This window comes from Homarus americanus, unplaced genomic scaffold (assembly GCF_018991925.1).
Source record: "Homarus americanus isolate GMGI-L3 unplaced genomic scaffold, GMGI_Hamer_2.0 scaffold32929, whole genome shotgun sequence".
Taxonomy (NCBI): Eukaryota; Metazoa; Arthropoda; class Malacostraca; order Decapoda; family Nephropidae; genus Homarus; species Homarus americanus.
This window is the reverse complement of record NW_024737097.1, coordinates 5,447,083-5,512,882: the sequence shown is the minus strand read 5'-3', so window position 1 is coordinate 5,512,882 and position 65,800 is coordinate 5,447,083. Positions and strand designations below refer to the sequence as shown.

General features: G+C 42.1%; 1 protein-coding gene across 1 annotated transcript; it reads left to right on the top strand.

The window, feature by feature from the left end:
• The first annotated feature begins 26,765 nt into the window (after positions 1-26,765).
• On the top strand, positions 26,766-42,754 carry LOC121873183 (hemocyte protein-glutamine gamma-glutamyltransferase-like). Its single transcript, XM_042376519.1, has 15 exons — positions 26,766-26,841; positions 29,369-29,483; positions 29,773-29,920; positions 30,105-30,268; positions 30,906-31,097; positions 34,015-34,150; positions 34,382-34,608; positions 35,097-35,304; positions 37,813-37,922; positions 38,412-38,553; positions 38,752-38,917; positions 39,501-39,681; positions 39,975-40,111; positions 40,446-40,683; positions 41,000-42,754. Exons 2-15 carry the CDS (start codon positions 29,370-29,372, stop codon positions 41,276-41,278), a joined length of 2,442 nt encoding a protein of 813 aa, XP_042232453.1. The 5' UTR covers positions 26,766-26,841; position 29,369; the 3' UTR covers positions 41,279-42,754.
• The last annotated feature ends 23,046 nt before the right edge of the window (positions 42,755-65,800 follow it).

Below are 65,800 nucleotides of genomic sequence, written 5' to 3'. Positions count from 1 at the left end.
CCAACATGTCTGAGTTGACTGGGACCCAGCTACTCGCTTTACTCTCCTGATGCACTGAGTGAGCAGGCGACTGTGGTGTTGACCTTGACACCAACGGAGAAGATGGCTGCTTTCAGCTTCAATTCAGTCCAGGAACATGGGAAGCGAAAAGGCAGAAAGACTTAGAGAGACAATCACTTCTAGCCACAACCCCATGAGTAGATTATACTTCCTGCAGGGTACATCACTGGGAGCAAGCCTCTCTGGCTGAACGATGCGGAAGGCCAATACCCTGAGGCTGGAGTTTCAGTTCAGAGTCGGTACCTGAATCATGTTCTGATTAGAAACGACCCAGCAGTCTGCAGGATCTCCTCACCAATAGCATAAGGAATAACCATGGAACAATCATCAACCATCCGACGAAAACCATCGCCCAATGTAGGAGCGACCGGTACCAGACCCTACACTGCTAAACTCATCCCTACATCAGAAGGACAGAAGCGACTCAGAGCAGAATGCAGTCATTGCTGAATTCCGGTTTGACTCGGAAAGACCCACCAGGGTGTTGAGTCCGTGTTTGCCTATCCGGACTCTGAAGGTAACTCCTATCAGCCCTAACCGGAGGTGTTACAGCTATCAGCACTGGGGCCGCTGTGGCCCGGTTATGCCCCTCGACTAAGCCCGTGGTGTGGTCCTACATAGGCAACATGCAACACAGGTTTGAGAATACCCCAGTTGCTCAAGGGGGTGTCATCAACATAAGTGTTTTAACTGCAAAAGAGTTGGTTTCTGTATGGCACCTAACTGTTCTAGAGCTCCTCTGCCCTTCGGCGCCAGACCCGCCGCAGGCGATTCAGAAACACTAATGCCTGCTAGGGGCACTCCTACGCCCAACCCTGGTACCCTCCCCACAAAAGCTCCAGGATCATCACCAGCAGTCATCAGAAAGATCGCGTGACAACACAGACGTACCGACACAACAGGTAGCTGCGCCATGAACACACAACGTGAAAGATCAATGATTTGGTAAATTAAAGAACTCAAAAATTGGACATAGTTAGTGAAGATGAATAAGCACAAACCAGAAGATGGTGGTGATGTCGAGTGTAACCAAAGTGTGTTGTTGTCTGCCACTGAAATACAACAATTGTTGAAGAGCCATCCATGCTCGAAATCATTTCCAAAAGGTTAACTGGCCTACTGCCGAAGGACAGGCAGCGCAGAAAAAGAACAGTATCATACAGTGCCTTTTTAGCTATTTTCCAAATACATTTCTTAATAGTAGTGTTAGCCACTAGACAAGTTCCAAATACATTTCACCAATGGCCAGTGTTAATACTGAGCAAGATACAGAGAGCAGTGGTGATGAGTTGGAACATCTCATCGCTTAAGCTTATACCCTGACCTACACCACAAAGTTGTGACCGAGGACATCGATATTGTGTGTCTTTTGGGAGTGTCTCACACCTAATAGTAGCCCCCACAGTCTGCCCGATTATGTACCAGTCTAGTTCTACTCACACATGTTTGATGTATGTTAGAAGTCACTCCCCGCATGTGCATCTTGTATCCAAAAAAGACTACCAACCTTCGGTACCATGGGATCACTTATCACACACAGGGCAACTCCACACCTCCGTGCTAAGCGCCTATGCTCCCTCAGATCAGTTTCGTACTGGAATCTCCCAGACTTTTTACACACTGAGCCCACTGTCCTGAGTGGGTGACCTGAATACTAGACACGAAATTAGGTGGGCTCCTACTTTCTTGCAATGGTAGGAGACTTATCTCACTTCTCAGCGCATATGAAGATGTATTTCAAATTATAGGTAAAAATAGACCAACACACACATCTATGGCGGGGTCTGGAACAAATGTATTGTTTTGTCTATCATACACAACTCATAGCTCTGATGTTGTCACTGATCTTATGTCTGACCACAGCCCAATCCAAGCTAGTATACATGTAGCCAATGGCACACCCCACTGGTGATAAGCTCAACAGACACGTAGAATCACAGTCAAGCAAGAACATGAAAGCCAGTTCTTGAGCTTCCTCCATGACTGGTACAGGACTACAAGCCCAACCAACTTCACCAAGTTTCCATGACGATCTGATAGAATGGGACTTATGTATGCTTCTGTAATGCCTCCACAAAAAAAGGAAGAAAACGTGGTCAGCATAATGGGAACAGGCAACAGCGGTGCTATAGTAGCCCTGAGCTGAAAAAAAAAACTCAGAAGACTAGGGTCAGGAAGGGTGAGTAGGGTTACATACAATTTAGAACACCTCAAATGTTCTGGTGTATCAAGCTTCCCGATAACTGCTGTCAGGGAACGATGTAAACGAACTCAGACAAAATGCATAGGAGACATATGTCAACAGCCTGAAGACAACACATCCCTCAGCAAAGCCTGGAAAAGACATAAACATAATCAGGGGTAAAAACAGAACCGTCTCCCATCAAAACCCTCTGCAAAAGTCGAATGAGCAAAGTCTGTTTCATGTGTCCGAGCTATGACGCATGTTGGCTAGGACTCAGGGACTCCTTGATGCGAAGTCTGTAGAGAGAAGTAATCTTAATGGCTTTATGCTGGAAAACAGCACGATGGTCGTGATGTTCCGCCTTGCTGAGTGGGGCTTGACGCGCCGCCCTCGCCAGAAGTGGTCTACTTCCACTGGAAGGACGAGTCACCTACAACATCATTAGACTACTACGGAAGCGCGTTTGAGCGTCCATTGTTGGTGTTAACATAATACGAGTCATACTAGGAATAACTACCCGCATCATGGACCAGCAGTATTGTTGTACCAATACTAAAACAGGACAGCCTGATGCCTTTCATCCCCATATCACTAACCAGCTGCCTGTGTAAAACCTTTGAGAGGATGGTTCTTGGCAGACTCTTATATAGAATCAGAGAACATAATCCTCCTTTATAAATGACTACCCCCATGGTAAGGTGTACATAATTGCATCACCACATTCCTAACTGTGCATGGTGATGAAAGGCACCGATACACTACATTTGCTTGACCTAAAAAGCTGCATTCGATATTGCCAATGGGCAACTGATGTGTACCGAACTGGCCAAAATGAATATAGGAGGTGGTATTTTTGGATAGTGGTGCCTAACCAACAGAAGGGCTGCTGCACTGTTTCAGGGTTACAAAAAAGTAGGTTAGAATATGCAACTTGGTGCCCTCAAAGATTGGAGTGCTTAGCCACTTTGTTCAATGTTCTTATAGATGGTAATGATTTAATGCCAGACAAGCCAACGTATCTCAATCCAGCTATGCTGTTGATATTCTTATACATACTTAAAACTCATCGTGTATTAAGCACACAATTCATAACCTTGCGCAGCCTGTGAACACCTCCAGTGTATGTCTCCACTGACAAAACTAAGGTGTTCAACAAACAAAACAGTAACCGCAAACGCGGCCTCGTCAAGTTGAAGATAGGTAACAACACTATTGACTATGTTTTCTTCTTTTCCCAAATATCTTGGTGTTTCCGTCCCTTGTACCTACCTGCCATACAACAGCTAACCCGCCAATGTGCTGACAGACTGGGACCTCTTAGAAGTGTGGCGGGATACAGCCGCACTATGGTGCTAATATTAATTGTTAAAAACAATGTGCCTAGGCTATATATAAGATCTCTGATGAATTACCACGCACCAGCCCTGGTCATTCGTGACGGGAAGAGCGTTGACAAGCTCGAAGTAAAATAAAGCCTCAGGAATTATCTAGGATCACTTGAGCACTAAAATTGCTGCCTTAATATGAAAAAGAACTAGGTATACCCAGTGTTAAAGATAAGACGGTGAAGTCAAAACCTCGCATGATAAGCCTGAGGCTTCTGCGTGGGTGATCCTGATAACATTGTTTCCTTAAGAATTGCTAGAATGTATATGAACCATGGGACTACTGGTCTAAATGGATCCAAACTGCAACTACACATATGAAGATGTTTTGGACTAAGACCACCTGTACAAGTTGAGACACAACAGCGCTTCACACTGGCGGACGGTTCCTTCGATATCCACAATACCGACGTATCACTTACAAAAATTAATTATACAAAGCATTTATCTCCCAACACACTGCCAAATTGAGAGGCTCTTGAACACATACACACTCCACAGACTGATAGTAATATCACACACAGATATACACTGATGGATCTCTAAAACACCGCCTGTGGGAGGGCTGGAAGTGCTATTGTTGGCGACCAACGACGGTAATATAATTGAAAGGAGTTAGAATTAACAACTGGGCATCCACTCTACAAACTGAATTAGTTGCCATACTCGCTATTAAATTCAATAAAACCACTGTTACCGACAGTCTCATCATCATGACTCTCTATCCTCTTTCTTGCCCTTGGTACCTCGACTCGGAAGGTTGTGCGCTCTCTTGTCTCTGAAGCCAGACGCACAAATATGCGTGCCTTCGGTGACCGGGGTGTTAGGGTAAAACTGTTGTGGATCCTCTCACATAGGCCTCATAAAACATGATGACAGGTTGATGCCTCGCCAAACTCGCGTCTAGCAAAGACACCGTTGAATACAATTTGGGTCTGTCAAAAAGAACCATAAAACTGTAATTAGGAAAAGAACTATTGATGAGTTTGACGCAAGTAGACAAGTGCAAACAGGCACTAGATCGATCCGCAAGTTACCATGATGAGATGTATCAAGTGAAACACATGTATATGGAGCAAATGCTTGATCACTAGATTACAAGATATTTGTAACCGCTAGATTAAGGTTAGGATATAGAAACACCTTTGGCAGTATGTTTCGCCAAGCAGATGTGGCAAAACTAAATGTAAAGTGTGTGGCCATACTTGTGGCCTACATAATTTACTCACCTCGACTGTGTGAAGATAGAACCTTTAGGGACAGGTCCAAAACACACTATTAGTATCAAATGGCACAACACTTCATCTCTAATAATGGCAAGATATGCGACATATTAAGATTGTATCCACTTTTTTTTGCTTAGTAACTATATCAATTCTCATGTACAGAACCAAATATGCAGTATTAGCGGAATACCTCCCACGTAATGTGAATAACAAAGTGTGAGGCCAGACATACTACTCCACGCCTGTTCTCACACATTGTGAACAAATTACCCTTATATGTATAGAACTAAACAAATAATGTAAATGATACGTGTAACTTTCAATACCATAATATCCTGACAACGGGGGTTAATTATTATGACCCTTTAGCAACCCTATGTAATCTTTTGCTACCGCTCACAGGATGAGTGTAAGTGCTGCACAATAAAGTAACCGCTGCAACGGCAAAATCAAAAATCAAATCACCACCACCATCGCCCGCCGCCACCCCATACCACCACCTCCCATACCATCGCCGCCACCACCCCATACCACCACCACCCCATACCACCACCACCACCATCACCGCCACCACCCATGCCACCACCACACACTCATACCACCACCGTCACCACCTCATACCACCACCACCACATACCACAACCACCACATACCACCACCACCACACCACCACCCCACCACCCCCATACCGCCACCACCACCATCACCGCCACCACTCCTATGCCACCACCACCACTCCATGCCACCACCACCACCACCCCATGCGTCACCACCACCACTCCATACCACAACCACCACATACCACCACCATCACCACCACCACCACCACCACCACCACCACATACCACCACCACCCCCACTCCATACCACCACCACCACCACCACCACTACCCTCTCAGCCTGGAATTAATATACAACGTTCCATCCCTCTGGTTCACCGCTGTCAAGACATATTTTTACAGATCTTTCTCAGAAAATCAGACTTCAATTACTGACTTCCTAAAGCCTTCTTCCTTTACAACCTCTGATTTTCACCAGCCAAGAATATAACCCTGACGTAACTCGGATAACAATCCAGAGCAAAAAAATATTTATATTTCCAGGTCAAGTTGTGGATATGAGCCAGGTGTCAAAGGGCTTGTGTTGAATTCCTGAAGAAAAAGAAGCTGTTTTCAGGGAAAGTAAATTTTCATTTTCGTATTTTGTTCTGTACCCTAACGCGTGTAACCACATGTCTCTACCCCCGCGTAGATACCCCCAAAGCCTGTATCCCCATGCCTGTACCTCCACACCTGTAATCCTATGTGTCATGGTTTTGGTATGAATCGGTGGTAGTAGGAGTGGATTATATTATATAAAGATAATAATATGTCGTATTTCTTATTTCTTACCGTAGAGTCCGATACCTTCACACTGATTACTTACAGGAGATTATGGCGTATCTACGTAGAAGTTCACTCGACATTCCATGATTTATACTTGATAAATGATGATTTAATGAATTCATTTAAATTTCAACATCCATCTAAGTTATTGGTTATACTATGTCATAACCAATCAGTCATTACCTTCAGTAATAATAAGATAGGATCACAGATACGGGCAGATAATTGCACTTACATTTATTTGTCAAGCTTCCATACAATGATTTACAATTTGCATGGATATATGATTTACTCACGTTCACGCTGTAATAAAATTTATCTTCTAAAACAGGGAATTTCCAACTTGGGGACACATGTGATTACTCTACTGTGGTATGACTTAACAGAGCCTTAATTCTTCAAGTGATACATTTACTGCCAGCCTGGATTGCTTTTGTTGCAACCAGGCTTCATCACAAGAACTTCTTCCCACGGCCATAACAACAAAAAGGTACTCTTGGGTTACCACACATAGTCTCGCGTCACTGACAGTCACTGTGGACGGTTGTCGCGGCAAGTAGAACTGGTAAGCGTGACTTGAATTAACCATTAGGTGCAATAGACCAGCCTGGATTGCTTTTGTCGCAACCAGGCTTCCACACGTGATATTTCCACGGGGATAACAAACCTAGGTTAACACACTTAGTCTCGTGTCGATCACGGTCACGGTAGACGGGTGTCGTGCAGGAGAACTCTGTAAGCGTGAATTAATTAACCATTTACTGTAGGTTTGATAGGCCAGCCTGGATTGCTCTTGTCGCAACCAGGCATCCACACGTGATATTTCCACGGGGATAACAACCTAGGTTAACACGCTTAGTCTCGTGTCGACGACGGTTCACAGGACGGAGTGGCGGTGGAGGACTCTGTGTGGTGTGGTGTCCCGCCCCCCTTCAGGAGGGAGAGGATGGAGACGACGTCTTAACTAACCCATGGCTCAGGGGATACTACTTAAAATGAGGTTTTTGGGTGTGAAGCGATGAACAGTACAACACTGTTTCACTGCCCACCCCCCTAAAGGCTGGCTAACATACACTAATGGAAAAATACATGTCCCAGTTATGCCTCGCCGGGCGTCTTATCTCTGGTAAAACAAACTTTGGAGTTGGTTGCGTGGGTAAGCCTAACGCAACCCATGACACTATGCCTGTACCCTCATGTCTGTACCCCATATCTGTACCTCCATGTCTGTACCCCATGTCTGTGCCCTCACACCAGTACCACAACATCTGTACCCCCACGTCTGTACCCACACACCTTTACCCATATGTCGGTTCCCTCAAAACTTTATCCCCATATCTATACTCTAACGCCTGAACCCAAATACTGTACCTCTATATCTGCACCTCATGTTTGTACCTGTATCTGTACTGTCATGTCTGTACTTCTGTATCTGTGCCCCCATGTCTAAACTCCATGACTGTACCCCATATCTGCACCCCCATATCTGTACCCCATGTTTATACCCCATATCTTCACCCTATATCTTTACCCCATGTTTGTACCCTGTTGCCTGTACCCCGTTGTCTATATGATTTATCACTATTATGCATGTATAACAAATACCCCAATATACTACTCAATAATCCTTCGCTCACAGCAGAGCTTAACGTTATGTGTCTGATCTCTTAACATGACAAACTTTCCGAGACTTTCACTGGTCAGGGAAGAAAGAAAACATATCTCTCCCTCACGGAATCTCATAACTACTGTATGTTTCCCGTTACCACAAATTAAAGACACACGTACAACAACGTGTATCAAGAGCATTCCAGCCACTTGAAAAGTGTTAACAAGCACTTGTGTGACAATTCTCAACAGAACCAGATAGTTACAAATACATATCAGCATATAATAATGACTGAAACATATGCCTGTACACTGTACAGTACCTTAATGCTTGTACCCCCATGCCTGTACAGTACCTTATTGTTTGTACCCCCATGCCTGTACAGTACCTTAATGCTTAATAATAATAATAATAATAATAATAATAATTAACGGTTTATTGAAAAAATTCTGCAGCCTTAAGGCTGAAAATATACATTGGACATAAATGACTTATTACATACATTGGTGGTTTAACAAAAGCCTTCATTAGAGAAAGGTAAAGGAACATACAGTGAACATACAGATTAATGTAGGTGTTGAACAGCAAACTCGTAGTGTAGTAACTCCCTCCCAGATGGTGTTAGGAGGAACTCACGTGGTGTAGTAGTTCCCTCAGATGGTGTTATGAGGGACCTGGCGTGGTGTAGTAATTCCCTCGCAGATGGTGTTATGAGGGGCCTCACGTGGTGTAGTAATTCCTCACAGATGGTGTTATGAGGGACCTCACGTGGTGTAGTAATTACCTCACAGATGGTGTTATGAGGGACCTCACGTGGTGTAGTAATTACCTCACAGATGGTGTTATGAGGGGCATCACGTGGTGTAGTAATTCCCTCACAGATGGTGTTATGAGGGACCTCACGTGGTGTAGTAATTCCCTCACATATGGTGTTATGAGGGACATGTGGTGTAGTAATTCCCTCACAGATGGTGTTATATGAGTGAAGTTTGGTCTTAGGCCTACCTATCGTAGACGGATTAGCACATCGCTGGTTGTTGTTGGGTCTCACGGGCCGTTATCACTGGGTACCTGGGACCTCACTGTGTAAAGGTTAACTTGGGTATGACTGTTACTGTTGAGTTGTTCTCACTGACTTAAGCACTGTTCACCACTGTTCACCTCTGTTTAACACTGGTTCCGTTCCTTTCCTAAATGAAATTGTAACTTCTGGCGAGAACTTGTTGATATTCCGGTGGGGAGGAGGGTTCAGGGGAGGGGGTTGGTATGGGCCAACTTAACAGTTGACCTGGCTGCTCCGAGAGGAGCGCCAGGCACGTCTTGACCCTTCGGTGGTCAAGGATGTGTGTACCCCTATGCCTGTACAGTACCTTAATGCTTGTACCCCCATGCCTGTGCAGTACCTTATTGCTTGTACCCTCATGCCTGTACAGTACCTTAATGTTTGTACCCCCATGCTTATACAGTACCTTAATGCTTGTACCCCCATGCCTGTACAGTACCTTAATGCTTGTACCTCCATGCCTGTACAGTACCTTATTGCTTGTACCCCCATGCCTGTACAGTACCTTATTCCTTGTACCCCCATGCTTGTACAGTACCTTAATATCTGTCCCCATGTCTGCACAGTACCTAAAATCCTGTACCCCCCATGTCTGTACAGTGCCTTAATGCTTGTACCCCTATGTCTGTATAGTACCTTGATGCCTTTGTAAAGGCCTGGCCTTTGGGATATAAATGCCTTGCCAGCTTAATTAGGATCTTATAAAAAGGAAAGTCAAGAACCATGGGTTTCCAAGGGGTAACAAACAACCGTTAGAGATCGACATCTCTTTACTAAGAAAATAATCACAAAAAGTTAACTCGGACACCACTCACACAAATATTAAATAAACAGCACTGGAGTCAAACATTTACTTAAAACAAAACAATTAATAAAACACAGAACAGGTATTTCCTACTGCTGCAGATGAATCTTCCTTCTAGCCAGCCCTGTAGAATGTTCTGGTAACGCGGTGATCCGCTCTCAGGGGTAGGTCTAGGGAAGCTTCCTCACTTGGTGCCGGCGTTGGTGGGCGATGTCTTGCCACACAGGGGAGACGCCAGGGCACGGACGGTGGATAGGGCGTGGAGGAAGTGGCGATCACGTGGCAGCTGCGGCAGTAGCTGGAGTAGGTGATCTGAGTTGACAGCCAAATAGAGAAGGACTGGGGAATCAGCCCACGAGCCCCTGGAACCTCAGATGAGTACACAACCAGAGTTGGAATCGAACAGCCGGGTGAAGTACAGCTGTGGTGACGGCTGGACAGTGTCTGGTGTGCCACGAGGCAGCAGCGACCTTCTCACCTCCGTCTACCTCCCTAGTAGAGGGGCCGCAAACAAACCAACGAGCGGCAGACAACCATCCCACTCATCACAGTCCTTACAACCTTTACCCCCATGTCTGTAAAATATCTTAATGCCTGTAACCCCATGTCTGTACCCAAACGTGTGCACCCTCATGTCTATACTCAAACCCCTGTATCCCATGTCTGTACCACCATAATATCTGTATCCAAACACCTATGCCCTCATGTTTATACCCAAATCCCTGTGCTCCATCTCTGTACCCAAATTCCAATACCCCCATGTATGTCTGTACCCCATGCCTTCGTCGCCATTTCTGTTACCCCATATATTTGCCCACATATCCATACCCCATCGTCTATACCCTGTGGTGTAATAGTCACCATGATATCCTCTCAAGCGAGTGGACCCAGGTTAATTCAAGAGCAGGGTGAAACTATGAGCAAGTTTATTTACGCCATTTGCCTCTGTCTACCCAGCAGTAATTGGGAACCTGGATGTAAATCGATTTTCGGATGGTGTTCCGGGAAAATGGTTAGCCATTGTTGTTGACGAGTTGCCCGGTCTTCTCGGACTATTCCTTGACACTGAGTCATGCAACTCGTCAGCTTGTGGAGTGGTTGTTGTGTTGGCCACAGCTTCTACACTTTAAACAAATTCACCCCAAGATGGCCCAAGGGCAGGCCATCCTCGATCACGAGGTGCTTCCATTGTTATACCCCCATATTTCTACCATGTCTGTGTACCCTTTTGTTTGTGCCTCCATGTTTGTACCCTATGTCTCCACCCCTTTGTCTGTGACCTCATGTCTGTACCCATATATCTGTACTGTATGTTGGTACCCACATGTTTGTACTCCTATATCTGTACCCTACAGTATATCTGTGCCCCAATGTCTGCACCTCATGTCCTTGCCATCACGTTGTACCCAATTTACCATCGATTGATCTTTGAACTTAAATAAGAGAGAGAGAGAGAGAGAGAGAGAGAGAGAGAGAGCACTGATCTCTCCTTTGGGTAATAGCCTTGGGAAATTAGGGAAAAGTGAGGGTCAACCCCCAACATATTGCAGTATTGTTTAACTCAGAAATTTGTCTAAAATAATATATGAAAAGTAAAATTAAATCCAAGTATGGGAACATTGTCACCTCTGCATTATTCCAAAATTGCTGCCATAAGAATATATCATATTCCAATTAGAAATTGGATATTTAATTATGTTACTTGAGTAACATTGTGTTTTTCTGGATTGTTTGAAAATGTTTTAAAAGGACTTGAAGCAAAATTTTATTTAATAATATAAATGTGTTATTCAGTATTAATACAGAACTGAACCAAATTAACACGCAGACTATATATGTATTGTTCACCTAAACGCAAACTGTGCGAATATTCCGGAAACTTATCAGTCATTTGCTTAACAAAATATCAAAATACCTCACTGTGGAAATCTATGAACTGAATAGAGCATAGTAATGTACCATAACATGATAATTATGGCCACTATATAAAAATTAATCCTAATAATAAGTATATGTATACCATAGGTAGGCGATAAAATCTTAGGAGTTGATTATTCATCCATCAACATCCTCATCATCTGACTGTGACATGTTAGTGTAAATATCTCTGTAATGGCTACAGCCTGTCGAGCAATCGAGTTCATTCTTGCGGCATGTACAATGTCTAGTATTACACCCAGCTTTGTAGTTACATCTGACTACTTCAAGAAAATATGTGGGACCTGGTGATTTGTCTTTGAGACTGGAAGAAACTTGTCACCTTGTCTATACCATCCCCAATCTTCTAGTGACATACTAGTTGCATTACCCATCCACTCCTAAACTTGCAAATATACACGTAAACTGTGATATGCTGCAGCAGCTGATGAAACGTGTGAGCACTTCAGGTTGCACCCTTTGGTAGAATTGTTCTAACCTAAGAAAATTCAATGTGAAACCTTGGAGACCTTTGTAGATTTGAACTAATGCACTTTCCCCAGATTTAATAATATCTTCCTTTGTACTGTCACGTTTAGAGAACACCTGTGCTTGCTCCAGGAATTCCTTGAATTAACTTGAGACCTATCTTCTTGTCCATACCATAGAATAGCATGCACAAAAATAATTTTATCACAGACTTCGGAACCAAGCATAATTAGCATTACTTACATATTCCAACATCTTGGGTCTCTTTTGCTGCCTTGACGAGGTTCAGGTCTGAAAAATATGGATGGAGTTTCTGGTGTCATGTGCCAGCACAACAGAATTAGATTATCTGTGTCATCAGCAACCACGATTGTAGGCTTAGTAAGAGTCTTGTGAGCAGTAGCAATGGCATTCTGAACGATAACCAAGTCAGCTTCAACTTTGGCATGTTTAACACAACAACCTAATTGAGTCAAATGATCAGCTAGCAAGTAGATGAAGTTCTGTTTATTGATTAAATTGTAGAGGAAATCCTCTTTCTTCACTTGGAACACCATAGAACTAAATACTTTTACACAAGCACCAACATACTTCATGCTTCATCTTAGACGAGTCACATCTTTAGTTGATGTTCCCTCAGGATATCCTTCAAATACGATTATGGCTCTGCCATAATGGGATGAGACATACCTTGTGTAGGCTTGACAGAGATCATCATACAGTATGTCATTCCCTGGCTCAACCTTATTCTATGGAGCAACGCACCGCCATCCAGTACAAACTGGGCATCACTTGATGGAGTAGGCATATCAGGTGGCATCATCTTCTACACACTTTGTTACGAGTCTTGGATTTATCCTGTTTTCAAAGAGTGCGGGCGGATAACTGCAGAGTTCATATTCAAGTGCTTCGGTTAGATTGCCATTTTGTGAGCCTACAGAAATACGTCTCTGGAACAAGAGCCGGGGATCAATGATGATATCATCATCTTTGATTTTTATAGCAATCTTGCTGCTGAGAGGCATCACTTGTTCTTTACGTTTGAACGAGTGTTGTGTTACATTTTTCCCAATCATGTTTTAAAGGACTTTATTACCAACATCTGGTGCTTGATCAGCAATAACGGACTCATCTGCTGACACCCCAGTAACCAAATTGTACAGTTTATGATTATCTGTGAGGGATTCCTTGAAGTCAAGAAGCTAACCATCTTGTGAGTATCTAACACATCCCTTGTCATTCTGGCATTTAATGTGTCGATGTGTTGCTCGCTAGTTTCATAGGTGACGAGTTGAAATTGAAGAATCATAAGCCCTCATGCGATTGGATTTTTCTATACAATGAAGGTTAATGTAAACTCTGTGACAGTCCTGGTGAACATATTGCCCAGGAATAACACAAATGTGTTCATGCTTTGCCTTACTTGCTTTGTTGATGCCATCGCAACCCTTTTGTGTTAAATTTAGATCTTAACTGGTCTGAAGATATGGCTTTCTGTTACAACACATACATGAGCTCTTGTTCATCCATCGTGACTCAATCTGTAAAAGAGATGTTCTATTGTCAATAACCGTCAATGTATGCCTACAAGAAATGGTGAGCCCTATGATATATCATTCTTATAATATATCTGAAAATAAAAACGTGTCAACCTTTCAACACAAACAATTATATTGATAAAATCAGGTCCACTGGGTATAACTCATTTATTTGATGGCCATTTTGAATTGATGAATTTTAGACAAAGTTTCCCATTATTTTATTCAGTTATACTTTTACTATTCTATCATATTCTCCTGGGATTCCTTCATATTATACCTTGCAAATTCCTGCACATGGTTTAACCTTTCTTTCAGATTAACAACATACTCATTTACAGTACTTGATTCATATTCTTCTACCCAACTCTCATGCAAGAGTTTCAAGGGACCACGGATATCCCGGCCAAATAGCAGTTCAGTGGTGAGAATCCCAAACTATACTGTTTAGTACATCTGATAACATACAATAGATATGGAATTCCTACATCCCAATCCTTACCTGATTCAACACAGTACTTGGTCATCGTGCTCTTGAGAATTTGGTGGAATCTCTCAAGAGCACCTTGGCTCTCAGGGTGGTAAGCTGAAGCTAAATATTGTTTAATACCTAGCGTACACATAACCTCCTTAAATACTTTCGAGGTGAAGTTGGATCCTTGGTCTGACTGAACAATGCGAGGGAGTCCAAACTGTGTAAAAATCTTAATAAGGGCAGGAATTATAAAACGGGCTGTAATCCGTCACACAGGTATAGCTTCCGGATATCCAGTGGAAGCACATATCACAGTAAACAAATATTCATTACCACAATTTGTTTTAGGAAGAGGGCCCACACAATCAATGATTACTTTTGCAAATGGTTCATCAACAACAGGTATAGCTTTTAAAGGTGCAGGTGACAACACTTGATTGGGCTTACCAGCTAACTGGCATACATGATATGTACGGCAAAAATCTGCTACGTCTGAGGAAACACTATACCAATAGAAATACCTCAAAACCTTATCTGTGGTCTTCTTTACATCCAGATGTCCCCCAATGCTATCATGGGCTAGACTCAACACTTTAATCCTATAGCACTCGGGTACAACAACTTGGTGTAATTCTGACCACGATTCGTCGGTAGGAACATCAGCCGGCCGGAATTTCCTCATAAGGACATTACATTTAATTTAATAATACAGAGATTCATTATGGCTCTCTGGTTCTGATACGGCCCTACCAAATAATAGAATCAACGACTGGATAGACTCTTGAGCAGAAATCAACATCTTTTTTGTGACAGGAAGGCTACTGAAATCAACATTCACACGATCCTTAGAAACTGTCTTTACATCTCAGGTTGATCTACTAAACCTGCATCTAACAGTTCTGACTTAACATCGAATAGTCCATTCAAATCATAATCAGGCAAAACATCACTCTGATCACTCATATATGTCCCATATGTCACCATTTTAGCTTGATTACGGGTTACAGCACAAGAAGAGAATAACGCAATACACTTACTCACAAAGCCTGCAGCAGGGTCATTACTCAAAGGTGTAGAGCACACAACTGGATCCAGAATAACAAGGTTACCAGCTATATCATTTCCCAAGAGGAACGTTACTCCCTCCACTGGCAAGACCTTCTGAACCCCTACTGTAACTGGCTGAGACAAAAGGTCCGTCCGAAGATACACTTTACACAAAGGAACGCAAGTGGTTCCACTAACGCCCCGCAACACAACATGCTCACCAGTAAAAGCCTCTTCCACAGATTGAAGAGCAATTTTCAACAGAATACTGAGTGAAGCACCAGTATCCCACAAAATACTCACAAGGACAGCAGGACTACCCTCGCACACGGACACAAAACCAGAAAGCAGAAAGGGTTGCAACAAAACCTTAGGATCCACAAAAACTGGGTCAGAAACCGAAACAACATCATCTATAGTGTAGACAAGTGATCGTGGGCACTTCGTTTCCGGTGGCGAATCCGGTGGTACAGTTTACCGAAGCGTGAAAGTTCGAACGCAAGTGTTTGGCTAGCGCGAAACCGCCGGAAGGCTAGCAGCGTACAGTGACATCGTTTTCCAGCGTAAATAAAATGGTTAATTAATGCCTTCCTAAAGAAACCTTCGACATGGGACCAGGTTTGTTCCACTCTACGAATATTTAGCGATTTTTCCACCAAGTTTGATGAAAAACGATTGTGCCGTTTCGGCTGCCCAGAACAGACACACACACGGCTATTCCTATAGTATATGAGATAATCATGGTCGTGGTTGTTATAATCATGGACGTGGGTGTTATAATCATAGTCGTGGTTGTTATAATCATGATCGTGGTTGTTATAATCATTGTCGTGGGTGTTATAATCATAGTCGTGGTTGTTATAATCATGGTTGTGGTTGTTATAATCATAGTCGTGGTTGTTATAATCATAGTCGCAGCATAATCGCGGTCGTATGTTATAATCATATCGGCTGTTATAATCATAGTCGGTTGTTGCACCGCGATCGTGGTTGTTATGGCAGAATTGCGGTCGTGGTTGTTATAATCATGGCTCGTGGTTGTTATAATCATGGTCGTGGTTGTTATATTCATGGTCGTGGTTGTTATAACCATGGTCGTGTTTATGATCATGGTCGTGGTTGTTATAATCATATTCGTGGTAGTAATAATAATGGTCATGGTTGTTATAATCATGGTCGTGGTTTTTAAAATCATGGTCGTGGTTATAATCATGGCCGGCTATAATCAAAGCAGGTTGTTATAATTTAATGGTTACATAATCATGGCCGGTTGTTATAACCCGGGCGTGGTTGTTATAACTGGGCGGTCGGGTTGTTATAAGTCGGCTGTTATAACCGCACCGGTTGTTGCACCGCGGTCGGGTTGTTGCAATCATAGGTCAAGCGTTATAATCATGGTCAAAAGTTATAATCATATGTACGTTATAATCATAGTCTTGGTTGTTATAATCATGGTCGTAGTTGTTATAATTATGGTCGTTGTTGTTACAATCATAGTCGTGGTTGTTATAATCACGGTCGTATATGATCATGTTCAAATTTTATAATCATGGTCGTGGTTGTTATAATCATGGTCGTGGTTGTTATAATCATGGTCGTGGTTGTTACAATCATAGTGGTGGTTGTTACAAACATAGTCGTGGTTGTTATATTCATGGTCGTGGTTATGATCATGTTCGTACTTTTTATAATCATGGTCGTTGGTGTTATAATCATCGTCGTGGTTGATATAATCATTGTCGTTTTTATGATCATAGTCTTGGTTGTTATAATCATGGTCGTGGTTGTTATAATCATGGTCGTGGTTGTTATAATCATGATCGTGGTTGTTATAATCATGGTCGTGGTTGTTATAATCATAGTAGTGGTTGTTATAATCATGGTCGTGGTTGTTATAATCATGGGCGTGGTTGTTATAATCATGGGCGTGGTTGTTATAATCATGGTCGTGGTTGTTATAAGTCGCGGCTGTTATAATCAGCCAGGTCGGTTGTTATAATCATGGTCGGTTGTTATAATCATGCGGCGTGGTTGTTATAATCATGGGCGTGGTTGTTATAATCATGGTCGTGGTTGTTATAAGTCGCGGCTGTTATAATCATGGTCGTGGTTGTTATAATCATGGTCGTGGTTATTATAATCATGGTCATGCTTGCTATAATCATAGTCGTGGTTGCTACAATCATGGTCGTGGTTGTTATAATCATAGTCGTGGTTGTTATAATCATGGTCATGGTTGTTATAATCATAGTGGTGGTCGTGCTACTTACAGTATCTAATATACTATAAGAAGGAATAGAATAAACGTTAGAATACTTAGTTAAAGAAATATTCGGCATAAGGAGAGGTTAAAATCATAAAAAAAAAATTATTATGAATCACCGATGATCATTCCGAGATAAATTATATTATGAAGAGAAGTGACCTTGATTCTGGTTATATTAGTCACCATCTGCTTAAGTCATCACCTGTGTTAAGTCGTCATAGTCATCATCTACGTTAGTCAGTCTTAGGCCCATCTCACATGACTGACCGACCATCGATGTTCTTACTGCGCGAGGGTGTTAGTTTTCAATGCGTCTTATTATTTACGCTGGTGGATGTAAGACCTCCTACCCTCACTGACGCAGCTATGGTCAATTTGGTGTTATTCTTGTTTATAAATGCCTTCTAATCTGTCTCAAGTCTATCCGTCCTGTCTATTGCCATCCCAACTGTCTGTTCGTCTGCGTGGTGTTTGAATGTAAGCCCGTCTGTACTCTTTGTGTCGTCAAATCTGTCTGTCTTATCAGTTGTTGGTGTGTGTCTGCCTGTTTGTGTATTGCGAACCAGTCAGTCAGCTGTCTGTCTGTCATGTTAGTTGCCATATTGTCTATTTGTGCATGTATGAATCTGTTTATTGTTCTCAACCTCCTGTCTGTTTCACTGTCTATATTCACCCTGTGTCTATTGTAGTCATCTTCTCCATGCATTTCTGTTTTTATCTCTTTTCCATGTACAGTCAGCCACAGGAATAAGTATACACTGGAGCTGTAAGGTCGTCTGGTAACGTTGAAACTGCGCATCCAGACGCATGATGAAACTCCGCTCCCCCCCACCTGTTATCTCTAACTATTTTTGTTTTTCCTTCTTTATTACTCTATCTACTCATCTTCCGTCCTTTACTAATCCAAACAACAATAAAAAAAAAGTGGGCTAAGAAAAAAGTGGGGGAAGGAGGAGGGAGCCGTACAATAACTGCAATCGTGGACTGACAGTGTACAGCGAATGAGGGTGCGCCAAGTCGGTAGACTTGCATCGTTTTCGATCGTAAATATGATTGTTATCTAATGCCTTCCTAAAGAAACCATCGACATGGGACCAGGTTTGTTCCACTCTACGAATTCTTTGCGATTTTTCCACCAAATTTGATGAAAAACAATTGTGCCGTTTCGGCTGCACAGACAGACAAACAGACAGACAGACAGACAGACGGATAGCGCTATAGTACATTAAATTCTATACCAACACCATCTGCTGAGACAAATGCAAAATTAGCAACAGGCGTGTCATGGCACTCATTAGCTTTGAGCTTAGGACATTGGGCAATATAGTGACTAGGCTTTATACAATAAAAACACACAGAAGTCATAACCCTGCTAGATCCATTACCACCATGACCATCAGAACCTCTGCCAACATTCTCAAGAGGGTTTATTACCTCTGTTACCAAATGGGAACTTACCACCTTCAGCTGGAGTCACCTCATTAACTTTAGGTTTATGAATAAAACTGAAATTTTTCGCCAAAATGGAAGCTCTCTCAATATTTGTAACTTCATTCTCACAAACGTACATACGGACGTCTGTGGGGACACCTCTCAAATACTGCTCTAGTGCAATCAATTCACAAAGTTCATCATTGGTTTTAACTTCACTAGCTGATAGCAATCAGTTGCGCAACTTAATGACAGTGTGGCCATATTCGATTATGAATCACCGGGCAATTTGAATGTATTTCTAAACTTATCTATGACTCTGCTGTCAACTGGTAAGATTTCAAAATGGCTTCTATGACCACAAAATACTCATTTTGCTGAGAGCTGTTTTGGGACAAGTAAGTGGAAGGGCCTTTGTCCACAAGAACAGACTGGATCAGCAAGGGCCAATACTGCTGAGGCCAGGAAAGTGTTGTGGCAATCTGCTCAAATTAGATGAAAAACTCTTCCAGATCACGTTCATAAAATTTTGACACAAACTTCGTCACTTTAATTACATCAAATTTGACGTCATACGACTCCAGAGTATCTCTCTTATCCAACAGCTCTAATTGCAAGGCTCTTTCTCTTTCCTTGTCCTCCATATCTTTTTCCTGAAAACTTAGCTTCATTTCACACTCCAGTTTCTCTCTTTCTAATTGCAACTCTATTAATTTTACTGGCGGATCGCCCTCCATCTCAAACAGTTGGAATGCAGACTCCTCCAAAACTGACTTTTCCACCAAACATCTAATTACGACATTTTTGACAGTTGCCTTTTTCCAGCTTGACTTAATCTCTACCTTATAATGTTTCGCCAACGAAACCCAATCATCTTTAGGAATGGCACTACATTCCAAACTTAACACTGGCGGTTCAGCAGTGAACATAGCTAAAAAAAAGGCTTCATTTTAAACAGATATGGCAACTTACCGACTTGTGGAGAAAACTTGTACCCAAAAATAATTCGTTAACTTCACTCTTGGTGGTTTTAACTGATTTTAACTTAATTTTACTTAATTTCAACCAAAGTTTCCAGGACACAGGCCTCTCAATTTGTTATGCCATAATTTACCAACTTGAATTACGTTAAAGATGAATATAATAATGAAGGCACATATGGCACAACAAAAAACAAATTGGCAACTCAGCACAACTTGGTCCTTAATATTTATCACTTAAAATTTAATATTATTTCAATACACGACAAACAATGTTAAATGCGAAAGTTACAAACACAAATGAAGATTTTACCACAACAGTTCTGAAGTGAAGGTATGGGATTATACACGTCACGAAAAGTTAAATAAAATTTAATAATAAAAGTTTACCATAATAAGTGAGCAGGTTACATAATGAACAGATAAATTAAATCAAGAGAATAATGAATAAACATAATCCTTAATAAACAACTAATATCTGCACAGTAAATAAACCATAAACTGCTTAACAACACCTCTATTGATTGCACTTTACAAAAAAATAAATAATAATAAAGCAGCACTGAATAGGTAATACTCAACTAAACCCTATTTGAAAGGGTATCCACCACTGACAAACATAGACGTCCTTCCACTTCGAAGACCCACCAGTGACTGACAAAACCTCATATCCAGGGGGATTACAAGTACTAATATTAAAGAACTCCCACATTAAGCTGCAAAAATAGTCAAACATAAATTCAGAAAATTTTTATATATCAAGTACCAGTCCTGCTCACACATAATTATACAAATTATTTCACATACATAAGTTGAGGGTAACGAACATAAAAAATATTTCACTAGGCACAACGCAACGCACCACTGTACATTACGCCATGCATAGTAATGGGGAATAACTCAGACTGGGTGGCATCGTACGGGACACTGCCGTTCATGCCATCGTGCGGTTGCCTCACAATGGCCATGAATTTTGGTGAGCAGCCATAACGGCTGAGGGTCCGACAGAGGGCTCTCCTGTCGAAGGCCTTGGTAAGGTCGATGAAGGCCATGTACAGGTTACGACATTGTTCTCTGCATTTTTCCTGTTTATGGCGGGCACCAAAGATCATGTCAGTGTTGCCACGTGTTGGCCTAAAGCCACATTGAGATTCTGGGAGGACGTTTTCCGCCTCAGGAAGAAGTCTGTTTAGGAGGACTCGGGCGATAATCCTTCCGGCTATGGATAGCAACGAAAACCCACGGTAGTTGCCACAGTCTGACCTGTCTCCCTTGTTCTTATAAATATTGATGATGGAGGCGTCTTTAAGAGCCTGGGGGATCTCCTCCTTTTCCCATATATTCTCCAGGAGAGAGTGAAGACGGCTGGTAAGCAGAGGATTTGTACACCTCGGCTGGGATTCCATTAGGCACTGCGGCTATGTTATTTTTCATCTGTTTGAAGGCAGTAGCGATCTCATCCAAGGATGGAGGATAGCTGAGGTGGGTCAGCTCTGGGTGCTGAGGGACCTGCTGGGTAGTCAGGACATCCACATTGGTGTTTTGGTTGACTAGCGAATGGTAGTGCTCTTTCCAGCATTGAAGGATGCCTTGTTCGTCTTTAATTAGGGAGTTACCATTAGATGAGTGTAAGGGGGCTGCGTCATGAGTGATTGGCCCGTAAAATGCTTTAGTGGAATTGAACAATTCATGCATCTTTTGTTGATCTGCAAGGTTTTGCATTTCACATGCTTTATTTTTCAACCATTCGTTTTTTAGATTGCGAAGTTCGCATTAGGTCGCTGCTTTCTTCTTGTGGAAGGTATCAGTTTTCATCCGAGACTGAGGGTTGTTCTGCTAGTCAATTAAAGCAGCACGTTTGTCATCGACGAATACATTTATTTCTGGGTCATTTTCATCAAACCAGTCCTGGTGTATTTTTTCGAGCTGGCTGAGTGTCTCTGGGCAGGTTTTGTCATGACAGTGTCAAGAATAGTCCATTCGGCACTGGGATTTTGGTTGTTTGTTGTCAGGTTGTTTATCAGCCCATGTTCGAGCTGCTCTCTGAAAGCATGTGCTTCTCCTGGCTCCTGCAGACACTTAGCGTTAAAACCTCTTCTGGAGGATTGTTGCCTTCGCTGTTTTGGGGCGATGTGAGTTGAGAGTTTGATTCTGGACGAGCTGATGATCAGTGTCACACTGGTCTAAGCCAGGCAAGGCTCGGGTAATGAGGACATCTCGGTGATCTCTTTCTCTGACAATGATGTAGTCAATGAGATGCTAATGTTTGGATCGTGGGTGTTTCCGCGAACTCTTGAACTATAGGCCTGCCTAAACGAGTTATTGGTGATATTGAGGTTATGTACAGCACACTTGTTGAGGAGTAGGCCGTTGGGATTACACTTGCCTACTCCGTTTATCCCTATGATTCTCTGCCATATGTTAGCATCTCTTCAAACTCTGTTATTGAAGTCACCTAGGAGTACAACCTTATTTTCTCTGGGAATAGAGGTTAGCACTCTGCCAAGGTCGGCGTAAAAGGCCTCCTTGATGTTATCCTCTGCATCTAGTGTTGGAGCGTATGCACTGACGAAGAAGGCATTGCGTGAATGATTCAGTGGGACTCGTAGTATCGTGAGGCGCTCGTTGATCGCAAAAGGCATTTCAGTTAGCCTATGTAGGATGGATTGGCGAATAGCAAAGCCAACTCCATAGATGCGGTTACTCTCCACAGCAGGCCTACCCTTCCAGAAGAAGGTATAGCCAGGCACTCGTTCTGTGAATCGACCTTAGTCTGGGAGCCGGGACTCACTAATGGCTGCTGTGTTGATGTTATACCTAGACAGCTCATTTACCACAAGGGCTGTTCTTCTTTCAGGACGCTCATTTGTGTCAGGATCCAGAATGGTCCTGACATTCCATGCAGCGGCCAAAAGAGATTGTATAGTTTGTTTTTGCTTTGATATGTGATTATGATTGGGTTTTCGACCGCTTAAGGATGACCTTACTGGGTGCGGTTGCCCAGTCAGGTTGTTTTTTAAGCAGGCTATTTTTAGGGCACCTTTTCTAGCCCCCTCCTCATGTGGGGTAAGCAGAGTGGCTAATCGAAAGGGCTGCTCAGTCACACAGACAGGACCTGACTGCACTGCTGCCTCGATCCCAGTGCATAACCGACCATCTTATCTATGCCGCCCATTTGAAGAGTTGTGACTAGAGACTCCGGGCAGTGTTCTCTGCATGTCCCCGTCGCCACTTGTCCGTCGCCATACGACTTTTAGGGGTATAAGGGTTTTGATGATGGCGACCCACCCACCAGGAACACCACGTAGGTAGGTGACCCACCATGAACACCACATAGGTAGGTGACCCACCAGGAACACCAAATAGGTAGGTGACCCACCAGGAACACCACATAGGTAGGTGACCCACCAGGAACACCATACAGGGAGGTGACCCACCAGGAACACCATACAGGTAGGTGATCCACCAGGAACACCATACAGGTAGGCTATCCGCCAGGAACACCATGCAGGTAGGTGACCCACCAGGAACACCATACAGGTAGATGACTCACCAGGAACACCACTGTCACACGCTATATTCCACACGGACTGGTCCATTATGGTTTTTGACCACGTGAATACATCACAGAGTAAATAGAGATGTTGATGTTATAATGTATTACGTATCTTTAACAACTAAATTCCTAAAGAGTCTATTCTGAATTGAATTGAATTGTAACAGTTTATTTAGCCAGAAAAACACGGGCCGAGTTCTTCTCATTGTATAATTTACTCTCCAGATATTCTTTTCTGTTATTATTCTTCAATTCTTTATTTATAAATGTTTTTTATACTCTTGCTTATATTCTTATATAAGTACTTCTTCCCTTATTTATGTATGTTCTTTCGATTAAACCTTCATGGTGTAGTTATTTAAGAATTTCTAGGCCGTGTCTTTAGTTCCACAATTTACATACATGTCTTATCTGTCTTTTCTTATACTTTCTAAGTCTTTCATTTCTTTTCATATACTGTATAATATATTTTCTAGATTTATATGTCCTTCCCTTTCTGCAGTAATTACTCTGTTTTACATATATTCTCATATATGGGTTAGTCTGGGGAACCATGTTATTCTTAGTACAACACTTATTATACTTACAAAGGGTAACTGCCACCACCCAGCTTTTTAGTATATAACATAACTCATGGAAAGTTTTTGGGTAGTGTGGTAGATGTATAGGCACGTGAGTAAGTATTATTTTCTGGGAACCAATGTTTAGAAGGAGTAGAGTGGTGATACTCGTAGATTACTAATTCGATATTTATTAACACAGTGAGTGGAAAAGAAGCATCTTAAATTCACTCAGACAAAACAGAACCGCAGTTACTTATTAAGTCATCAAACACTTCAAGAACTTATTACCTCATTAAACACCTCCAAGTACATATTACTTCATTAGACAATTGTGGTATTCCTTTGACAAATGAGATTCAGTAATTATTATACACAAGATATCACTGGACCAGTCGTCAACTATTCGAAATAACAAATAGGTACGTCGTTCTGCATGCCTTGTTATGTATTTCTCCTTAGTCTGTACTCACCACAGAAGATGTGAATTACACGAAAGAGCTTGGGAACTTCGTGTTTTCTTTCTTTTTTCCTTGCGGTTATCAACATATACCTGGATCACGCGCACCAACAGTGATTTACTTGCATATATATATATATATATATATATATATATATATATATATATATATATATATATATATATATATATATATATATATATATATATAAAACAAAGAAGTATGTCTGTGTGTTTGTTTGTGTGTGTGTCTGCACGAGAATCTCGGAACTACTTTACCGATCTGTAGTTATGATGGATGGTGTTATATGTAGTGATGATGGATGATGTTATATGTAGTGATGATGGATGTTGTTATATGTAGTGAAGATGGGTGGTGTTATATGTAGTGATGATGGATGGTGATATATGTAGTGATGATGGATGATATTATATGTAGTGATGATGGGTGGTGTTATATGTAGTGATGATTAGACAATAAAATAATAACAGTTTAATGCTAAAAACATTATACTTTGCTGTAATGTTGTAGTGGAACTTACATATACCGTTAATGAACTATTGATCGAAGAAGAAGTTTTGGGGACTGAACAGTAGTTGCAAACAGGGAGTTGCTCAGAGAGACAGACTACTCAGTTGAAGTTCTGGTGAATTTTCTTGAAGAAAATGAGCCTCACCTGGTGCCTGTCAAGCAACTGCTTATGAACAGATCTTGCAAGCGATACAAGCAGAGCAGGGAGGTATGATCTTTCTCGATGCACCTGGCGGGACAGGAAAAACATTCCTGATCAACCTTCTGTTGGCCAAAGTACGTTATCAAGGGAAAATTGCTCTTGCAGTGGCATCCTCAGGCGTTGCTGCAACACTACTAGAAGGAGGACGTACTGCACACTCAACTTTTAAACTGCCTCTCAACCTCGCTCACAATGAGAATCCAGTGTGCAACATCAAAAAAGGATCGGCAAAGGCAAAACATGAGAGTACATCTACAAGGAGATCAGGATGCTGGACGGTTTGCAAACCTTCTACTACAGATTGGGAATGGAACTTTCCTTGTTGATTCAGAAGGACAAAAAATCATTCCTCAAGCATGTGGAAATGTTGTACAGTCCTCAACTGAGCTCACTAACATGGTCTACCCAAACATTATCCACCACTACAAGGATCACAAGTGGCTGCGTGAACGCGCAATTCTGGCACCAAAGAATGAAACAGTGGCTGAAATCAACATGACTCTACTCAGACAGCTTCCAGGCATTGAGACCTCATTCAAGTGTGTTGATACAGTAATCGACCAGGACCAAGCAGTACAGTACCCTGCAGAATTCCTTAATTCTTTGGAGCCCGCTGGAATGCCTCCTCACCACCTCACTCTCAAGATTGGAACTCCTATAATGCTCTTAAGAATTCTTGAACCACCAATCCTCTGCAATGGCACAAGACTGGTGGTGAAGAACATGATGCCACATGTACTGGAAGCTACAATACTGACAGGAAAAGCTAAAGTAGAGGACGTTTTTATACCAAGGATACCTCTCATCACTGCTGAACAGCCATTTGAGTTCAAGCGACTTCAGTTCCCGGTTAAAGTGAGCTTTGTCATGACCATCTACAAAAGCCAGGGACAGTCCCTAAAGGTGGTTGGCCTAAATCTGGTGTTTCCTTGCTTCTCTCATGGACAGTTCTATGTTGGGTGCTCCAGAGTGGGAACTGGCAAAAATCTGTACATACTTGTTGCTAATGGCAAAACCAAAAATATGGTCTACCTTAATGCACTACAGTGAGACACTGTGGAGCCTCCAGGAGGGTGGCGTCCTACCGTGGCCTAGCGAAAGCGGAATCGCTAGTATATATATATATATATATATATACATATATATATATATATATATATATATATATATATATATATATATATATATATATATATATATATATATATATATATATATATATATACTAGTATATATATACACACGAGTATATTGCTTGTTCCCACCTCGCTGGCGTGACTGACATCAGGTCAAGCAACTTCTTTATAAAAACTGGTTTACCGCGGGAGAGCCACGTCATGTTTCGTTTAGTGTAATTATTCTTTATCTCTTAGCTTTTATAATACGTTGATACATTTTTCCTTAGTGATGCGAGGAAATTGTAAGCAAGTTGTTTTATATTACAAAATGAGGGCGAATGCATTATAGAAGACGTAAAATTAAGACTAACCATAGTAATATGAGGTGAGGGGACGGTCCGCTCTCCCAGTTGAAACTGATCCCTCACTCACCGGCCGGAACATTCTGTATAAAAGCCAAGTCGGATCTTGCTGGGTGCCCACGTTGCCAAGCGCATTCACCACCAACACCCACACACCGTCGTCGCTGGCACACGCCCTTCTAGTCATCAGGTGAGCAAAAGTCTTTGAAATAACAAAGTGTATGAGCAGCTTACTATGTGGACTAGCGAAATGGTAGAAATTAGTGTTCTAGGCACAACCTTTGTAATGAGAAAATAAGTGGAATTACGAACCAGTGTACGTGTGTTGTACTGCAGATCAGCGACATAAACCTAACGCGAGCCTTGGTCGATGGATGGTCGTTCACACCAAAGTAAATGTGCTCCTCACTTATACCAAGTACAGTATGTGATTTTTATTAACTGAGTGAATAGAAAAGAAAATGTGTTAATTAGTCACTGAAGGTCACCGAATGAAGAAGTTGTGGAAGAATGCCAACAAACATTTTACTTTCGTTAAAAGTACAGGTAAACGTAGAAGCAATATCACGAACTGATCGAAATTGCGGACAAAATTTATGGTTCTCCTTTTCTTTCACTGCTATGAAATGATTTAAGTGAGTGATGAGTTTTTCTTTACTTGCTACATACACATACCGATGTTTAGTCTACTGCATGGGTCGTGTCACTAAAGATTCATTTATTACTCTGAATCTATGGCTTTATCGTGTAGCTGTCTATCGTCATGCAAATGCCTCTCAAGGCTCATGATGGATATTTCTTTTTAAATATATATGGAAACTATGTTTTCTAATTTGGATAACAACGATGAGGGTTGTGGTGGCTGAGTAAGCACATTGCTTGTCTCCTGTCCTGAGAGTCGTTAGTTCGTGCCCGGGTACTCAGTCTATCTACCTGTTAAAGGGTATCTAAATTTACAACTGGGTAAACGAACACATTCGATTTCAGTGCCAGCCACTCTGCATCCTTGTGTACCGAAGATCTAGTGCTCTCGGTGTTGTATCTACGAAACCCACTGTCACATTCACATAATACTTACTTCTCAAAGCGAAGATTGAACTATATTTCCGAAGCACAAGTAAAAAGAAAAAATCCCAGAGTTTATGCAGCACAGTACACTACACTACAGCGCACTGCAGCACAGTACATTACAGCAGATTACACTACAGTACACTACATTAGAGCACAGAACACTACAGTACAGAACAATATACTTTACTACAACACAGTACACTACACTACACTACAATATGGTACACTACAAGATGGTACACTACAGCAAGTACATTATAGCACAGTGTAATACAGTGCAGTACTATACACAAAATTACCCTATCAGCTGCACATAAATGCAGTCAGGAGGGGTTTAACCAGATTTTTCTAACTTAAAATGAATATTGTTGCAGGCAGGGACACCTTAGACTGTCCAGTGCGCATGTCATGTTTTTTTTTGGTTAATGTTTTCGTGCTACTGCTCGTACCAAGTAGGTATGCTGTACATTTTACTGTGTCTTCATAAGTCTGTCAGTCGCTTCAGTGCACATGCGTCATATTCAACAGTAAACCATAATATTAGCATTTGTTTCATAAAAGTTTCTCTCAGATAAAATAAATTAACCTTTATGCATTGTGGTGGCATTACACTGTGAGAAGAGCTGACAAAATAATCCTAAAACATAAGAGCCTCACTATTAAGCTGTTAATCACTCCCTCTTTGTCGTTTAGTTCTCAGTCGAGATCCCAGAGTCTCAGACGTGTGTACAATGAATATTTCTAGTAAATGACTTAAGCTAAATCACAAAAGTAACGTAAAGAATCTCTGGTAAGATTTTGTTCGTTAATTTGATCTCTAATTTGGTGCCAACTGAATATATTAGTTGAAGTAGAAACTCAGTGTAATTTTCGTAAACCAGGGACATTCTTACGATGAATCCTCATCTTCCGAACTTCGGGGAGTCTGGACCCAGGAATCCAGAAAATAAGTCACAAGATACTGTAAAAAGTCACAGATAAAAGTCACAAGCTATTGTAAAAAGTCACAGAAAAAAGTCATCTGCAAAAAGTCACAGAAAAAACCTAACGTAACGTAACGTAACCTAACCTATCCTAACATACGTGTACTACCATCATATATAAGTTGTGTTGTTAATGTATACAAGTTATGCATTGTCAGTTATTAAGTGATTTAACATATTTGTTGTTTTATTACTTTAACTGTTAATGATATTTAAATAAAATGTGACTTTTTCCTGTGACTTTTTTCCTAACCAAAATTCTGACTTTATTCTGTATTTTTGTTCCTGTGACTTTATATCCGTTCACCGAACCCGGACCTGCGCTGTTTAACAAATTGCTTATAAATATTTGCTGTGTTGGCTTCGTTGCTATAAAGCTGACACTCTATGAATACCAGACTAATCAAAACAGTCCTGAGAAACCTTTTGAACCGAAGGTGGATTTCAAATGAACGCGGGATAGCTTTCAAGAACCAAACTTGAATTTAAAATAATCTCCTTGTTGCATAAACGAGTGAATCCACATAAATATGAGCATATCCAAGCGAATCCAGATAAACTAAAATTGAATTTGAACACTAAAGCACTTGAATAAGAGTAAATCCTCGAGATCCCGACCAAGTCTTGAGTAAGCCCGACACTGACCCAAGATTGCTGTTCCAGGATGCACCCACCAGGCACCAAGACCAGCCAACAGCAGCAGATCCAGCAGCAGCAACAGATGCCGCCGCCCGTACCACCATTCTCCCGCACACGGCCCACTTACCCACCCAAGCATGTGAGTACCGCCTCCTCCATACCACCACCCATCACTCTCTGTCTGTGATGTTACCCGTAGATAATGCCAATTGTTATTAGTGTCACTCATACTTAGTGTCATATGACCCCACATTGACGTCAGCACACACATACACTTACAACACCTTCCACAAGTTCACACACACACACACACACACACACACACACACACATACACAGTTATATTACTATGCTCGTACCTCCAAATAACAATACTACAATATTTCACACATGACAAAACTTACGCCCAGACCTACACCTGTCTGCAGGAGCATGAGTATGAGGAGGAGTGGAGGTACGGACGTGGGCGTCAGAGGTACTACGCCCGCGACATGGCTATGCGGGCGTGCTATGACCTGTGGAGGCGACGCTACAACGAGATGCCTGCTGACCCCGCCCAGAACTACGCCCCCCAGAGTAAGTTAAGAGGGTGTCAAGCATTTTCTCTCCTTGGGTAAATTAAGGGGTTTGAAGAAAAAAATTTCCGACGGTTTGATTAATTAAAGGTTTTAGAGGAAGATATTCCCAGATATTTATCTGTCTTTCTTTTCCTCCTGCCCCCGTTCCTCTTACCGCCCTCCTCCTCCCGTTTCTCTTCCAGGCCACTACTCCGGTGTTCCTGCTGACATCCTGCGGGTGGAACATGTGGACTTCCGGTCACAAGAGAACGCCAAGGACCACAGGACCTTTCAGTACGACTTGGTGCAGGACCACGACCGCCCTACCCCAGTGTACCGCAGGGGACAGGCCTTTCATCTCTCTCTAGTGAGTCCACTCTCCTAGCAACCGAGATCCTGGCTCCTATGAGGTGGGGTCTAGCATCCTAGGACCAGAGGTGTGGGGTCTTAAGAGCTGATGTGTCGGGTTCTTAGAGCTGGGGTCAAAGGTCCTACTAGCTGATAATTTAGAGTTCTAACTGATGAAAATTTTAAAGTCTGTGGGACAGCGACCAGGATCATAGAAGAGAATTTAAGAGTTGCATAGATTGATATTCCAGGGTTTTAGGTGCTGAAAGGTAATTATCTCGGAAACTGAGACTTAGCATCTGGTAGCAGCTATATTATAGTCCTATGAGCTGAGACCTTAGAGTCATAAGAGCTGGTAGTCTGTAGCGTCCTATGATCTTAGGATTTAGGGTCTTATTGGCTAAAAAGTGCAGTCTTGCAAGGAAAGTAAATGAAAGACAGATTATGTGCGCATGTGAGAGATAAAGAGCGAGAATGAGAGTGAGACTGTGTTTAAGAGAAAAATATATAAGGTGAGAGAGAGACAGGGAGATAAAGAGAGAAGGTGAGAGATGGGACGATAAAGAAAGTATGAGAGATAGACGCCATTCATTTACCTATACAGACACTTTCTTTACTCCACCTTCCTGACCCTCTGCGTCCCCCCCCCCTGATAGGTGACGCGGGAGCGGGAGTTCGACTGCACAAGGGACCACCTGTACCTCAACTTCTACTTCGGGCCAGCGCCTTCCGTACCCAAGAGGACGAGGGTGGTACTGCCAGTCACCATCCAGAAGGAGTTCACCCGAGCTCCTCAGAAGTGGGACGTCCGCATCCAGGCCCAGGACGGTAACACCCTCACGCTGCAGGTGAGCTAAGGAAAGGAAGTGAAAGGAAGGACTTGGGGGAAGAAAACAGTCTTACTGGATGGGTAAGGAATCCAGAAAGTGTCGTTTTAATGCTTCGGGGCAAAGGGAGATAAGGGAAAGGATTAAGGGTGGCAAAGGGGGCGACAGTGTTTGATTGTAAGTGTATATGTGGCAAAAAAGGAGAAAAGAGAGGAAGAAGGGAAAGACGATAAGATGCTGCACTGCTTAAGTAAAGAGTTCAAGGGAGGGTAAAAAAGGACAAAGATGGAATAAGGAAAGACGACTGACAGTGTAACTGGGGATGTTCTAGGGACCAGAAAAAACAACCAAGGTAAGGTGAGAAGGACCAAGGAAGTTCCACAGTATTATATCTCACATAAACAAACTTTACCTCCGCCTCTATTTAATAAAAGTCGAGAACAGTGGGTGCCCTGTGTCTCTGTGATAATGTTTTATGCCGGGTCGCGCAGTGAATGAGATGGAGTTGTGCTGTACATCAAAATCTTCTAAATTATGAAACAGAAAGGGAGAGTGGGGGAGAGAGAGGGGACAGGGAGTGAGAAATAGAGAGAGTCAGAGATTCGTCTACTTCCATTGACTTGAGAGGCGAATAACTCAGCCAGGTAGATAGTGTTAGGAAAAAATTTCAACTTTCGTTACGGTCAATGGGTTTCAGTTACAGTAAATTATGATATAATGTTAGACAAGACAGAAAGTACACGCACACACACACACACACACACACACACATATATATATATATATATATATATATATATATATATATATATATATATATATATATATATATATATATATATATATATATATATATATATATGTGTGTGTGTGTGTTAGCGGGAGAGAGAAGGGGAGAAGAGAAGACGGAAATGCTGCGTTTGGCATGTTGCAGGTGTGAGATGCAGTTATTAGAACAAGTCTTCTAGGGGGGGTCGTATGCATGTTTTCTCAGCACATGAGGACAGTGTTGTCTTTTTTATGGGGGTCGATTGTAATATTCAGAAATTTCAGTGTGATTTAGATATGCGCGCCATATTGCCGATACCGAGTTTTCAAGGTCAACTGAGGGAGGAGCGCTCCCGCACGTAGTGTGAGCTTATGGAACTAGGCCTATACGATATTAAATGTAATTTACCGAAATAATATGGATGCGAATCATGAAATTAAATGACTTTATCAATTTGAAATTTTTATGGATCATTTCACAGTCTAAATATGTTACGTGTGTCCCAACGAAGCTATTAGTTATGCGGGAAAATATTTCACGTAGGCCTAGGCTTGGGAAAGCACTAGCCTGGCTGTTTCTCAGTCAGACGACAGCGTTCGAACAGAGAGGACGGTCTGTGCGTCAGACAGGACAACGCAGTCACGTGGAATAGTCACCTGTGTTGCGACATTGCAGTATAACAAGTAAGTCTCATTCTATCTCAGACAGGGTTTAGATAGGGCAGTGATAAAATTAGCAATAGCTAACAGTGAGTTCATTGCAGGGTTTTCGTCAGAACCCACTTGACTGCGAGTGATGACTGCAAGTGATGACTGCAGGTGATGACTGCCATTTGAGACTGCCGTTGATGATTGATGATTGGTGATTGTCGCAGTTGGAACTATCAGTGCAGGCTTGTCACTGGTTAGCTGGGTTAGCAAGGGATCTCTGAAGTGACACCAGCTGTCTAGGTGCACAACTGACGATCGTCTGGGGTCGCCAGATCTCTTCTACCTAGGCTCACAATATCACATATCTTCAAGCAGTTAGTAAAAACTTTTACTACAAGAAGCTAAAGCTTCTCTCAACTGAAGAAGGTCTGATTGGCTCACTCCCTTCCGTCTCATGGATGTACTGAGTGTAAAATGAGGCCAGCTGAGTAAATGTATGGTCACACACTGAGGCCAAGAGTCTAGTGGAACTTAGAGGTACATTTTCCAAGGTGGAGAAAGACTTGTTTGTGCCTTAACTACGGGTGCCTGTTGGTTGTGCCTTAAAAAACTACGGAGTGAAGGTGGAATCTACTGTATGTGTTAGGTTAGGGAGCATGTGTTTACGGGTATTGGTGGACTCAGTAACTTCTTAATCTATTGATAATATTTTTTTCAGTTACTGATATTGTCTTGCTGTGTGTAGTTAATATTTCTTAAATAATTTTGATAGTATTGTTATTTAATGTTTGTATCACTAATTGCTGCCAGAGAATGAGGGAACTGTTTTCAGATGAGGTTCCTCCTTTCCGTTCTAAGTGATACTGTGATTTAGTTCCATTAATGCAGTTAATATTTCTTTATAATTTATATCTTTATACCATTTCCTCAGTGAGTAATATTATTTTGTTGAAAACCCTTAAGGCCTGCATCTGTTGGTAACATAATTTTATTGAGTGCCCTTTAGGCCTATTCATGGTGGAATTAATAATTTCATATTTCATTTATACCATTTTCTCAGTGATTGATATTATTTCGTTGAAAGCCCTTAAGGCCTGTTTCATGTGTGCAAGCAACATTTCTTAATACTTTGAATTTATTGTTGTCTAATGAGGCATTTTCTGAGTTTCTAATAATTTCAATATCATGTATAACTTTTATTCCCCAGAGTAGTGCTTTAAGTTCAGGTTAAGAGGTGCGCATATGTTGGTGTACCATTATTTGATTGTGTCTGTGGTGTTGGAGAGAATAGAAGTGTCTAAATTCTACAGTGCGTCTCATTTGCCCCAATCACAGATGCTATCATTCTTGTTAGTAAATTTAAGTGTTTTGTGCTGGTTCGGGTTTTTTCTCGAAGGGGGCGCTTCCACTGCAATTTCCATCTAATAATATTTAATAAGTCCCTAGTCAAGTGAGAAATATATTGGTTGACCTAACACACCTTAACCTCGTTTAACCTGCTCCTGGCCATCTCCCATAGGTGCACATCCCGGCTACGTGCTCGGTGGGAGTGTGGCGGTGTGTGGTGGAGACTGCTACTAAGAACTATCCCAAGAACAGAACTCAGTACCGCGCCCCGGAGGATCTCTACGTTATTTTCAATCCCTTTTGTAGAGGTGAGTCTTGCCTTCTTCACGGCGTACACTCTGTTGATTATTTGATGTATCATTTATATCATAATATGCACGAACAAAAAAATCTTCGATATGTTCTTCAGAAAATACAGTTCTTTGGTATGAACCCCCTCCCACCCCACGTCCCTCTCCCTCCCACTCACCATTCCTCCCTCTCCACGTCCCTTTCCCTTCCACTCTATCACTCCCCTCGTTCACCCTTTCGCTCGCCAGACGACGCCGTATACATGGAGAACGAAGCCCAGCGCTCAGAGTACGTGATGACGGAGAGCGGGAAGGTGTACCGCGGAGGTTCAAGGTTCAGCCACGGCCGACCCTGGATCTACGGCCAGTTCGACGACTGTGTCCTTCCTACCGCCTGCCTCCTGCTGGAGATGTCCTCCCTCACACACACTGAGAGAGGCAACCCTGTCAAGGTCACCAGGGCCCTCTGCTCCATGGTGAGTGCACATTGCACTCTCATTCATTATATTATGCTTGAGATTGTTCAGGTCTTGATTAATTTGTAGGAACTTCGTCTATGTAGATGATGATTTCTTATTAAGCGCATTATACTTAACTCTTTGAAAATGATGATTTAAAGTAAACCATCGTCCTCTGAAGTGCTAAACAATTGTCCTCAGAGGGTTAAATTATTGTCTTCAGAGGATTAAGCGATTCTCTTCGGGGTTGAATAATTATCCTCAGAGGATAATTTATAGCCCTCAAAGTATTCATTCCTTATCCTCAAAGGTTTAGCTATTTTCTTTAAAGTGTTAATTGATTATTCCCAAAAGGTTACTTTATTGTTATCAATAGATTCAATCATTGTTATCGAAGCGAATGTTAATTTATTCAAAGGGTTGAATAATTATTCTAAAAACTTAAGTTATTGTCCTAAAATGGTAAACCATTATTCGCAAATGGTTAACCCCCCTCCACCCAACAGATCCAGGCGTCTCGTCGTGGTCGTCGAGACCGCGAGGACGAGCACGGGGAGGGTGTCCTCGAGCCCCACTACGAAGACGACTTCCGGGGAGGCCAGAACCCCCACCTGTGGACCGGTTCCGTCAAGATCCTGCAGGAGTACCTGATGAGGGGTGCCACCGCCATCAAGTACGGCCAGTGCTGGGTCATGGCAGCCCTCATGACCTCAGGTCAGTGTGAAGGAGTGGAGGATGGAGAGACAGGAAGTGGAAGAGGGAGAATGAGAGTGGGAGAGGGAAAATGAGGGACAAGAGCAAGGAAGGGAGGGTAAGAATGGAAGGTGAGAGGGAGTTATATGTGTAGAAAACAGGAGTAAAGGGAGAGGAAGAGTAGAAGAGACAATGATAAAAGGGTAACAGGACACGAGAGGTGAAAAGGAGAAGTAATGGGAAGGCAGATGGAAGGAAGCAAGGTTAGTCAGAAGGAAGGAAGAAGGATAGTTTCTCGTGAGTTACTTAGGCTCACATGAGTTATATAGACTCACGTAAGTTACCTGTAGAATACCAAATTAAAGGTTAAAAATTACTCCATATCAATAGGCAGATTAGGAAAGGAGGCGGGGTATCAATCTATGTCAGGGATAATCTGAAGTGCGAAATCAATAAGGAAATAAAAACTGAACTGAATACAGAAACAATTTGGATAGAATTAACCGATGGTAGGGAAAAATAATCATAGGAGTAATATAAAGACCTCCTAACCTCGATAGAGCTAATGAGCAACTATTTGGGATGAAATGTGCAGGGCATCCAGGCATAGCAAAATCTGCATAGTAGGCGACTTTAAATTTAGTCAAATAGATTGGACCGACCTTGGGAGTAACTCAGAACCGGAGGATAATCTTGAAATACTTGAGGACTGTTTCTTAAGTCAACATATAGCCGAACCCACCCGGGATAATAATATACTTGATTTACTTCTGTCAAACAAAGAAAACCTCATTGTAATGTCGAGTTAAGGAACGAACTAGCTAACAGAAATCACAAAGAAGTGAGGTTTAAAGAAGAATTTAATGTCAGTCGCAAGGAAAATTCCATTTAAGTCCCAGATTTCGGAAGGGCAAACTTTGATAAGTTGAAAAGGCAGCTGAGAAAAGGGGTTTTATGTTTGGGGGTGAATTACATGACCTCACATGAGGTGACCTTTCACAATGTACCCACAGAGGGCTGAAAAATGGCAAATGAAATTTAATGTGGCCAAATGTAAAGTATTTAGTCTCGGAGATGTAAACTGAAAAACTAGATATCAGATGAACAATGTTGTTATATAAAAATCCGACCGTGAGAAAGCTTTAGGAGTAATTATAAGTAGGAATCTTAAACCAAGTCAACACTGTGTATTTGCTTGAATCAAGGCTAACAAAGTACAGTACTTGGGCTCATACAAAGGAGTGTTACTTAAAAGACTGGCGTGGTTATCCTAAAACTATATCTTGTGCTTGTGAGACCTCACTTGGATTACGCGGTTCAGTTCTGGTCACCGTGCTACATAATGGATAAAGGTTACCTAGAAAGAATTCAGATGAGAATGACAAGACTAATCCCGGGAAATAGGAACCTTGAGTACAGAGACAGGTTAAAACATTTTAATTTGCACTCCCTCGAGAGACGTAGAGTGAGGGGCGATATGATCAAGGTGTATGGAAGTTAGGGCCAAACAAAGGTGATATACCAAAGGTACTCAAACTATCCAACCAGGAGCGCCCTCGTAGCAATGGTTTTAAATTAGACAAATTTAGATTTAGGCGCAAGATAAGTAAACATTGGCTTGGAAACAGAGTATTGAATGAGTGGAATAAGTTACCACACATCATCATTAACTCGAATACGCTGGATAGCTTTAAATGTAGGCTGGATGGATATATGAGCAATAGGGATTAGGTGTAAACGGGACTGCCCAGTATGGGCCAACAGGTAAGAGAGAGAGAGGAAGGAAGACCAAGAAGATGGAAGGGAAAATCGTAAAGGAGAAATAAGGAAGGAGAGAGAGAGAGAGATAGAGGAGGGTAGCGGGGGGGAGGAGGGTAATGGAGAGAGGGAGGAGGGAAAGGGAGAGAGGGAAGAGGGTAAGAGAGAGAAGGAGAAGGGTAAGCGAGAGTGGGAGGAGGGCAAGGGAGAGAGGGAGGAGGGTATGGGGGAAAGGGAGAGAGGAAGGAAGATATGGGGGAAAGGGAGCCGAGGTAAGTTAAACGGGATGTCGAAAGACTTGAATAACACAGCAGTCACTCAGGTTGGTAAAGTAAGTTCAATCGGTCTTGACGGAAAAAAAAGCCCCCATTTAATTTCTTTTTCATCTCTGTTGTGAAGTATTGGTCCAATCAGCGTGTTATTTTTTTTACAGTGTTTTGTGTATTACCGACCCACTTAACATCTCCATTTTACACTAACAACTAACATATATTACTAACCACTACTCATGCCATATACCACTAGCCACGCCCATACACGAATACTCGCATACACACACACACACACACACACACACACACACACACCTTAAACACATTGATACACCATTAACCACGCCCATACACCACTACTCATGCCCACACATCATTAACCACGCCCATACGCCAATATTCAAACATACATGCCACTAACGTCATTCATACACCACAAGCCACGCCTACAAATCACTAAACAACTAAACAAGCCTTCTGATCACGTCTCCCCCTACAGTGTGCCGCGCCCTGGGTGTGCCTGCCCGCCCCACCACCGCCCTCACCTCCGCCCACGACACCCAAGAGACCCTCACCTTAGATCGATACATCGACCGCTTTGGTGACGTGGTGAGTCATGACCTGGGGTGACCTGGTGAATCTTGAACTGGGGTGACCTAGTGACTCTTGACCTTGGGTGACCTGATGAGTCCTTACCTGGGGTGACCTGGTGAGTCTTAACCTTGAGTGACCTGGTGAGCCTTGACCTGGGGTGATCTGATGAATCCTTACCTGGGGTGACCTGGTGAGCTTTGACCTGGGGTGATTTGGTGTTCTACTCCACCTAGCTGGATGTTGTAGAGAAAAAAGGTTAATGCATTGACACGCACACACTATTATAACAGATAATGTTTTAATATATTTAAGCACTTCAGCAGCCAGTCTTTTAAGTTACTAAACATTATTAGATTCGTCACAAGACCACAACTTAAAAAATTAAGAGACCTATGTGTATATGAATGAGTAGTCAACCCTTCAGTGAAGAAACACTTAAGAGTACGTAAGTAATAAAGAGATATATGCGTATGTTCCTCCTTTAACATTGAGTTGGGTCTCCAGATCGAGCGAGGTCCAGGACGTGACCAGCCAGACTCCCTGTGGGCGTTCCATACCTGGTGTGACGTGTGGATGGCCCGCCCAGACCTGCCCTCTGGCTACTCCGGCTGGCAGACTACAGACCCCGCCCGCGCCTACCACAGTAGTAAGTACCTCCATCTCTCCCCCCAGAGGTGATGTCATTTTTCTAAGATGGAATATGACTTGTATTCCTCTATGCTTAGAAACAGATAGATAGATAGATAGATAGATAGATAGATAGATAGAAGAGAGAGAGAGAGAAGCGTATACAACACATAGAACACATATATATGCCAAAATCAAGGTTTCCCTTCTCCTGCAGGGTTCTCAACTGGGTGTGGCCCATCGTCGACGGAGGCACTAAAGAAGGGAGATGTCGGCTACTCCCAAGACACAGGCGCCTTCTTCTCTGCCCTCAACTCCTTCGTTAGGTACTATTACGAGGACGACGACTCCGAGTGGGGCTACACACCCTACATGCAGAACAGGTGGGTCCTTCTCCTTCCTCCCCCCACCTCTCAGTGTCTGCCACACTTGTCCATGATTGTATAATAATTTTTTTCCCGAAACTTACCCACGGGTTATCACTGAAATTCTATGAATAATACGAATGCTTTTCATAATTCGTAGAATTTATGACCAGCAAATTCCTCTACTACTATTTCGTGACCGCCTGAAGCTTATCCGCAATGACTTGTGGACAGATTTTTGTCCTTTCTCAATACCTTCGCCGTCAGGTGTGACCTTCTTTAGTCGTTTTCAAAAGTTGGATCGAGTTTTTCACTACCCAGATCAACTTCTAACTACCTATAACGATCACTAATACTGTACAGTGGAACGACCTCAAACAAACATAAAAAACGATCACTAACCACCTAGGAAGACCATTAACAGTTTACAATGTCCTACATTGACGTTTAAAATGACACATGTAGATGGTGGTAAGTGACCTCTGTAGATACTACAGCGATCACTAACCACCTACATCGACCCTTAACTGCATATAACGGCTCCTTTAACTACTCACAATTACCAATACCCTGCCTGACGACTGTCATCCACTTTCGTTAGGATGCCGGTGTGTCGTTCGGTGGTGACGAAGGCAGTGGGGCGACACGACGACGACGGAGAAGCGGATTGCGAGGATGTGACCAAGACCTACCGCGACCTGGAGCGATCCGAGCCAGAGAGGTTCACCGTGTTCAACGCCTGTCGGGGAGTGAGGAAGGACCACGTTTACTACGACTACCAGGTGACAACTGATGGAGGAAGGAAGTGTGTGAATGGGGATGGGCAGTGTTAGGAGAGTGCCAGGGATAGGCGAAGGAGAGATAAATTGCAATGTGTTAAAGGTGAACAAGAAAAAATAGATTACATGGATTGTGGATGCAGCAAGATATGGTTAAATGAGTGGTTACCACTATATATCTACTTATCCGTCACTCATCCCTTTCTTCCATCTATCCATCTCCCCATCAATCATCCATCCATTCATCCAACTCTTCATCCATCCGCCTATGACCACCTTCCTCCCTCTGCCAACAGGACCAGGGCAGATATGATGTGGAATTTGAGCTTCAAGAACCAAAGCAAGTGGCAGCAGGCCAGAGTGTGAGTGTGACCCTTCAGGTGCATAACAATACGTCCGAGACCCGAACTGTGCAGGCCACCATCTCGACCAGGTAAAACCTCCTCCTTCCCTCCTTCCTTTTACTTGGTAGTCCCCATTCCCCCCCTCCCTCCCTCCACCAAGTAGTTCCTCTTGCATCCTCCCTCCTCTATCGTCAACATCGCCACTAACACCAGTATCACCATCTTCACTACCTCCAGTACCACGAAGACCATTACCACTCCTATCAACACCATCACCATTTTCATCAACACCACCACCATCACCACTACAAACACGATCACTTCCATCGTCACTTCTATTATCAACATAATCATCATTCTCATCAACACTACCACAACTATCACAATCATCGATACTTCATCTTCCTTCGATGTAACCCCCAGGAGCGCCTTCTACACCGGGGTGTTTGGAACGCATCTGAAGAGGGTCACTGGCCAGTTCACACTTTCGGGCGGCCAGAAAGACACTCTCACCCTTAAGCTGGACGCCTCTGAGTACCAGGACCACCTGGTGGACATGGGCTTCATCAAGATCACCGCCACTGGCCACGTCTCAGAGAACAAACAATCATACATTGACGAGTTCGACTTTCAGTTTGAGAAGCCGAGGATGAGCATTGAGGTAGGCAGTTCTACTAATGGACTTATGAGATGTGAGGGACCTATGGTGGCACTGTTAGGGGTGAGTGGTGAAACTTGGAAGAGGAAGTATAGAAAAGAGTGAGAAATCATTTTTGAGGAAGAGCTAGACCTTTAGAGGAGTGAGTGGTTGAATGATACAGGCATGAGGACCTTTGTTAGAGATATCAAATAGAAGAAACATTGTTAGAAAATTTTGATAAAAGTTAAATATTTCTCTCTCACTCTCTTTCTCTCTCTATCTCTTTCTCCATAACATCTTTAAATTTAACACACGCATCACCTATCTCATCCCTCAGGTGCCAGAGTGCCAGGTTGGCCAGGAGTGCACTGCCACCTTCACCTTCAGTAACCCGCTGGATGTGGCACTCACAGACTGCTTCTTCAGCATGGAGGTGGGCGGAGCATACAGACCCAGGACGGTGAGAGTGAATCGGGAAGTGAGGCCGAGGGAAACCTTCACTTACAGCCAGACCTTCGTGCCTCGTAAGGCCGGAGACCATCGCATGGTTGCCTCTTTCGCGTCTCGTCAGCTCCACGACGTGACGGGCTCCCGCAAGCTCACCATCCGCGACTAGATGGCTGCCGCGAAAGACAGGATTGTGGATGTGTGCGTAGAAGTAGAGAAACTCTATATGAGTAGGCATATAAGAGGAAGAACTGTCCTCACAGGGTGTAGGACGATACAACCTTTAATGTGGAGGTGTAGAACTAGTGAAATTTTGCTGGAGAAGAAATAGCGAACTATATTATTGTTATGGGATGTAGACCTAGTTCTTACCATATTTCTAATAGGTACAGTAACACACGCATCGGACAAAACCTAAAAAAAAATAACATCTAATTCACAGAGTGGTGGGCGTGAATGGCAACGTCGGGAGCATGTGTGTATTGAGGGTGGAAACAAATTGTTTTGAATGAATGAATGTATACTGTATATCTTAAATGAAGGAAGGTAAGTTAAACCTCTATAGGGACAGCATGAGAAAACAAGAATGAATTTTACTGTACTGTTTTTAACCAAAGACGAATCAGTTCAGACTAATCTATATATTTGTTGTTATAGAAGTGGGATTAATAGTCAGAATGTAGTGTGAAAGACGTCACTAATATCAAACATAATCGGTAACCGTTCAAACCTCTGATAAACTCTGTAACTTTAACACTGATTTCATTTCTCAGATATGCACATCTTTTCCGATTTTACTCATTTTAGTAAGAAGATAACAGGAGGGGGGAAGTATGGTTTGAAACACCTGCGATATGATAAACTACAACATGTTTCCCTAAACATAAATAATCACACGAATAAAGACGAAAATGTCTTTAATCGAAGTGTTCATCATAGAGTTTTATATTTGGTTCTCTAATAGTCGAAAAGTGAGTGAGGAAGATATTGACTATTTAAAGAACCTCAGAACGTTAGTTTCAAATTTTCACAAGGTTTCTCTTCTTTAAAACTCAAATCTACATAATAAATTTTTCAACAAAACTACGGTTACCGTCGCTATACTTAACTATTGTAGATTAGATAGTCCATTGAAATTACGACGACAACGACGACGACATACGCATGTTACCGGACATCGGCAATTTCGGTTCGTTTTCTTCAAGTAAAGCCATTCTTCGTAGAAAATGGCAATTATCTAGTGTCTGAGCTTTGTAACGTAAACTGAACTATAGCATTAGCTCATGAAAGCTCGGAGATATGGCTATGGGAACGTTAATCCTGTGCTGCATCTGAAGAAAAAATGGAGAGACAACATGTGTGAATTGGAGACTGCCTGAAGAGGGAATTTTTCAGAATGTTATTTTTTTCATTTATAACCTTCCCATGGAGCCCCCATATCTCTGATCAAAGATAGCAAAATGTGTTTGTTTAGCATAGATATTATGGTTGTGGGTCGCTAGTTATGCCATATGAAAATGATACAAAAAAACGTCAAATGGAAGCCTGAGAGCCTACTTGAATTTTCCCTGGCCTGTGTTTACGCTTAATAGTGAAGAAGAAATGAAAAGTGTACTAGTTGAGCAAATAAACATCTTCTGCAGCATCCCTGGTGTTTGATTCTCTCCCATGTGACTATGTAAACACACACACACACACACATCAATCAGCCCTCAGTGAGACAAGACATGTCCTGTAGGCCCTCCTGATTGGCTGCCAGGCCAAGTCTGTTTGCCTCCCCCCCCCCTGCCCTAAGACATTCAAGTGATCACTGTAATGACTGATTACCAAATAGTGATCCAATAGTCTATTCCAAGGAAAAACACAAAAACAAACGTGATTCACAGCAGTGTAATACCAGACCGTAGGCACTTTGTCGGTCACCTTCAAATTGCTAGTGACAAGGACCACCGCTGTGTTAACATATACCGTGGGTACTGTGTCGGCGGCACCTAAGTACCAGAGACAAGGACTCGCGGTGTTTACGACTAGAAAAATATTAACAGATGTTTACCAGTGTCAGTGGCCCTCAAAGTGCCGCCATTGAGGTTATGACCACCGAGGACAAACACTTCCATCCGTCCACAACAACAGACACCAACAGATGTCCACCAGTGACGTACTCCAGACGCGCCTTGTACAATTTAAAGCATGGGAACGGATATCCTGATGGCAGTGTTATTGTGCGACTAAAACCACTGAACATATTCCATGCTCGCAGCCATAGACAAGGACGTCATAAACAGAAGCCCATTAGGATCATCACCTCCACTAGAAAACCAGAGAAACCTACTCCTGACAGATCGTACCAATGCACTGAAGTTCCCCGAATATAGCTACAATTTTGATGAACTGGTAACGACAGTCTGATCAGTCGCTGCCAACATCGTTGCCATATGCGAAGCTTGGCAAATTGTGCCAGAAACGTGCCACATTGAGGGATATCAACTCTTTCATCACCTTCGTTCACATGAACGTGGAAGGGGCGTTGCCCTCTTCTATCAAGATGAACTACTCCCATCACTCCTGGATGTTTTAGTCGCAGCTTATGTGGAGGCATTATGGGTACGTGTTGTGCCACGTGCCTACCCTCGCCACACTGCCTCTATCATATACTGTGCGACATACCATCCACCTCGCTCACCCACCAGAAACACTCTTATCAACTTCCTCATTACCACCTCAGAGTAAGGTACCCATGTGCCAAGATAGTACAGTATGGTGTGGGGATTATAACTAAATTGACACCACTGATATCCAGGACCAGCTACTACTATCACAAGCTGTAATTTTTCCCACATACAGTCAAAATAACCTTGACTTTATCTTAACTGACTTAGCGGACCAGTACCAACCACGTCAACCAATGCCTCCTATCGGGTGTAGCACACACCTATGAGTGTTCTGGTCTCCAGCTCCCACTACTAGCCAAGTGATGAGACTCTACATCGAGACCTACAGGCCGATTACTGACTCTGCAGTGTGTCTCTTCAGGCAGTGGAAAGTTCACCATCCCTGGAATGAAGTATTTAGTGTGGATGACGTGGACACCTATTGAATAAATTACACCAAGTGCTATTGTAATTTTGGATAAAAGTAACTATAATGATAAGATGAATTAATTACTAAGTGATGAAAGCACTTATTGTGAGCTTACAAAAGACACCCTGGAAAATATTATTAAGTTATCTAATTCCAAAATGAAGGTGTTATTGAAAAAGAACCCCGATCTCATCAAACAGCTCTCTCAAATCAATCCCACTTTACCGTATATGTATGGATTGATCAAAACACATAAGCTTAACAATCCATTACGTTGTAGGGGTATCGAGATATTAATGTTGTCTAGCACTCAGGATGGATGGAAACTCTAAGGTGGTTTTCTTGTATAATATAAGTTATATGATAGACAGTCTGGTGCTGGAGGTGCCGTGTGGTGAGGAGCTGCTCAGTAGAGAGGTTCGGTGAGTAGCGTGTTGAAGGAGGTAGATGTGCAGGAGCTTCGTTAGAGAAGATGTTGCCTGTTGCTGGCCTCCTGGTTGAATGAATGCTGACAGCGTGAAGCTTGCTGGAGGAGGTGTTGCTTGTTCAAGAAGAGAGACCAGAATGAGAAAGCTGGTTGGTGAGGAAGCTCAGAGAAGGACAGCTGGTGGGTCGCCATGCTCGCTGGCGGGAGCGAGGACCGCCAGGCAGGCGAGGAGAAGCGAGGGCTGCCAGGCAGCGGCGGAGGAGGAGGTGTTGCTTGTTCAAGAAGATGGTCAGAATGAATCTCAATGGAGAGACAGAGCTTATATACCCAGCAGCCGCTATGAGTCATGTTGGGAAAACCCGAGAAGTCGCCGGTGACTAGTTTCGTTGCTAAGTTAAGGTAACATCTGGTTGGTTGCTAGGGAAGGCGGTAGCAGGTGGTGGCTGTGGCTACGCAGTTGTAGGGGAGACGTCCACTACAACGTCCTTTCGTGAGTTCTGTGGGTTCTGTTACGTACAATTATCCAAGTGGTTGGTTAGGATGCTATCCCCTCTTACAGGCCAAATATCTAATTCACATATACATAACAGCAGTGATTTAATTGAGAAACTCAAGATACACAATGAACCATGTGAATTAATAAGTTTTGATGTAAATTCACTTTTCACTAGAGTACCATTGAAAGACCTATTTTCAATCCTTAAAGATAAATTGCAACGGTTACATTTGACTATTGAACATGATACTTTTCTCAAATTGATAGAGTTATGCATTACTGACAATGTGTTTAGAGCAATTGGGAAGTTTTACAAGCAAATATGTGGCATGGGCATGGGTAATTGTGTTTCTGCTCCTTTAGCCTGTATTTATATGGAGTTTTTTGAGGCTAGGTTACTACCCAATATAAGGGACTTTATTCCACCATGGTATAGATGTGTAGATGATGTTCTTTGTCTTTGGCCTAGAAACAGTGACCCATTGGAATTTTTAGACAAGCTTAATGATCTTGTCCCTGGAATTTCATTCAAAATTGAAAGAGAAATAAATGGATCCCTTCCATTTCTTGATATGCTTATCATTAGAAATGGTCATAACTATAAATTTAAGGTGTACAGAAAGCCTACACAGGTAGACAGTTTCATGCATTTTTTTTATCGAGTCTACTGGAATCTACCAAAATATCAGTTTTTTCTGCTATGTTTTTGAGATGTTTTGCGTATTTGTGACCCTGAATTTGTTGATGAAGAACTGAAACACATTCAGTCCATTGCACAAAAACTTTGGGTACCCTTCATTGTTTGTTGATCATTGTTTTAAAAAGGCTAAAAAATCCTTTCATTCTTCTCAAACCAGGCAAGTTCCTACATTTAAGAATATTTTGACTCTACCTTATCGCGATGAATTTGTCCCATTAGTTCAGTCCCTTAAATTATTAAACATTAATGTTGTTTTTAAATATGACTCTACTATTACTAATATATTAATTAAGAATAGCCAAACCTTGAATGTAAATGGAAGTGTTTACTGCATTCCATATATCAGTTGTAATGGAAATTATGTAGGTCAGACTGGGAAAGCATTGCAACTCCGAATTAAACAGCACAAGTACAATATTAGAACAGCATCTAAAAGCAGTGCCTTGTTCGTTGATATAAGGAACAATAATCATCCCATAGAAAGACTCCACCGAAAGACTTCTGGGTGAAGCAAGATTGATTATATAGAGTATTGAATTCTATACACCTTAGTGATGGTCAGTACAAAACTGATAATATGTTACACAAATTTATTTGTCAGTGGCCCAAGGTTAAAAATGCATTAAAAGCATTTGAGGTAGATGGAGGGTAGATGATTAGTGGGACCCATATTTTATAACTGACTTGAAATAACTAAATACGTCTCCTTTTCTTTTAAGCTGTGGTGGTGTTGGTGTGTAGATTAGAGGATGTCATGTTTTTTACTTGACCTGACCTCATAAGCCTCTCTCAGTCCTTGTAATTCAATTGCCTCTGAAGATGTCTTGAATAAAGACGAAAGCTAAGGTGCTCTATTGTTTCCCTTCTTCCTGTGTGATATTATCAATATATATATATATATATATATATATATATATATATATATATATATATATATATATATATATATATATATATATTGTATATATATATATATATATATATATATATATATATATATATATATATATATATATATATATATATATATATATATATACATATATACATAAACTAGCAGAATCGCCGCAATCCGGAAGGCTCCACATTGTCTCACTGTTCAGTCCCCAAAACTTCTTCTTCAATCAATAGTTTTTTAACGGTGTATGTAAGTTCCACCATGTTTTTCACTACAACGGTACAGCAAAGTATATTTTTTTAGCATTAAACTGTTATTATTTTATTGTCTAATCATCACTACATATAACACCATCCATCATCACTACATATAACACCATCCATCATCACTACATATAACACCATCCATCATCATCACTACATATAACACCACCCATCATCACTACAGATCGGTAAAGTAGTTTCCGAGATTCTCGTGCGGACACACAAATAAACACACCACACACAAACAAACAGACATTCTTCTTTGTTTTATATAGATAGATTGTCTAATCATTCTACTAGTATATATATATATATATATATATATATATATATATATATATATATATATATATATATATATATATATATATATATATATATATATATATATATATATAGAGTGTGTGCAAGTGTGTGTGTGTGTAACAGGAACCTGACCTAGCTTGGAGAAGGACTTGCCCCGAAGTGATAGTGTTGGTTACCATAGGAAATGGCCGCTGTGGCTTGTTGTGTTGTGGGAGAAGAGGGAAGGTGTGTGAGGAAAGACGACCCCCTGGCCACTCTGTTAAGTAAGCTGGAGCAGTTGAGGAGAGAGATACTTCTTTTTAAAGGGGGAGAACAAAGCCCTCAGGACTGAACTCCTTCAGTTAAGTGTCCTGCCTAGCAGGACACCTACGAAGGAGGGTCAGGAGGAGCAGGCGTGGAGAGTGGTTGTCTCCAAGGGGATAAGGGTCAGACTCAGGAAAGCTGACCAGGTTGTAGAGTGCAGTAACCCCTACCAAGTGTTGGAGGGAGCTGGCTAGGAAGAGAAGAGGCAGGACGAGGAATAGAAGAGGAGAGAAAAGGCCAGTTGTTCAGACCCTGCCCAGTGGTAAGGTCGTGGTAGTTAGGAACAGCCAGGTGAGGTTCTTAGATAGGACTTTTTGTGCAAGAGCTAGGAAACGTAGGACTAGGGTGTGTTTTCCTGGGGCTGGGATAGGGCATGTAACTGAGAGGATAGATACGGTTTTGTCAGGGAAGGGTACCAAGCTAGTAGTGTGTCCTAGTGTAGGAGGTAACGACATAGGAAAGGTTGGGTAGTGAGGAATTTTTCAAAAGGTTTAGGGAGGCGCTTGGGAAGGTTTGAGATAGGAGAGGGATCCCGATAATATGTGGTGTCTTGCCTAGAAGCGGAGTTGGTAGTGAATGGCTGTCCAGGGCAATTGCTATAAATTGCCGACTGAAAAAACATTGTGCAAGCAATGGTTGGGCGTTCATTGATAACTGGCAACCATTCTTTGGCAACGACTACCTGTACAGACGTGACGGAGTACACTTGTCTCGCGCCAGGGTAAAGACGTTGTCTGCATCCCTGGAGTCCTGGGGAGTAAAATTGGTTACTCAGGACAAGTGGTAAAACAGGACCAGGGAAGGGTAGGTTTAAATGTATACTATACAAACAGTAGGAGCGTTAAAAATAAAATAGACTTGCTGAGAGCGGTTGTATATACCGAAAATGTAAACGTCATAGCCTTCACCGAAACTTGGATGAATCTGGCGAGCAAGAACTTTTTATCAGAGTACCAAATAGAAGGGTACAACCTTTTTAACAAGGACAGGGAAGGGGGGAGGAGTCGCACTCTTTGCCAGGAATACATTAAAATGTTGTATTAATAATTCAATAATGGGTGAAATAGAAACCGAGTCTGCATGGGTAGAAATTGCGGAAGGAAGAGAAAAAAATATTTATGAGAGTGATTTACAGGCCCCCAAATCTTGGGAAAGAGGCAGCTCAGCCCATATGGCAGGAATTGAGTAGGGCAGCAAAATGCAACAACCTGTGCATTATGGGGGATTTCAACTTCAGAAATATTGATTGGGACAACACTGTAGTTGACTATGAATATGAAGACTTCCTAGATGCAGTACACCACAATTTTTTAAAACAACTAATTACAGAACCTACTAGAGGTGACAATATATTAGACCTAGTATTAAAAAATAAAGAAAATATTATTAGAGATATCACAGTAGAGGAAGAACTCGGGAACAGTGATCACAGAGATATCAGGTTCACCCTAAATTGGGAAACGAAAAACAATGACTTTCCATCAACGGATTATGGGGGTTTAAGAAGGTACCTAGATGAGGTCGCCTGGGAACAGTTAGGTCAGTCCCTGGTAGGAATGGGTGAGGTCACCAGCGACACAACAATTGATCATGACTATTATATATTCACTAGTATACTACGTAAAGCACTAGAACAAAAGATACCATACAGAAAAATTAGGTCAAATAAGATGAACCAAGGTGGATGACCAAGAAACTTAAACATGACAAAGGAATAAAGAAAGGAATTTATAAGAAATTAAAGGGAAAAGAAAGGAATTTATAAGAAATTAAAGGGAAGGGAGGAGCATATCAGAAATATCTAGGAATGTTAAGAAAAATGTAAGGAAGGCGAAGTGGAACTACGTAATCAGGATAGCAAGAGAATCCAAGGCGAATCCCATTGGATTTTTCCAGGTATATACGACAAAGGTCAAGGACAAAGTGGGGCCTTTAAAGTCAGAGAGAAGGGAAGTGATCGATGATAGTGAGAAAAGAAGCAAAGCATTAACAGCTACTTCTTATCAGTTTTCACAGAGGAAATTCACGAGGAAATGCCAGAGGTGGAAATGATAGTTAGGGGAAATGAAGAAGAAAATTAAAGAGTATCACTGTCAGAAAAGAGGATGTTTTTAACAAGATAAATAAATCAAAGAAGACAAAATCCCCAGTGCGGCATGTAATTTTCCCTCGAGTTTTGAAAGAGTAAAAGGAACAGAATAGCAGACCCCTCGTAAATTTATTTACAAAATCATTAGACACGGGAGTTGTGCCAGACTTGTGGAAACAGGCAAATGTAGTACCCATATTCAAAAAGGGAGACAGAGCATCAGTGTCAAATTACCGGCCGATTAGTTAGACGTCAGTAGTGGGAAATTTCTTGAATCAATTATAGCAAATAGCATCCGACCACATTTAGAGAGAAACAAATTAATCTACGACTCTCAACATGGGCTTACAAAGGGAAAATCTTGTCTAACAAATCTGTCGACGTTTTTTAGGAAAGTCTTCGAGGTAGTAGATAATGACGAAAATTACGATGTTATTTACTTAGAATTTAGCAAAGCGTTTGACAGAGTACCGCATCAGAGGCTTCTGAGAAAAGTTAAGGCTCAAGGTATCGAGGGGAAAGTTTTAAATTTGATAAAATCATGGCTCACCGATAGAACACAGAGGGTCAGCGTAGATGGTGTTAAATGTGAGTGGGGCTGTGTAGCCGATAGGGATCCTCAGGAGTCAGTACTGGGCCTACACTTGTTCATAATCTACATAAACGATCTAGATACTGGGATCAGCAGTGACATAAGCAAGTTTGCGGATGACACCAAAATAGGGCGGCAGATTTTCTCCTCTTTGTCAGCTTTCAGTCTCTTCTTATATATCTAAGTTGCTTTGATCTTTAATTTGCATAATAATACTATTGGATATTTCAGTTTCATAAAAGCTTCTGTTATATACCTTAGTTCACTATTCAAATATTCATGACTACAAATTGTAAGAGCCCTCAAAATGAACACTAACACTACACCTGTTTTGGTTTTATCATTGTGCACAATATGGTCCCTCTTTGTAGGTTTTTTGTACACCGATGATTTAGGTTCCCCAGTCTCTCTTTTCATTATCGTGTCTATAAATGGTATTTGGTTTTGGTCCTCTAGTTCAACTGTGAATTGTATATCATTATTTTTGTTTTATGGGGATTAGCCCACCCGGGCACAGGGTCACTGACCCACATAGGGCCTGGGGGGCGAAATTATAATAATAATAATAATACTTCTATCATATATATATATATATATATATATATATATATATATATATATATATATATATATATATATATATATATATATATATATATATATATATATATATATATATATATATATATATATATATGTAATATTCAGAAATTTCAGTGTACATGTAATTTCAAACGCCGCGCCATTGGCAATGCTGAGTTCAAGGTCGTCTGAGGGAAGACCGCGCTCCCCACATGGTTGGGTGTAAACGGGACTGCCCAGCATGGGCCAATAGGCCCGCTGCAGTTTCCTCCATTCTTATATTCTTATGTAGCGAGAGGTTGTGGAACTAGTCCTATATGATATTAAATGTAATTTACCGAGTTAATTGGGACGCGAATCATGAAATTAAATATCAGTTATTAAGTTGAAAATATTTATAGATCGTTTCCCAGTCTGAAAATTTTGCGTACGTCCTAATTAAGTTTAATCGTCTGGTAAATAAGTCACTCCCGGAAAGCGTGAACCAGGGAGCAAGGTGGCCGGGGAGCTGTGAGAGAGGTCAAGGACCACCTCTGTGCTGTACCCAGGAGAGACGGATCACGTGACCTGGTTCCTTCGTTTATTTAACATCAGTATTAACAAGTAAGTTTTATTCAATCTCAGACAAAGCTTGATAGGGCGGTAGGAACAAACGGTGATGTGAGACAATAGCTAACAGCCCGGGTTTTTCAGGGTTATGTAGACCCCACGCGGTATGATAACGTCCACTGGCGGTATGAGACACGAGTGGTGAAGCGAGCTGTATGACCGTCCACTGACCTGGGTTTGAGCCACCTGTTGAGTATGGTGAGAGTTGGAGTGAACCCAGCTGTCTAGGTGCCCAACTAACGACGTGACGATCGTTTGGGGTCATCAACTCTCCTCTACCTCGGCTCACAATACCACATATCTTCAAGCAGCTTAGTGAAAACCTTTTACTAACGGGAAGCTAAACTTCTCTCAACTGTACAAGGTCTGATTAGCTCACTCCCTTCCGCTTCATGGATGTACTGGAGGTAAAGTGAAGCCAGCTGAGTGATACAGGGCCACACACTGGGGCCAAGAGTCAGTGGAGTTTAGAGGTACACTTTTCAAGTTGGAGAAAGGCTGATTTGGGCCTTAAACTACGGGTGCCGGTTGGTTGTGCCTTAAACGACTACGGAGTGCTGGTGGAATCTGTGTGTGTGTCAGGTTAGGAAGCATGGTTCACGGGTATTGGTGGACTCAGTAACTTCTTAATAATAGTGACAATATCTTTGTGTGTAGTTAATACTATTTTTTCAGTTACTAATGTATGCTGTGTGCATTTAATATTTCTTTATAATCTCAATCTCCGGTATAACCTTTGTTCCCCAGAGTAGTGTTTAAGTTAAGTTAGGAGGTGTGTATCTGTTGGGGTAATATAATTTTGTTGAGCGCCCTGAAGGCCTATTCAGGGTGGAGTTAATAAGCTCTGATTTTCATACCATTTTCTCAGTGCTGGATATAATTTTGGTGAGTGCCCTTAAGGCCTATTCATTGTAGAGTTATTAATTTCTTCTTTTTTTAATACCATTTTCTCAGTGATTGATATTTTGTTGAAAGCCCTTAAGGCCTGGTTCATGTGTGCAAGCAACATTTCTTAATACTTTAAACTTATTATCCTCTAATGAGGCATTGCCTGAGGTTCTAATAATTTCAACATCATGTATAACTTTTATCCCCGAGAGTAGTATTTTAAGTTCAGGTTAAGAAGTGAGCATATTGGTGTACCACTATTTGATTGTGTCTGTAGTGTTGGAGGGAATATAAGTGTAAATTTTACAGTGTGTCTCATTCATCCCAGTCACGGACAATTCATTTTGTTTAGTAAAGTTAAGTGCTCTTGTGCTGGTTAGGGATTTCTCACTAAGGGGCGCTTCCACTGCAATTACCATCTAATAATCTTTAATAAACCCCAAGTCAAGTGAGAAATTAAAGTCCAGTATTCCGACCAATAATATAGCCTATATATATATATATATATATATATATATATATATATATATATATATATATATATATATATATATATATATATATATATATATATATATATATATATATATATATATATATATATATATATATATATATATATATATATATATATATATATATATATATATATATATATATATATATTTATATATATATATATATATATATATATATATATATATATATATATATATATATATATATATATATATATATATATATATATATATATATATATATATAGTATATATATATATATATATATATATATATATATATATATATATATATATATATGTATATATATATATATATATATATATATATATATATATATATATATATATATATGTATATATATATATATATATATATATATATATATATATATATATATATATATATATATATATATATATATATATATATATATATATATATATTTATATATATCGCCTTCTACTATGAAGGCAACATCTGGATTCTCGTCAGCCAATATCACCAGCAGGACATTATATTTGTTCTCGTTGGTCTAACCCTAGACCCCAAAACGTGAGTGTGATTGTGAACTGTCCAATCCTCAGAGAACTCTAAATAACTTTAATAAGTGTAATTATGTACTGTATATTGATCGTATTATTCAAACTGTGTCCTGATGTACCAGCAGTTGTTATATGTGAATTGTATTCAACAGGTTTTGACCGAATTATACTCATCGCGTCAACGATAAGGGTCTCATTGTCCAGCACAAACCAAAATCGCTCCTATGAGCGATTACAGTCAAAACGTGGGATAGGACCATTGTGGGAGCAGTTGAGGATCGCGTCATCGCAGGGAGCGGAAAGAAGAGGATCTTTGTCAGAAAAGACTGGACGTTGGGTCAATATTGTTCGGACGATCGCGCGAAAGTGTTAGTGTTCATTGTGGAGAGCCACACTGGCAACCGCGAGGAACTGTTATCAGAAAAGACTGGTCTCTGTGCCAAAATTGTTCGGACAAGTGAGCAGGAGTGTTATCGTTCATTACGAACAGGCCGCGATGACCCGTGTCATAGTGAAGTGGGCTTTCTGTTAGAAAAATAACGTTGTATAGACAGCTAGGTGACGTTGTGTAGACAGCTAGGTAACGTTGTGTAACATTGTGTAAATAAGTAAGGGCGGGAGAGACAGTGTTTGTGAAATCAGTTGTGTAATGAGTCCCTACATTGATTGTGGGGTCTCTGTGGTCGTGTTAAGTGTGACATCACTCGTGCGTATGGCACGTCACGTATTTGAGGGATATCACTTGTGTGTATGGCACGCGCTTGTGTGACGTCACTCGTGCGTATGGCACTTTTTGTAAATAATAATAATAATAATAATAATAAACCGTTTAATACTAGAGTTGCAGCCGGTGGCTGAAAATATACAAACTTACATTTGATTTAGACATAATGATATAATGTGCATTGAATACATTTACAGGGCTGTACAGTACATAAATCAGGAGTTGTTTATTATTTTAACAATAGATGGGATGGTGCTGTTCTTATATCTATCGGTGCATGCTCTTATGGGCTGTATTTTGTTGTAGTGGCGGACTGCGCGAGTTGGGTAGGGGCTGCAGGTGGCAGGAGTTGGCGATGACGAGGGTGGTGCAATAGTTCACTGCCAGACCTTTCCAGTGCTTGGTGGTGGAGGTCACTGAAGGATGGCGTCACTCGTGCCTATGGCACTGTGTGACGTCACTCATGCATATGGCATGCGTCAGTGTGACATCTACATATGTGTGATATCAGCGATCGTGGGACGTCACCATGAGTAGTAGCTGATATTAAGCGTTACTGCATACATTTATCGAGCAAGACAGCTCACGCTCGTTGTTCTGGCAGTCATGGACATGGAAGGGAATGAGTACAAAATGAGATAATGTTGCGTCACACCCACCCCGCCAAGGCAGTGTGAGATAAACCTGTCTCCCGAGAAGAGAAGGAACCACCAGACGGAGGGATTGAGGGGCAATTATGAGAGCAATACCAACAGACGCAGCAGGTTTTCGCTCACATGACAGCGATGATGCAGAACGTCACAGAAGGTATGAATCGAGTACAAAGTAAGGGCAGCACAGAACTAAGTGATAGCAAAGCCAATCTCTAGAAGGAGGACCTCAAAAGAATAACTCAGGAACCCATAGCCACTGAGACACCGGCTGATGCAGCATCATACTTCACAGACGGCTCGGTGGACTAAAACATCATAGATCCGGAGCGGCCTTCTACAACCAAGGTCAGACCCTCCTATGGAGACTTTCCAATGACTGCTCCACCCTACAAACAGAGGTAGTAGCAATCTCAAAGGCCCAAACAAACTACATTCACCACCTTCTCCGGGTCATCACACGATACCCACCACCCAGATAGCTTAGGAAGTATCCTCCCCAGCAAGTGCGGACCCCAGTTCGGGGGGCGCGCCACTCCGAAACTGACCACGTCCAAGAGTGGGGGTTGGTGGTAAGCGTTCACTGACCGAGGGTCCGCTCACACTTGCAAACCTGCAGTATCCTTTCATACCTGCAGGTAGGATAACCTCCATCCCCAATCCCAAATCCGGCCTGGCTGCTCCAAGAGCTCCAGCCGGAACCACCAAACGGGCCGCCTACAGGCAAAGGCCTGTGTCGAACTACGGTCCGAAAATCTCAACAACAATGATAACAGAAGATCGCTGAAAGGTGTTATCACTACCAGAGACACGACCTTCCTGAAACCGAAACTGACGAAGAAACGCTATATACTCCAAGAGGACTCCCGACGCTCACCTTAACCACGGAGCCGGGAAACATTTCTCCAGGGGGAACGCGGAAGTACTTCCGAGCATCAAGCTCGCTCATCGAAACCACTAACATTGATGAAGGACCAAAAGGACGACCCACCAAGGTCCAAGGGCTGGGTGAGAAAACTGTTAGAAATTATGAGGTTCTCCCAAAGGCCAAAACCGAAGTTCAGCAGAGGAACTTGTGGTGAATACTGGGAGTTCAAGGGACCCTTTCAGCGACAATTTGGGATGCCGCGGATACTTGATGCTTTGAAATTAGAGACACTTTTCGTCGCCTACGCCAGCTCCGCTAAGGATGCTTTGCGAGGATGCCTGCAAATACAAGATCCCAAAGCATGGTACTTGGAAGCTTTGGACATATTAGAGAAACATCACGGCAAAAAGCACACTTACGTCTGTCAGCTAATAAGGTCCAACTGTGAGACTAAATGACAAGAAATGCCCCCAACAGTTCTCAGACGAACTGGAGAAATGCATGAGGAACGTGAAGGTTCTGGGAGAACTACATCAGATTGACAAGTATGAATCAATACATACATTAGCTGAAAGATTCAAGGGAAAGATAAGGGACGACTATGTGGATAAGGTGCATAAATACAAAAGGAAACAAGGGAAGCCTCCTGGGATCGAGTGGATGTTGGAATTCACTATGGATATGATCGACAAGGCGGAGGAGGCCCCAAAGGGACAAAGACTTAGGAACCAAGCTGAATATATGCAGACTCACCCTCACGCCAATCCTCGTCGAGGACGAAACTTGTGGGTCTGGTGACATCAGGAGTAAAGACAACCAGAGAAACGGGCGATGATCGTTATGCCACGGAGATCACCTTCTTCATATGTGCCAGACATTCCTCAGCATGTCCACAGGGAAGCGATCTTCCCTCGTAATGGAAGAACGTCGCTGCTTCTCCTGCCTGGGTCGTAATCACCGGATAACGGAGTGCAGCTAGAAGATGGTATATGGTATACATGGCTGCTCTGGAGTACACTCGAGGCTTCTGCACTTCACGGGAGTTCTGACGAGCAGTGGCAAGGTGCAACGGAGCGAAGTTGAAAGAGGAGAACACCAGACCAATTTCCAAAGGATGAAGAGAGCAATCACTGGGGGCACTTACCAAATAGACATATTACCTGACCACAAGTGACCTAGAATGAGTAAACTTAAGGCCTTTATGCCACCACCGGAATCGGCAGCTAGTGGAGCTAAATCATGAAAGACCGAAGAAGCAGTGGTCACCGGAGCTCTCTTGGTTAGGTTAGTCTAGTTAACCGGCTGCAGGCAGAGGGAAGGCCAGTTCTTTCCCTCTTCATTGGCACGATCATGAAAGAAAGAAATCAGTGTAAAGGTGGTTCGTGTAGAAGAAAGAAAGAGCCGATCCATCACTATCCCCAAGGTCATTGTTGTTGAGAATCTATAGTCTTCTCTGAGAGTTTTCGGTCGAAAACACCCAAGACGTCACCATGTGGGAACACCTCCGAAGTACTGCACTACGCCAAGCACCGAAAAGAGTAGATCTCCTGATAGGTCTGGATGTACCACAAGTATTAGTGCCATTAAAAGTAAAGACCGGGAAGGACGGAGAGCCGTTTTCAACACTCACCCTTCTGGGTTGGACTATAAATGGACCGCTAGGAGTGGTAAGCCGTGATTATGCCGTGATCAACCACTCTGTCAGAATGGCTACATTAAATTCGGAGACTTATCTGGAAACACAAGTCAGGAACTGCTGGGAATGCGACTCCGCCTACAGTAATGATGATCCTGTCGAAGACAAGAGAGTACTGATGCAGTGGTCAACGTCAATTACTCAAGTGGATGGACACTACAAACTTCCCATCCCGTCTCACCAGGAAGAACCAGAACTCCCAGACAATAAGAAACTTGCCGAACAGCGATTGGCGGGACTGAGAAAATGCCTCCTAAAGAACCCAGGGCTCTCTCAGAGGTATCAAGAAGTGATGAGACGTCTAGTCGACGAGGGACGTGCTGAGCGAGTCCCACGTCAAGAACTCAGTGTTGCACCCGGGAAGACCTGGTATCTCCCACACCACCCCGTGTTAAATCCCAACAAGCCAGAAAAGGTGAGAATAGTTTTTTGATTGTGCAGCCGAATATGAGTTGATGTCATTGAACAGCCAGGTGATGCAAGGGCCAGACCTTAACAACAATTTGATGGGAGTCCTCATCAGATTCAGACAAGGAAAGGTGGCACTCATGGCTGATATCAAGGCAATGTTCCACTAAGTGCGAGTAGTACCCGAACATCGAGACGCCTTACGATTTTTATGGTGGACGGATGACCAGCTGCCAGGGGCCCCACGATATCAAGAAAGCGAATCGTAAATTCTGCGTTGACGATCTGCTTCTCTCAGTAGATTCGCCGGGGAAGGCGACAATAATTACCCATTAACTGAGACAGCTGAGGAAGATGGGCGGATTCAGACTTACGAAGATAGTCTGTAATCACAAGGAATTCCAGAGACAGAGAAAGCCGTGGGAGTAAAGGACGAACTTGCGGTCCAGGTCCCGAATCCCTAAGAAACCGGAGACGAAACGAAGCCTTCTGAGTATGGTCAGCTCCATATATGACCCACTGGGACTCATCGATCCTAGCGTCACAAGAGCCAAAATTATATTCCAAGATGAGTGTAGACGAGGTGTTGGGTGGGATGAACGAATGGCTGAACAGAACAGGATGGCTTGGCGAAGATAGCTAGATGAACTTCCTCACCTATCACAGGTACGGCACTCCTTCAGTACATACGAAACAAAGAAAGACGCTTCCATTCCGTAGTGGCCAATCAAGTGGCAACGATACACGAGGCAGAACAATGGCACCACATGAAGTCGGCACTGAACCCAGCCGATGATGCTAGTCGTGGACTACATGGAGTAGAGCTCAACGAGGAGGGCAGGTGGATTTGGAGACCTGTTTTTCTTCTTGTTGGAAGAAGACATTTGGCCAAGTGTCCAATAAGGATTCCAGACCTCACAGACGGAGACCCAGAGGTGACGAAGGAAACCACGGTGCTGACGACGAACGCTGACCAGGGGAAGGGTATCCTCGAATAGCTATGGGCCAGGTACTCCTCGTGGCATCGACTTCTGAATAGCGTAGTGTGGATTAGAAGGTTTGTGGAATGGCGGCTGGGGAAGAGAAAGAACAAACATCACCGAAAACATCGACTCAAGGTCAGCAAATCGGAAGATGCGAAGTTAGTCGTCTTACGATTTATGTAAAGGAAAGGATTCCCTCGAGAACTCAGAATGTTACAACAGGGACAACCCATGGGAGGTAGCAACGTGAGTCGACTGGAACCTCATCTAGACACGCACGGTTTGATCAGAGTAGGCGGCCGACTGAAACATGCCGCTCTCCACCCAGACCAGAAGAATCCCATACTGTTGGCGACGGACAACAGGATCACGGGGCTCATTGTGAGAGAAGTACACTCGCTTAGAGCTGGACACTCAGGATGAGAACACACTCTTACCATAATACCTGGGACATACTGGATACCTAAGTGCCGCAAATTACTCGACCGCACAATACGGAAGTGTGTGACTTGTCGGAGAAGCAACTGGAGGCCTACCCATCAACGCCAAGCCGACCTGCCAGAAAATGGAAGCATGCCCGATTCATCGCGGACCAATTTTGGAAGAGGTGGGTAAAGAAATATCTCCCGACACTACGTCAGTGACAAAGATTCTTCAAAACTCGCCGTAATCTCCACGCTGAGGATATCGTGATCATCTCTGGACAACCCTTCCCCAGGAGTCAGTGGATGGAAGAGAGAGTACTGGAGGTACTACCGAGCGCAGATGGCTTGGTGCGAAGTGTTAAAGTGAAGACAAAGGACTTAGTGTTAATACGCTCAGCGACGAGACTCTTCCTGTTGGAATGAATCAGAGAGTGAATCTAACGCTAGGCCATAATTTCGTGCGAAGCCCGACAGGGGGAGTGTTATCGCCACGCACAAATTGTGAGCGCCGGCCACATGTTACGTGAAGAAACTGTTTACAACCCAGAATAACTTACTAAGCGAGATGGAGCTGGTAGCAGCTTAATGACTGGCTGAGGGACAGTCTATCGCCTTCTACTGTAAAGGCAACATCTTGATTCTCGTCTACAACATTTTCCCTCAGGACATTATATTTGTTCTCGTTGGTCTAACCCTAGACTCCAAAACGTGAGTGTGATTGTGAACTGTTGAATCCTCTGAGAACTCTAAATAACTTTAATAAGTGTAATTATGTACCTTACATTGATCGTATTATTCAAACTGTGTCCATATGTACCAGCAGTTGTTATATGTGAATTATATTTCAACATGTTTTGACCAAATTATACTCATCGCATCAACGACAAGGGTCTTATTGTCCTGCACAAACCACAATCACTCATATATATATACTGTATATATATATATATATATATATATATATATATATATATATATATATATATATATATATATATATATATATATATATATATATATATATATATATATATATATATATACAGTAGTACCCCGCTTAACGCGGTCAATAAAACCCACAGGGTACCGTGTTAAGTGAAAACCGAGCTAAGTGAAGCTAAGTGAACAACAGAACATATGGGATTAATTCCAATAGAAACTGGCCAGACCCCCAAACTCCACTTTTTCCGACACAATACCTATGTTCTAGTAAAAATAACATCTTAATTTTATGATGGTACATGCACACAATTAATACTTAAGAGAAATAGAGAAATACAGTCGCCAAGTTAATGTCCATTCAAATAATGGATTCAACTCCCTCCCCCTCTTCTCACACAACACTGCTGGCTCTTCACTCTCTGAGAAATTTTTGGGGGAAAACCACTAAATTTTAATAAATAATACCTCAAACTAAAGTTAGGATAATACAATTGACATTGCTGGATTCCTTGTAAGACCAGGAATATTTTGAATATAAATGTCATATATTTTGCACAAAAGATAACATATTTACTCAGAGTAAACATTATATCTAAAATTTGTATGTCTAATGCAAAATCTATGATGTTTATATTCAAAATGATCACCAAATTGTAAGAATTCCAGCAATGTAAATTATATTCTGGCCGGGTAATTTGTATGAATTTTATGAGCTAAAACAAATATCTTCAGTTAATAAAAAAAAAAAATATTCTTCACAACACTAACTGTCAATCAAAGTACCCCACCTTGCCTCCCCCCTCTTCCAACCGCCGGTCAGTCCCAACCCTCCCCCCCACCCCCCACCAAACCTCCCTTCAAGAGATGTTGGGTGAAAAACTAAATTTTAACATTTAGTATTAAATAATACCTCAGATTAAAGTTAGGATAATATAATTGACATTGCTGGATTCCTTGTAAGACCAGGAATATTTTGAATATAAATGTCATATATTTTGCACAAAAGATAACATATTTACTCAGAGTAAACATTACATCTAAAATTTGTATGTCTAATGCAAAATCTATGATGTTTATATTCAAAATGATCATCAAATTATAAGAATTCCAGCAATGTAAATTATATTCTGACCGGGTAATTTCTATGAATTTTATGAGCTAAAACAAATATCTTCAGTTAATAAAAAAAAAAATATTCTTCACACGGTAACAGATGGTCGGTCGGTCCCTCCCTCCCCCCCACCCCCTACGAACCATCCCTACCAGATGTGTGGGAAAACCAGAATATTTACCTTTTTAGTAATAAATAATACCTCAAACTAAAGTTAGGATAATATAATTGACATTGCTGGATTCCTTGTAAGCCCAGGAATATTTTGAATGCAAATGTCATATATTTTGCACAAAAAATAACATATTTACTCAGAGTAAGCATTATATCTAAAATTGGTATGTCTAATGCAAAATCTATGATGTTTATATTCAAAATGATCATCATATTGTAAGAATTCCAGCAATGTAAATTATATTCTGGCTGGGTAATTTGTATGAATTTTATGAGCTAAAACAAATATCTTCAGTTAATAAAAAAAATATTCTCGCACAGATGGTCGGTGGTCCCTCCTCCCCACCTCACCAACCGTCCCACAGATGTGGGAAAACCAGAATATTTACCTTTTAGTAATAAATAATACCACAAACTAAAGTTAGGATAATATAATTGACATTGCTGGATTCCTTGTAAGACCAGGAATATTTTGAATACAAATGTCTTATATTTTGCACAAAATATAACATATTTACTCAGAGTAAACATTATATCTAAAATTTGTATTCAATGCAAAATCTATGATGTTTATATTCAAAATAGTCATCATATTGTAAATTAGCAATGTAAATTATATTCTGGCTGGGTAATTTGTATGAATTTTATGAGCTAAAACAGGCGGGCAGGCAGTCAGGCAGGGTGGCAGGTAGGGGTGGGCGAATCTAAAATCTCGAGCACTCTGGCTATACTGGAAAAAACCCGCGTTAAATGAAGTTCGCTCTGAGGCACCGTGAAATCGGCTAGAACCATGTTAAGCTGGGGGTATTGTATATATATATATATATATATATATATATATATATATATATATATATATATATATATATATATATATATATATATATAAATATATATATGAGGATAAATACAGACATTTTTATAAGTATTTAGCTGCAAAACAAAATAAGGAAAATGCATCACATAATTGAGAAGTGTAAAGTGAACACTGGTAGAAATAAGTAATGTGGGGTGCAAAAATCCCCAGTCGAACAGCATTTAGCTTATTGGTGCTGGTATGTATTTGCTGGACGATCTTGGCACTTGTGGTCGGGTGTGAAGTCAGTCTGCCTCATGCTCTCGCAGAGTGAAGGTGTGTTGTGCGTCGCTCTCGATCCAAGGCCTAACAGCAGAGATCCTGAGGTCCATTGGCATCCCATGGTACTCATAGTGCACCTGCAGTTCCCTCACATTGTTTAGACGAAATATTATGGATTAATGTGAAATACAGTACACAGTTGTAGTGGGTATTTCGGTGTTCCCTCATTGTCACTGACATTCATTTGAGGTAACACAGAACCCCGCTATACCGAATCTTAGACCAAGGGGGCTGCAGGTACCACGTGATGGCAAGTGAGTTTTTTGCCATTTTCAGATGTGTTGGAAAGATAGTGATTTACAGTATCAAACAAAGATTTTTATGAGCAATGTGTCGGAAAAATATCAGTAATGATGATATCCATGCGATATTATGGAGAGACCGGCATCTCCTGCAGACGCAATGTCTGTGCACACCACGCCTACTTACTCTGCCACGAGTGTCAGTAAAACCAGGTAAATATCATTCCTTTATGCATCAAACAAATATCCATATTTTATATTCATTTTATCTGTAATTCCATGCACAAATATCATTACACATGGTCCATATAGGAACTACAAAGTGCCCTATATGAAACATGTAAAAAAAATGCATAAAATTTTTTTAATTTTCATTTCCATTTCTTGCAGTGTTCTGGCAGTGCCTGGTGGCTGCTATTGACAGTGTATGCCGTCCCATCTTTCTTCTCTCAGGGCCAGACAAGGAAAATTCTTTGTACCTCATATATTATTTTATATTTTGTTTTATATGAACATAAGTGTAAGAGGGTAAAAAAAATTAAATCTATATTTTCATATACTCAGCTATTTTTTTTTCAGTCAGAAGTCTAGCTAAGACATTTAAATGTTTGTAAATGCCTTTAAACTTTATTAAATGTAACTTCCTGATTTTTGGTGATTTTTTCCTCTGGGGCCAGTGGGACCCCCATTACCTTAGGTGTAGATACATTTATACCATTATCTATCAAGGGTATTGTAATAATGATAATAATTAACGGTTTATTGAAAAAAGAAATCTGCAGCCCGAAGGCTGAAAATATACGTTGGACATAAATGACTTATTACATACATTGGTGGTTTAACAAAAGCCTTCATTAGAGAAAGGTAAAGGAACATACAGTGAACATACAGATTAATGTATGTGTTGAACAGCAAACTCGTAGTGTAGTAACTCCCTCCCAGATGGTGTTAGGAGGAACTCACGTGGTGTAGTAGTTCCCTCAGATGGTGTTATGAGGGACCTGGCGTGGTGTAATAATTCCCTCACATATGGTGTTATGAGGGACATTTGGTGTAGTAATTCCCTCACAGATGGTGTTATCTCAGAGACGAACGCTGACCAGGGGGAGGGTACGTTCTGTAGGTTATGTATCTAAGCTACTGTGCCGAGTAGCAACCTTGTATATAAGCTGCTGTGCCGAGTAGCATTTATATATGTGATTACGTGGCAACACTGCACGTGTTATGTGGCAACATTGCCCCGAGGCTGCCATATGGCAAGGCAGCCTCAGTCTGACGCCGTGGGTCGTGCAAGGCACACACTAGTCACTACTTGCATTTCTCCTATCCATTAATAAATGGACTTCAGTGTTACCCGGTGTTTCCCTACCCATGACTGCCTTCTTCAGGGAACACTTGGAACCTTCATGGCGCAGTGAGTAGGATTTGTGGACTTATAAGTGCAGAAACAATGCCGACGGTTACGTCTGCCAGCGATGTGCTCGTCAACTAGTGTGTTGTGTTGTGTTGCATTGTGTTTTGCCGCGACGTGCAGTGTTGCGCCATCACAGTGCGTTTTAGTGACGGTGGCAGTGTTAGTGTCAGTGTATTAGTGTGTCTAGAGCTGAGAGTTGAGCATTGGCCTGTTTTTTGTGGTACCCACGGAGCACGCAGACGTACACCCTTCTCGTGTGACATCCGGGGAGACACTAACGTTCTTGCCTCCGCTGCGGCTCTAGCCACCCGCATTAAGGCCACCACGATCTGCTCTCTCAGACACACACACGCACACACACACACGCACGCACGCACGCACGCACTCACGGACAGGACAGTGGACTCTCTGCGTTATTTTTGCGCTGTTTACGTCATATATATGTGGTTCGAGCTGATGAGGCGCCACTTTATATACTAAACAGCGCAGTTCAAGCATACTAAGATGGGCGGTAAGAAGGGACAACGTCAAGATGGGAGACACGACTACCCACTTTCCCCTCTACTGGGCACAAATGGAACCTCTGCCCCCACTGCCCCTCATCCTCACCTCCAGTGACGGACATTGCCACAATTCTGAGGTGGATGGACGACATGGACGAGAGACGCAGAGAGATGGAACTTCAGAGGGAGGAGATATGAAGTGAGGAGGAAAAGGCGCGTTTTGATGCGATACTGGCGACCCTGGAGCTAACCCACCCTCCCTCACTCGCAGGTAGTGCGCATCAAGGCGCCACTACCCTCCCTCCTCCACCACACCAGCATTCTCCAGGCACTCTTGCTACTTCAACAGCTCCCAAGGCATCTGTTCAACCCCCACCCGCCCTCTCACCAGACGTCACGTATCAGCTTTTTCGTGAGTGGAGGCGGCGGTGGACAGATTACTCCACGATGGTGGACCTTGATAGCATGCCTCCAAGCAAACAGCTCATCCAACTGCGGATGTGTTTGTTGCTGGAGACCCAGAGAGTTTTGGAGCACACGTTGCAAGTGCCTCCCGATTCTACGTCTCCATTGACGGATGTGCTCGACCTTTTGCAGGAGCACGTTAAGGGTCGGAATAACGAGGCTTTGCATCGCCGCACCTTCACCAGCTGCTAGCAGGCGGAGAATGAATCCTTTGACGACATTTTTGTACGTTTGAAGAGTTTGTCGGAGGAGATCGACGTCTGCAAGGCGCACAGCCAGGAATGTGAGGAAGCCTGGATCAAGCACGGGATCTTGACAGGTGTGAGGCAAGAAGAGATGGTGCAGCGACTCATCCCCCTGGACGCTTCCTCCACACTCCAGGTGGTAGTGACTGAATGTCGGTCATATGAGGCCACAAGTGTCAGGCCTGCGGTCGCTATGGACACTACGACAAGTGCTGCCGCCAACCCAAGCCCAAAAGCCTGAGACGAGGAGGAAAGCAGCGCACTTCCCTTGGGGTGGTTCGCACGCAGCCTCCTTCAGATGGCCCACGCAGACCCAAGCAGCAGCTGAGTCACATTAGGAGGGTGAAATCGACCACACGCCCCAGGGCTAACCCTTCCCCTACCATCCGCGTCGCCGTCACACAC

Excerpts from the sequence above, each read along its gene's own strand:
- LOC121873183 (XM_042376519.1), top strand. The coding sequence starts at position 29,370 with ATGCACCCACCAGGCACCAAGACCAGCCAACAGCAGCAGATCCAGCAG. Across the intron at positions 38,918-39,500 it reads ACACCCTACATGCAGAACAG|GATGCCGGTGTGTCGTTCGG; the intron begins GTGGGTCCTTCT and ends CACTTTCGTTAG. Across the intron at positions 40,112-40,445 it reads CAGGCCACCATCTCGACCAG|GAGCGCCTTCTACACCGGGG; the intron begins GTAAAACCTCCT and ends TGTAACCCCCAG.